This window comes from Sabethes cyaneus, chromosome 3 (genome assembly GCF_943734655.1).
Source record: "Sabethes cyaneus chromosome 3, idSabCyanKW18_F2, whole genome shotgun sequence".
Classification (NCBI taxonomy): Eukaryota; Metazoa; Arthropoda; class Insecta; order Diptera; family Culicidae; genus Sabethes; species Sabethes cyaneus.
In genome coordinates, this window is record NC_071355.1 from 20,738,514 (window position 1) to 20,810,602 (window position 72,089).

The window sequence follows — 72,089 nt, forward strand, 5'->3', positions numbered from 1 at the left end:
ACAAAGGCTTGCTACCATCTCCATAACAGGAGCTATGAGTAGCACTCCCTCTAAAGTCTTAGAAGCTCTACTCAATCTTCTTCCTCTACATCAATTCATCCAATTGGATGCTATGAAAAGTGCTTTGAGGCTCAAGCGATCCATGAGGTTCTTCGATGGTGATCTCGTTGGACACTTGAGTATTCTCAAAGAGTTTTCCGTAAATCCCTTAATATTAATGAACGAAGATCATATGCCTAAGCGTAACTACTTCGATCACAAATTTCGTGTTCTTGATTTTACTCGCTCTGATTGGAATGCCAGAGAACTAAACTTTCGCTCAGGATTACTGGTGTTCTACACAGACGGATCAAGATAAAATAACATGGCAGGTGCTGGTATAACAGTCCCAGGGATTAACGTTTCAGTTTCAATGGGAAAACATCCCACTGTATTTCAAGCAGAAATATATGCAATATTAGAGTCTGTTTCGATATGCATAAAAAGAAACTACAAAAATGCAAATATCTGTATTTGCTCGGATAGTCAAGCAGCATTGAATGCTTTGAAATTAAAAACTCACACTTCTAAACTGGTGTGGGAATGCATAAAACTGTTGGAAAAACTTTCCTGTCGCAATATGGTCAACCTCTATTGAGTTCCTGGTCACTGCGGAATCAAAGGGAACGAAACCGCTGATCAATTGGCAAAGAAGGGATCATCTATGCAGTTCATAGGACCCGAACCCTTTTTTGGACTATCTTCATGTGCCCTTAAAATGGAACTTAGGAATTGGGAAAAACTAAAGGTACAGTCTAACTGGAATATTACCTCGAATGCCCGGCAATCGAAACTTTTTTTAGAGCCAAATGCTCTTCAATCACAAAAACTATTAAACCTTTCAAAACCCGACTTGACCACATACACCGGTTTGATAACAGGACATTGTCCTTGTAAGTACCACCTGAAACTCATCAGTAAACTTAATTAAGCTAACTGTCGCTTTTGTAATCATGAGATTGAAAGCTCCGAACATTTGTTGTGCGACTGTGTTGCACTATATCATAAACGACGTAGATATCTTGATAAGGGGCTGACTCAGCCCTGCGATATTTGGAATGCTGCTTCTAATCAGGTGATAAATTTCATACGAAATGCATCATCTGATTGGGATAAATGCCGACAGTAGTTGAGGTGGCTCATCAAACTTTGATAGCTCACTGATACGACTTGGCATAAATTAAAAGAGAACACACCACAATAGATCAAAATAATGGTCGCGGTGGTAAGTCCCCAACGCGGGAAAAAACCTAGATACATACCACTGCTCCATTGCTGAAATATGAGATCTGCATAAATTTCACTGGATGTGCTCATTTACTGTAGCATCAAGGACAGCGCCTGGTTTCTTTTTGAACTTGAAAGTCATGATCTGAACTTGAAATTCAGTAATAGTACGCGCAAAACTTCATCCGAATGTGAAAGGTTTGAAATAGTACGTGCGAAATTTCATGCGACCGTGACAGTTCAGAAAAAGTACGTGAACTTGCGTTTGACAGTTCATCAGTTTGTTTTGAATGTTTCAGCAGCAGCAAGCGGTAATTTTTTCTGCAGGTACATTTTTCGCAAAATCCAGGTTAGTAAATATATCTAATGCAAACAATATTGACTGACGCCAAATTAATTACAGCTTCATTGATTACAGATATGCCGTTTGCCGTAGTCGTGACTATGAACACAAGGGGCCACAGTGAACTTTCGGGCGGTGCCAGAAAAATGGATCCGAAGCTCCAAATCCGGAAACATTATGCTGTGGCCCAATTCACAGTAGCTCAAGATGTGAAAAAATACTTCGGGATGCCAACATCACCCCCAAAAAAGCATGGCTAAAATATAAATGTACGATCAAGCGGAATGGCATCCAGTCCTACGATGAGGCGATGGGCTTATGTGAGCCAACAGCCAACGCAAGAAAAAGGCTAACCAGAATCCTGTGAGCTTTCAAAACCTGCTGGTTCTGGATAGTGCAGGTCTGCCTCTACCTCCTCCATTAATTGCAACCACCACTCGCTTTACCGCAGGCATAGAACAAACCATTTCTTTTTATTGTTTTAGAAAAGTCCAATTTTGGTTTTAATACCGGAGTATAAATTTCACTATTCAATCAAAACACCGTTTCAGTGTCTGCGTCGAAGTATCGCTCCAATTTCAAACTTTCAAATCGCGTGTTAAACTTTCAAGTCGCATATTGAACTTTCAAGTATCATGTTGAATTTTCAAGTCGCATGTTGAACTTTCAGGTCGCGTGATGAACCTTTAAGTTGCTACAAATATTAACGGTACTTTATTAGGAATCAAGTTCGGTTTGGCAATGTAGTATCATGTTGTTCAGCAAGAAAGTCCTGCGGAACTAAATTTGAACCAAATGTTGAACTTCCAAATGTTCGTTCCTTAAGTGAAATCCGAACTTTTGGTTGCTTGGGTTGATAAAGCTGCGCAATCAGGAATGACGTTCTGTGCCAAATATGTTTTTTCCTGCCACGATTTTGTAATCTCATGCTTATGCTAATTAGCAGTCTAAAGTGTTTCGATAAATGCTTCAATTTTTTCAACGTTGAAATCATCAAACAGGTTTAATCAAAAATCTTTTTCATTAATGCCGTTTATCGACCGCATAATCCATATCTCTGCAAGTGCATGGTAGTAGGACCGGAACATGGCAGATACCTTTGTCGATTATGCTTCGACTGCATTCGCTCTTTCATTCTTCATCAGATCGAAATCCACCTTATTCTAATTCAGTAGAATGAATATGTTTTTATTTAAATTTACCCACGCACGTAATATGCAAATCAGAGTGAGTAAGTAGCCGAGAAGTGCAGAAAGGAGAGGAAGGTACCTGCACCGGCACAGAGGTTCCAAGACAACGAGTCAAGGCTTTTTGACGAACGAGTATGTAAATTTCGCGCACAACTAAGTAGCTCCCGGAACAGGGATTTTTCCGATGTAAAGATTTATCCCGTTCGTTCGTTCGTTCGTTCGTTCGTCTCGCGCTACATTAATTCCGCATAAATCAAGCAATTATTTCATTTTTCAACGTCATTTTGTTTAACGAAATTTGACATTATGAGGTCTTTATTATCGATATCTTCGCGCTCCAGTTGCCACGCCGCTGCTGAAGCAGTCTAGGGCCTGCCGGGATGCTGGCAGGCCTTCGGCCCCGGTTCGGTTCGGAGCGGCCGGCCCTCGAGCATAATTACAGTTTCCATGTTCGCATAAATTCCCAGAGCATGCTGCGATGATGATTTCGTTCGGATCGGATCGATTCCAGGGGATCGGCGCACCGTACCGGGGCTGGCGATATTTTTTCGGATCGAAGCTGCAGGGGCAATTTTCGAAATAAATCATGTTGTTCATGTTCTCGGGTCTTTTTTTTTTTTTGGTTCTCTGTCCTGGTCCTGGTTACGCACTGCAATCGGTGACTCCCAAGTGCTTGTTTCATCGGGTGCCGCTTTTCCTCGTTGGAATTTCTCCCTGTCTCCCGCAGACGGTGGTTGTTGCTGTGGTTGAAATTAAGAAATTACGATTTAATGACAGATAACAGTGCGTCATAAATTTGCACTTTCTCAATCCTGTTCGGAGTACGCCTTTTTACATATGCGTGACTATGTTTGTTTTATTTGCTCGAAAAAGTGACAGACAAACAGACGGACAGACAGACAGACAGACGGATGGACGGGGAAGGAAAACTCCAAGCCATTCATTGACTCGAAAAAGTGTAATTAGAGTACCGAGTTCGAGCTGGAATATCGTGTCCAGTGGGGAAAGGTCGAGTTATCAAGTTTGCGAAATAATTAACGGCCATTAAAATTTGGCCTTAAGAGTTTAACAAGTTCCCTTGTGTTGTGTATAAAGTTGATCGCATTGCTTGAAGTTTTGGAGTTGATGTTGATACTACCTGAATTGAGTTACAGATTTATTGTTGCTGCGCAACATAGTTCAGATTTTTCTTTTTATTAAATTTACTCGCAACTAAGTTTGCATACCCGGTGGCGGCGAGGTTCGGTTTTCCGAGGGTTAAATATTTACTTTCAATCCAGTTACTTGCTTACTTAATCACAGTACTTGCACTGAATGTCCTGATTACAGATTTTTGCGTCGTGTCCAAACCACTATCTTAAGCTAACGACCAGCGATTCAAATTCAATTCAGCCCCGCAACAGTAGGTACGGTGAAACCTTCTACCTAGGGCAGTCGAAGGGTCCACAACTCATGGGCGGAGTATGCGCGTGAGGGGTTTTAAGGTGGGCAACATACGGTTATTATCGTCATCACTATTATCAGCGCTAAGATCCGTTCGGGTTGACGACCACGACGGCCGCAGCGGTGGCGACGGCGGCGGCGACGACGTCGACGTAAGGCTATTTGTGTGAGGTTCACTGTTTGCACAAGTAGAACAGCCTCTTAATTTGCAGGTCCTACGCCAAATTAGGGTCATGAAGGGGGCAGTTTAATGACTTAATAACCGATTTCGAACGGCCTGCGAAAATCATCAAAATTTTTAGTAGGCTTTTCATCGTCAGCCTGCACCGTAAAGGGAGAAAGAGAGTGCGAAAGTATCGATTATCAAAAATGCCTGAGTCCGCGAATGGAAGAATCCGACCGGGTCGTCTGGCCGCCACCATCGGACATGGCTGGGTGATCGGACCCGGCTCAACTCGTTCGAAGAATTTGTTTCTCCTCGAATCCCAGCGGCAAGTGATAACACTCGCGCTAATTAAACATTGATAATACTGTCGCGATAAGGCGCGGTGCAGCCTAAAACCGTGCGCTTTAATGCACTTTTCGCGGGTCAGAGCGCATAATTCAGGACCCATGCACCGGTCGGGCCGTACTGACCCAATGATTTATTTTGCATTTCATGAATTTCTTATCAGCTTGCAACGGCGAACAAACAAAGCAGTCTGTTTCTGCACTTCGCTCGGCCACGACCAAACACTGGCAAGCATTTATCAAAGCAAGCCAGCCAGCCAGCCGGTTCGGAGCGGCAAGGTTTGAGGGCTTAAAACAACATTAAAACATTTTTAAATTAACCAAAATACCCACGGGGACGACCGGCTGAGTTCCGGTAAATTATGCTTTACGATGAGATTGCTGACAATTAAATATGGGACCCGACTTCGGCGGTGAAAATTGATAGCCCTTTGACCTCGGCTGTTCCAAGAAAGCGCCCAATTCGGGTTGCGGGGTCATTCGTCGGGTTTTTAAGGAAAAACTCTTTCGCTTGTTATTGCCCATTTTCCCACTTTTCAAAATCCTAGGCAAAACACTTTGTCACTTATGTAGTACAGACTGTCGACAGACACTGTACTACATAAGTGACAAAGGAGAAATGATTTATGGCTTCGAAATTTTGCACTTGCTCCAACTGAACGACGGACGACGAACCTGCGGAAGAATCTGGTTTCAGCAGTAGCCACCGAAGATTTGCCTGCATCATGCAAGCCTGGCATCGTACAGTGGCTCGTCCGTCATTGCCCAAACCTGTAGCCTGTAGCAAGGTGCGAATATACGAGCTGAGAAGCGTTATCGAAGATGCTTTTTATGTTTTTAATTTATGGTTTGACGGTTGCCGGACTGTGCCCTAGCAGGATGAAAACGAACAACACCAATGGGTCGGATTGGTTTTGAAGGGCAAAATTTGCTTTGGTCAGTTAGTTGACATAATTTTTTTCGGCTATTCTGAATATGGCTATAGATTCCGAAAAATAATGTGATTAGAATATTCAAGCGTTTCAAACGTTTCTCCCTCAAGTTTATTCGTGAAAACAAGATCTGCTGTTGGTGCTTTGATGCGAAAATCTTCCATGATTAAGACACAATCGCGAGAGAATTTCTTTTACCAATATGTACAGTGCCAAATCGCAAAACCGCGATCATTAGCTGTTGTGTGAATAATGCGTAATTTTTCAAAAGCGATGTCTTTAGAGAAGTTTATTACTAAAATATTGCGCATTTTCCTATACTAAAGATTGTACTCGAAAAAACGTTTTGTTTTTGTGTATAACTTTTTATTGCATGGGTAAAAATTGATGACATTTTGGGTTAAACTACTATAGAGTGTAATGTTTACATGTGCAAAATTGCCTCCCACTCCGTCAAGTGGTTATCAAGATGACTTCCAAGCAAGAATTTGCCAGCACGGAAGGAATATGTGAAGGATTACTTCAAGCATAATCCGAACCTTTCGATTTGGGACGTGGCCAAGAAGGTCAATTCTTTCGTCTGATTCGTCCAGCAGACAATCAAGCGGGCTGGACTTCATGTCTTCAAGGTAAGAAAGACGCCTAACCTAACCGACAAAGCGGACGCCAAACAGATCCCCGGCCTGGAGTTTTTCGTCGGCAAATCCAGCCTGGATGTTCCGGAAAAGTTCCGGAAATTGAAGGTCGACTTGATGTGGCAGGCAATCTGCAGATGCGGCAAAGTCAGCAAGCCGTACATAACGACCGGCACCATCAACGGTCAAATACATTAAGAAGAATGCCTCCAGCAGCGCGGTCTTACAAAGGTGACACTCTGTTTTGACTGGATGGAATCGTGCCATTACGCGAAACCGGTGATGAAGCTGTACGAAGCCAACGATGCTGTTTCTGTGCCAAAGGAGGCAAATCCACCAAACTCGCCAGAACTTTGCCCAATAGAAACATTTTGGGCGATTATAAAGGACAAGCGCTTTTTCACCCTTTTGTCATTCCACGATTTTTTCATCCGACATTTCTTTCGACATTTTCCATTCAGCATTTTTTTTTTGTAGGTACGTTTACTAAACATTTTTCACTTGGAATATTTCATTTTAAACGAAATTTCTCACTCCACTCATTTTCTTGGTATTTTTAATTCGACATTTTTCACTCCGCATATTTTGCCAAAATTTTGTCAATTAACATTTTTCAGTCAGCAATTTTAATTTAGCATTTTTCACATATGATATTTCATTCGGCATTGTTCAGTCCGCATTTGCATACGTCAGTTTCAATTTACATTCTTCATTCAACAGTTTCCATTCACCATTCTCCAATCAGAATTTTTATTTGAATAGTAGCTGACCCGACAAACTTCGTATTACCGTATTGTGTTGTACAAAAAACGTGAATCTCGGATGACCTTTGTCACAATCTTGAGTTCTGCAAGTTTCTGGGGTGTTCATGGGTGTTTTAAAATACAAAATTTTCCTCGCAGTAAAGTAGAAAACAACTCCCATCATTACTTAGCCTGATAAAATAAAGCGGATAGCATTTTAGCGGCTCCCGATCTCGAAGAGATCCGGCAAGAAATCGGTCTGCTGAAGAATAATAGAGCCGCCGGAAAGGACCGACTCCCGGCTGAACTCTATAAAAATGACCAAGAACCGCTAGCAACTGCACTTCACTGGCTGATTTCAAGGATTTGGGAAGAAGAGAAACTACCGGAGGAGTGGATGGAAGCCGTAGTCTGTCCCATCTACAAAAAGGGCGACCGGCTAGACTGCTGTGACTACCGCGGCATTACGCTGGTCAACGCCGCCTACAAGGTGCTCTCCCAGATTTTGTTGCGTCGTCTATCCCCAATAGCAAGAGAATTCGTAGGGCAGCATCGGGCGGGCTTTATGGGGGCCCGTGCTACTACAGATCAAATTTTTAATCTCCGACTAATCCTCCAGAAATGTCGAGGGTACAACGTGCTCACGCATCATATTTTCGTGGATTTCAGAGCAGCATACGATACCGTTGAACGCGTACAGCTATGGCAGATAATGCACGAGTACGGTTTTCCGGACAAACTGACGCGGCTGATCAAAGCTACTCTGGAACGAGTGATGTGCTACGTGCGCGTTTCGGGGACACTCTCAAGCCCTTTCGAATCGCGCAGAGGGTTACGGCAAGGGAATGGACTGTCCTGTATGTTATTCAATCGACATCGACACGAGAGGAACGATCTTCTGCAAGAGTAGCCAACTCCTAGTCTTTGCAGACGACCTCGACATCATTACTAGAAACCGTGGGACGGCGGAGGCAATCTACGCCAGACTAGAAACGGAGGCTAGGAGGATACGGCTACAAATTAATGCGTCGAAAACCAAATATATGGTAGGAAGAGACTCCCGAGAAAATAACGTTTGCCTCCTACAGACAGTGACTATTGACGGCGATGAACTGGAAGTGGTTGATGAGTGTGTATATTTGGAATCTCTTTGGAATCGCACAAAGCTAACGATGTACAAAACGCTAATAAGACCGGTAGTCCTCTACGGACTTGAGACAGTAACTTTGACATACGTGCACTTACCGTTTTTGAACGTAAGGTGTTGCGGACTATTTCTGGCGGAGTACAAATGGACAGCGGAGAGTGGCGGAGACGTAAGAATCACGAGCTACAGGTACTGCTTGGCGAGATTCCCATCGTACACCTACCCTGGCGAAGGTTGGGAGACTACGGTGGTCCGACCACGTCGCAAGGATGCCGGACAACGGTGTAGTGAAATCCGTTCTCTTCAAAAACCCCACCGATACCAGGAAGAGAGGGGCTCAACGTGCTAGATGGCTCGACCAGGTTCAAGTCGACTTGCGTGTGTCGAGACGCGCAACGAATTGGTGACGAGTAGCTCAGGAGAAGAATTCTTGATACGGCAAGAGCCACCCCGGCTGTCGGCTGAATAAGTAAGTAAAGTACGTATTAGTCTGCCAGTAACCTGAAATTATTTCACTGCAAATTAAGAGTAGTTTTAAAATACCTGTTATTAGTTATTGATTCCAGAATACCTAGCTGAAAATAAAGACAAACTTTGGTTTACCACTATTAATGGTACACCCACTATTGGCGTGGTTTATTTACTTAACGCAAATCATAACCAAGGACGGACACTCATGGATACGAACCTACTAATTGAGCATAAAATTAAAAACACATGCTCACTGTTAAATCAACTGTTGCAAAGAGTAGAAAATTGGCAGTCTTTATACTCAAAAACTACAATTAACATCAGCAAGTCAATAATTTTGTCACAATATCGAAACTGAAATAGAATCAATAAAAATTGATAAATAAAATTAAACGATATATTGTGACCCAATAAAACAACTTTGGAGAAAATGGACTTTTAAAAAATAAATTGAAATCTGGAGTAAGCAGACTTAAAATCCCGAACCAAGACAGAAACAAATTACAAAACGAATTTAATAGAGACAAACTACAGTCTGGCAAACCATTTAAAAATAGAACATCATCATCAATTTAGCTATTCCGAATTCTAGAATTTCGGCTTTTAATTTCCCATTTTTTTCTCCACTTCCCAGTTATAAGTTTTCCGTTTTTTAATTTTTCATTTTTTAACACCGCATTTTCTAATTCCGCACTATTTTAATCCGCATTTTATTTCGCATGTGATTGCCTCATTTTTTATTCTCCTATCTTATTGTACTTCTTGTAAGGGAGTAAATTACTTAATTTTTTGTTCCGCATTTTTCTGTTTCGCATTTTTTTGTTCTGCATTTTTCAACTCCGTATATCTATTCAGCATTCATTTTCCCGTCTTTGTCTAGTCTGCCATTTTTTAATTTTGCCATTTTTTCATTCCATCAATTTTTCAATTCCGTCATTTCATTATTCGGCCGTCTTTTCATTCCACCATTTAGGGAAATGTCCCCGGTTATGAAACAGGTTTTGTTTTTTGAACATAGCTTTTGATCGGATCAACCAATTTTAAATCTTTTTGAAGCATTGGAAAGTTTAAACGTATACCTATCTTTTTACTAAACGAAGTATATGGTTTTTGTTTAAAACACAAAAGTTATAGCAAAAATTCAAAACATGGTTTTTTGTGGCTCAAAAAAAGTGGCCCCTGTTGTGAAGCACCTCGCGAAATCGTGGGAAAAGAAAAGAAAATAAAGAAATACCGAAGGAAAATCAAAAATTAAAATCATTTATTCATGGAAAATATTAAAATTACAAAATCATCGATCAATTTCATCGTTTAACCCTCTAACGGGCAACATCGTAAAAACGATGCGATCAAGCTTATGACTATTTTATCATGAAAGTACACTCAAAATAACCTTAAGTTCTGATTTTCATGCAAAAATAATTATCTGGATCAGCGCCAGGTTAGAAAAAGTCCAATTTCTCTTTTCGTTTCTCATGTCTAACGCTCTACCCAGATATTTTTTCAATTCAGATATATTATAAAATTGAAATAAAACATGAAATTTACTTATAGAAAAACTTTAAGGTAAATCATTTTGTTCTAGATGTCCTTTTTCGTCAAAAGTAAAAAAGGGAATATTGGCGCAATAATTATTTTCGAAATTTTTCGGAATTTTTGTTTTTGAAAGAGGATAACTTTTGAATGCATAGTCAGAATGTTGTGATATTGATATCAAAATGTTAAGAAATTTGTTCTGAACACATTTTGCATATTTTCAATTCAAAACAAATTTCGTATGTGGCTCTGGAGCTCCAAAAGCGAAGGCCGTCTACAGACGGTCTTACCCGTTAGAGGGTTAATCATCTAAATCTGAATCGCAATGAATGCATGTAAAAAAGCAAGCAGTCATATTGGTGCATTTGAAATGCACTGGCCTGTTACATGTATTACAAGGAATTTGGTTTTGCTGAACCTAAATGAATCATACTGTCATAAAGACTCATAATGCCCCAATCAAAGTAATGTATGATCAATGAAGTATAAAATAATTGATTTTCTAGATGTTTCACAACAGGGGAACTCAACTGTTTCATAACCGGGGCTGTGGCCATATTGCAAAAAAATTATATTATAATTTTTGAGTCAATTATTTTCCCTAAAATTTGTTTGTGTGATGAAATAGAGGCTCAAAACTAAGCTTATATGCCTTTACCTGACCTTTCTTATTCCATTTGGTACACAAAATAATCAATTGCAAAACATGCGAAAAAACTTTTTTGGGTGTTTTTTCGAACAAGTTGGGAGAAAGCATTGTAAATATTGAAGTTTGACCATTGTTTGCTCAAAAGTTATATTACTATGAGACTAAACGTTGGTAGTAACTTGACAGCACTAGGATAATAAAAACGTTGAATTAAAAACTACGGGTGTTTCACAACCGGGGCCGTTTCACAACAGGGGACAATCCCCTATATAAACCACTAATATTTTTTTATCCCGCTATTTGTCATTCCGCAATTTTTTTCATCCGCCATATGTTCATTCCGCTATGTCTTCACTCGGCATTTTTTATTCGGTATTTTTCCTTTGAAGTTTTTCAATGACCATCAGCAAAATGCAGAATAAAAAAGTTAACTAAAAATGCAGACTGAAATATGAAATTATTCCAGAGGCTTGCATAACATTTTTCATTCGGCATTTTTCAGCCACCGTTTTTAATTCGGTATTTTCCATTCGGCGTTTTTTTAACCCGACATTTTCCACTCGATATTTTTTAATCAGCATTTTTAAGTCGATTGTTTTCAGCATCTTTCATTCGATATTTTACATTCCGCATTTTTAATTCAGCATTTTTTACTTCACATTTTGTTAGTTTGGATTTTTCATTTAACATTTTTCAAACAGAATATGTCATTCGGCATTTTTAACTCGCCATATCTCACTCGGCATGTCTCAGGTAATAAGTTTTATTCGGTATTCTTCACTCGGTCTTTTTTTCTCAGCATTTTTCATTCGACATTTTGCATTCAGGTCTTGACTCTGATACTTCTCACTCGATTTATATCATTCGGTATTTTTTATTCGGAGCTTTTCAGTCAACATTTTTGCGTTCGACATTTTCACTTGGAATTTTTCTGTCAGCATTTTCTCTTGAAATATTTCATTCGGAATTTTCCAGTTAGCATTATTCATGCGGCCAGTTTATTTGACATTTTTCATTCAACATACTTCATTCATCACTTTCCAATACGCATTTTTATTGCAAAATTTCTCACTCCAATTTTTTCCGGTATTTTTAATTGGTCATTTTTCAGACAGCTGGTTTCATTTGACATTTTCCATTCGGCATTTTTAATTCAACTCGAGTTTTAACTCGGTCCTTTCCTCTCGGTATTTTTCATTCAGCATTATTATATTAATATTTCTCACTCGATATTTATCATTCAGTATTTTGGATCCGGCATTTTTATTTCTGTATTTTTGTATTCGACATTTTTAATTCGGCATTTTTCAATACCGAATAAATGCTTAAAATATTCCTAGTGAAAATTTCCAATGCGAAATGCTCACTAAAAATGCCGAATGAAAAACAGTATGAAAAACACCGAACAAAAATATTTTCATTCTCGATTTTCATTCAACATTTTTTCCGCCGGCTGTTTTCGAGGAGCATATTTCAGTCGACATGTTCCATTCGTTATATCCCTTATACTTATATATCTCAACATTATTTCATTTCTCCGTTTTTTGTTCCTAGTATTTCATTCCGCAACTTTTTCATTCCGCCATTTTTCTCATCCGCCATATTTTTATACCGCCATATTTGGACTCGGAATTTTTCATTCGACATTTTTTCCATGTGTGGACTCATCACTGCAACCACTATCATTGAACTATTGTGATATCGCCCGGGTGTTTGCTGTACGACCTGCACTGCATTTCTTTTTGCTCTAATCGCTATTGAGTGAGCGATATGCTTATTAAGCTTTTTATGCGTGCTTGTGTGTACTTGGGTTTACCCTTCCTTTGTTCTACTTTATCCATTCGTTCCTCGGTGCCAGTACTCAGTACTTTCCCATATTATAGCCGTCTCTGGCGAGGACTCATTCGTTCCTCTGACCAGTACACTTAACTATAGGAGGGACTTTTGCACTGTCAAGAGGCTTTAGCCTCTAGGCTTTTAGGTATTATTGAATTCAGCATGAAGCAAGGGTAAATGAGGGGCCTGAGAATAAACCCATACTGAGCAGACTCGGTAGCCTTGCGGAAGGGGCCCCGTTCCGTAAATGCATCAGTAAAATCAGTAAAATAAAAAGGCTAACTAAAAGCACTGACTGGAAAATATAAAACTGAACAGTGTTTTCAGTCCTCGACATGTTTCATTCAGCACTTTCCATTCATTCTCTTTGATTTCGATATTTTTTACTCGATATTTTCAATTCGACGTTTTTGCAGACAGCATTTCTCGACCAACATGTCAAAAGGTCCAAGGTACAAATGAGAGATTCTCTTTGCGTCTCCTCTCTTATGCTTATTACGGCGGCATAAATGCATTTCAACCCAATTTTTTCTTAAGGATTAGCTAGCCAACAGTGCCACAGTGTCATTTGTCATTCTGTATTTTTCACTCGCCGTTTTCCATTCGGCATTTTCTTTTGACATTTCTTACTCAGCATTCCTCAGGGGGCAATTTTTATTTGGCTCTTTTTCTCTCGGCATTTTTAAGTCAGCATTTTTTATTCGTCATTTTTCATTCAGTCTCTTTATTTCGCAATTTCTCACTCGATATTTGTCATTCGGCATTTCTCAGTTCGCATTTTTTGTAGTCGAAATTTTTTACTTGGCAGTTTAAATACATTTTTTTAATACTGAATTAAAAATTACCTTATGAAAAAACCCAAATAAAAATCCTCAGTGAAAAATGTCGAATGAAAAATACCGAATAAAAATATTATCATTCTACGTTTTTTATTCCGCCTTTTTTGCTATTTTTAGCTCTTTTAATTACCATTTTTCCGTTTTTTATGCACTGATTTCCATTCGACTTTTTTTTTCAATTCAGCATTTTTCATTTGGTGTTTTGCAATCAACATTTTTCAGTTCAGCGTTTTTAATTTAACACCAACATTTTACATTCGGCATTTTTTTCAATTCGATAATTTTTCTAAGCATTTTCTCTCTCGGAATTTTTCACTCAATATTTTGCAGACAGCATTCTTCATTCGGCATTTTAAATTCAGCCTCTTTATTTCGATATTTCTCATTCAATAGTTTCCATTGGGCATTTTATTTTAATTGGACAATTTTTCTTGGTATTTTTCTCTCGGCATTTTTCATTCGGTATTTTTAAGTCAGTATTTTTCATTCAGCCTGTTTATTTCGATATTTTTCACTCGATATTTTTTATTCGGTATTTTGACTTGGCGCCATCAGCCCGCATTTTTCTTTTTAAATTTTTGCATTGGACACTTTTCACAATTTGACATTTTTCAATGCCGAATAAAAAATGCCTAGGTTAAAACGCCCAATGAAAAATGTTTAATGGGAAATATCGAATGAAAAACGCAGAATAAAAATATTGTCCTTCTGGTTTCTTTTCAATTTGGCATTTTACCATTCTGTATCTTCACTTCGCATTTTTCATACAAAATTTTCCCTTTAACAGTGTTCAGGAAACAATTTTCATTCGACATATCTTCTTCAGCATTTTTTGTTCGCTATTTCTTATTCAGCCTTATTATTCAATTGCAGCTCACTTTCCTTTAGCACTACAATGACTATGAAAATATTGTATTCTGTCGGCATGTAAATTCCGGCACGCACTGCAAAGTTCTACCACAATGTTTTTGAGTCAGTCAACAGTCGATGAATGTAACAAAAAAAAATAGAAACGCTGACCGCCGCAAATTAAATCGTCACTTACTTACTGCCAGTCTGACGAAGATGTTTACTTTAACACGTGCTCCGTGTATATAAAATTATGCAATTATCCTCCATTAACAGTATAGCTTCGCAGTGATTAAGCACTCTTCGCAATTTTTTTCGGACTTCATCTACGGTACTGAAACAGCCAGCGGGAAGGGGGTCATCTTTCCACTAGGCTAGGTCGGTACCAGCTAGCATCGGATTTTCTAGTCTAAGAGTAGCTCAGTTCGGAAGATGATTGTGACGGCTGTGGTGGCTTTACTGTGCGTGGCAGGAGCGTACGCTTCCTTCCTGTGGTTGTTCCACTATATTTTGGCGCCTCTGTGCGGGATTGTGTGCGGTTCGATTCGCTGTCTGCTGCTGCGGGAGAAACTCTACGATCGCTACGGACCGTGGGCGGTTGTCACCGGAGCCACCGATGGAATTGGTAAATGTTATGCGGAAATTTTGGCCCGAAAAGGGTTGAATATCTTGTTGATCTCCCGGACGGAGTCCAAACTGATTAAGGTGGCCTATGAGATCGAACAAAAGTACGGAGTTAAAACCAGGTGGATTGCGATTGATTTCTCCAACGGGCCGGAGATTTACGATAAAATACGGGAGCAGCTTGTTGGGTTCGAAATTGGAATGCTGGGTGAGTGAATGAGTGAGAGTGATTGTTGTGTTCCGCTTAGATGATGTTCTTCCTTGTGCCTTAGTGAACAACGTGGGATTCCTGCCCCAGCTTGGGTTATTCGATCGGATGCTTGAGTCGGACCTGCTGGACTTGATTCACATTAACATGATGTCAATGGCAATGATGACAAGAATCGTCCTACCCGGGATGAAGGCTCGCCGGAAGGGAATTGTGATCAACATCGCATCGACTTCCGCTACCGTGCCGTCACCATACATGGCAGCCTACGGAGCCACCAAGTCGTTCATGAACAGTTTGAGTTTGGCTCTGCAGGAAGAACTGCGAGGATCCGGCGTTGAATGTCAGCTGGTGACGCCGGCCATGGTCAAGACGAATCTCAGTGCAACATTCTACGACAAAATGCCCTGGTACGTGTTTGTGCTGAGTGCAGAGCAGGTTGCCAAGAACGGAGTGTTTCTGATTGGAAAGAGCTGGCACACTTGTGGGCATTGGTTCCACTGTTTACAGGTAAGTGTAAATGGAATTTAACTCTTATCGACTAGTGCAAAAATTGTGTGGAATTGTTCAAAAATTATTGAGTTACAAACGTCATACCCCGACAATCGCTATGTCAACTTCGGAAATAGAAAAATCCAGACGCAATGAAAATACTGCCATTTATTTATGTTATGAGAAAAAAAGTTCAAAAATCCTACTGAATTACGTTAAGCGTAGGCATAGCTAGAACCAAAGTAGGCATTAATTTGTTGTCAGGATAAATAATTTAAATTATTTATTTGTTTACGTCATGGCGTCACCGTGGGTAGGCAGAACCGTTATAATTTTCTTATCAGATTTAAATTGATTCTTAGCGGTGAATAATTGAATCAAACTGTGTATCGTTTACGTTTCCGCTTGCTTAATTTAGTCATTCTCAGTCAGAACTAATATATTAGAGAATTAATTGGTACCTCTAAGCATATAGAACGTTTGGTGTAATCGAAAGTGACATTGCATTTAGCAAAATTGTAGTGAAAGTGGTTGTTCGCAACTATTGTTTTGTGCGTATGATGCGACAAGTGGATTCAGATTAGCCATCACCGGAATGGCACCGGAAAAAGTGTAAAACCCGCTTATATAGGGTGTCTTGTCTACGATCACTGCGCTAAACCGAATAACGCGGCTGAGGAGACCATCACCTGTATGGACATTTGCTAGCAAGTCATCCATCCAAAATACATACGATTAAATACGTCTGCTATGAAAGTACTCCACGAGCGCAAGAGTCTCCTCTGAATGTGCGATAAGTGCATAGAGTTAGTGAACGTGATTGTTTTTAAAAAGCCTTTATAGTGTATCCCAGGCTGTTTTATCATTTTACGCAAATGATGGTCAGGCAATTGGGAACATAGGCTCATACGCTGACTGTGGTATTATCCGCCTCCGCGCGGCAATCAAACTATTATGCCAGTAACAAGAATCATTCCGGTCCTGTCCGTGCGGGTGTACAGAACGGGGCTGTCAAAATTCCAGTCCAAGCAAATGCGATAATTCTTATAATAATTTTACCGATAACGCAATCCCCATTTCTAGCTTTGTGCCTGATTCGCAACCGAATTCCTCCAATCCGCTGCTCATTTACTAGCAGAACGTACGTGGACTACGAACCAGAATCGGTGACCTTTTACCTTTCTCATACTACATTACAACACCTGGTCTGTAGAATGATGGCACCTTATGAGATTCACAATTTGTTTGTACCTTGTACCTCTTCCTAGAAAACTTCCTATTTTTACCCTCTGGAACTGCCGACAAGTATTATTCCGTGAAACCGAAGTGCATTTGGTCTTCGATGAACACCTCAACCAACGGCAGTATAACAGAAGGAGACACAACGGAAGTAAACCTAGAAGTGCCTACAAACGATAACAGCGTGCCTGCTCCCGATCTCGAAGAGATCCGACAGGAAATCAGTCAGCTGAAGAATAATCTCCCACCAGAACTCCACGAAAATGATCAAGAACCGCTAGCAATGGCAATGGACTGAATGGTGTGGTTTGTCCCATCTACAAAAAGGGCGATTGGCTAAATTGTTGTAGTTACCGCGGTATTACGCTGTTTACCACCACCTACAAGGTGCTCTCCCAGATTTTGTTACGTCGCGTATACCCAATAGCAAGAGAATTGGTAAAGTAGTGCCAGGAGGGTTTCTTGGGGGCCCATGCTACCGCGGATCAAATTTTTGCTCCCCGACAAATCCTCCATAAATATATCCGGAATACAACCGGATTGCCCACACTTCATATTGTCGTGGATTTCACGGCAGCATACGATACAGTCGAGCGCGAACTGCTATGGCAACGGTTTTCCGGAGAAACTAATGCGGCTGACCAAAGCCCCTGAAGCAAGTGATGTGTTGCTTTTGTTTCGGCAGCACTCTCGAGTCCTTTCGAATCGCGCAGAGCATGGGCGTAGTGACGGGGGGGGGGGGGGGTTTGGGGTTCAAACCCTTCTTCCCCTTCAGACGAAAATTTGTTTTACACTTTGAAGCTTTAAATTTCTGCTACCAATTGCTTAGAGCACAGGAAAATTTACGGGACCAGTTTTACGATCCTCGTTGTCGTCATCAGTAGCATAGACCTCGTGCTGTTTCAACTAGTCGACTGCATGCAACTCAATCTTGTGTTACTCGTCGCCGATCTTCCAGGCGTTTCAGCAGGCTCACTTTGCAAGACCAAGTTGAGTCATCTGTTCTGGGTGCCCGTGGGGTTGTTAAATAGAAACGTTTTCCTTATGACTCCGGTTCCGGTTCACCGTAGTTTACCGTTTGCTTCACCAGATGTCCGATGGTAATCTCCCCAAGTTGTGTCTGCTGCTCGTGATTCATATACACGCAAATTTAATTTTACGTCCACTATTATGGGACGTAAGAACAATCGGTCAAAAAAAGGGTGGACGTTAATTCAAATTTTAGACGTAAAACGAGACGCCATTAATTCAAATTCCGTATGGGGCCGTGCACTAATTACGTAAGGCATAATGGGGGGAGGGGGTGTTCCGCGAAATCTTACAAATTCTTATTTGGGGGGGAGGGGGGTTTAATCATTTCTTACGTAAGATTTTCACACACGAAAAAATTATGAAAAATTTACATTTTTAATAGCAACTCATGTTACTTGTTACAAAAAATTTTAAATTGATGAGTTAAGTTGTGAAGTGTCGAAATCCTCCATACTGCCAGGAAATGCGAAGCAAAATGCTGAGTATTTTAGCCTTGCCCACTCAGGGAAACAACAGTTGGACTACTTGTTCTAGAGCCATCTGATGTCATCGGTTTATGCTATCCAGCTTTCCACGAGCGATAATGGTGACTGATGGGTACAACTTTCTGAAGGGCACAGCTCGGTTTTGACATTCAATGCAGGAGCGGTAACTGCGGTTACTATGGAGGCCACTACGGTTGTTTGCTGGTTGAGTGGAAAAATTTAAACATTGTTTAGTTTTAGTAGACCAGCCGATAAGCCTTTGTGACTATTCTTTGCTGAAATATTGTCACATTGACCCAATGCAAAGACTATTTCACAAAATGATAGCTAAGAAAGCACAAAAATTCGCTTCTCTTCAACTAAATTCCTCTTCGGCTGGTCCACGAAAACTAAACAATGTTTACCAACCAGCAAACAACTGTAGTGGCTTCCATAGTAACCGCAGTAACCGCTCCTGCATTGACTGTCATAACCGAACTGCGCCCTTCAGAAAGTTGTACCCATCAGCTGCCATTATCCTTCGTGAAAAGTTGGATTATTCCAACATATTTCGTTGCAATTGCTTATCCCAATCCCGCAAGGCAGACGCAAAATCCCTTATGATATCACGAGAAACATTTTTGCTTAAAAGTAGCTTATTCATTTAATGTATAGCAGTATCAATGGAACAAGTGTTTGATAAGCTACTATACAACAAAAATGTTTCTTGGGGTGTATTGTTCTTTTGTTCCTAAAGATCTTGAATGCCGCATGTGACCAGAGTGGGGTCAGTATATTGCTTCAAAGGAAACTACGGGTGGTCATTACAGATCTGTACATTAGACGCAACGGAGTGCCAATTCCAACATAAGACCATGTCGCAAGTCATTTAGAAGAGGCAAAGAAGTTCTTTGTACGCTACTTGACGAGGACACGTGTTCGTGTTTAGACAAGGGTAAGTCGCTGAGAACATTCCGTTCACCTCATTCATAGAAATTTTGTTCAGTCTGTGCCTCACTGTGCCGCTGAGGTGCTGATCGTGTGAAACCTGTCAAACTCGCCTGCGCCCAGTCAGACTGTTTTGATAATAAAAAACATTGGCAGGGCTGCCTATTTCTAACAATTCTATTTTTAAATTTCAAAAAGCTGGGCCACAGTGTACTATGAACTGTGAAATGAATGTACCGCAATTATAATCAATGAGCTAAGTTGGTCCCTAAATTAAGCCTGCAACAATGTTCTAAGCGACTTGTGTTTAGACGATTTAGAGTGGATCAATGCGAATTAAGTAAACGCTAGTGAGTTTCTGAGCATACGTTCTGTTCCTGAGTGGACCATAAAGGGATTTACAACAGGTAATTGATATTGTTTGTTTTTTTTTATTAATTTTTTTGAACTTTAGTTTAGTTGTAAACCTGTTTAAACTTTGTTGACTGTTTCAATGTTCTTTCAATTTCTAATTTTTTAAATAAAACTTGAATTTTGATGTTTTAAAAAATCTTACTAAGATTTTTTATGGGGGGAGGGGGCATTTGCCAAAATCTTACAAAATCTTATATAGGGGGGAGGAGGGGTTCAAAAATGAGGAAAAAGCCCTTACGTAATTATTGCACGGCCCCTATGTAAAAATATTGACGCAAAAGGAAATCACGTAAAATAAATGGACGCAAAAAGAGGTTCTAGTGTACCTCCGCCGCTCTTCGCTTCCAGCTTTTGCTCCGTGAAATATCGTCTACAAGTGCGGGCATGTCCTCCCTGAGTATCGTCAAATCCATAAAAACTACCGGTCTAATAAGGGCTATGTATTTTGTCAGCATCGTACGGTGGCTATCGTTTGCTAGCGGATGGAAGCGTTTTGCGAAGGACAAAGGCTGCTTAAATGCGCCGCAAGATCTCCTTATTTGTGTTAACCGCGGCCACCAGCGATCCCAACGATTATCGTCCACGAAAAGTGCACGTTCGTCTTTTTGAGCCTCTACCAATCAAGTATTTGGTCTGCGACGCATTTATTTTTAGCCCAATCCTACTAGCATCCGCTTTCAGTCTAGCGCAGATGGCCTCCGCCGTTGCGAAGTTCCGGCCTACAATATCAAAGTCATCTGCGTAGCCAAGAAGTTTGCTACTTTCACTGAAAACTGAGTCGCTCGTTTCGATTTTGCTCGTCGGATCATCTTCTCAAGGACGATGTTGAAAAGCATGCAGGTTAAGCTGCCAACTTGTCTCGACTTTTGCCGCGCTTGGAAGGGACTCGATCATATTGACTCTAATAGTCTCTTCCTGCCAAGATTTACAACGTACCACGATGTCAACCGGGAGGTGAAATTTCAACATTTACCTTCTTTTATATCAATTTGTTTTTTTTTTTTTTTTGAAGTCAAATGAAGAACCCGGAGTATAAACCAAAAAAGTTTATGATGATTGAAAATAATTCCCCATTTCCTGAATAAACTCCTTAAGGGTAGGCTATGTAATTTTTTTTTGTAAAACCCCCCCTAAGAAAAATTTTTGGCTACGCCCAAGGCACAGAGGGTTGTGGCTGTCCTGTATGTTATTCAATATCGCTATTAAAGGTGTGATCCAGCGAGCGGACATCGAAACGAGAAGATCGATCTTCATTAAGAGTACCCAATTCCCAGCCTTCGCAGATGACCTCGACATCATTACTAGAAACCTTGGGATGACGAAGGCCGATTTACGCCAGACTAAAAACGGAGGCTAGTAGGATTAGGTTTCAAATCGAAACGTCGAAAACCAAATATATGATAAAAAGAGGCCCCTGAGAAAACAACGTTGGCCTCCCACAAACAGTGACTATTGAGACGATGAAGTGGAAGTGGTTGATGGGTTCGTAGTTCCTATCTTTGGGCACCGCCGACAATAATACGAGTAAGGAGATCCAACGACGCATTAAAGCTGGAAATCGACCCTACTTTTCCCTCCGTAAGACGCTTCGATCTAGGAGCATATGCCGCCGCACAAAGCTGACGATGTACCGAACGCTAATCAGACTGATAGTCCTCTTTGGACTTGAGACAGTAACTTAGCTTACGGAAGACATACATGCTCTTGCCGTATTTGAACGAAAGGTGTTGTGGACTATTTTTGACGTACAAACTGAAAGCGAGGAGTGGCGAAGACGTATGAACCATGAGTTGCAGGTACTATTAAGACACACAACCACAAGTGACGATATTCTTCTATACGCACCCGCGACTCTCACAGTCATGAGCCGGAACATACTGTTTAGCGTCGCGCGATTCTGATTGGAGCGTAGCGCAGCGATCCAGAGTAGATCTCCATACCGCAGTATCGACAATAGTACACTAGCCAGTAGCCGCCGTTTACTACTACTTATTCGGGTTACCGCATTGACGGGCTTCGACACTTTCTCTTAAGCGCAATCGAGGTGGCTATTTGACGCCAGATCCTCGGCTGGCTTTCCTGGCTTCTGCAAAGCACCAGCGTCTGGATTTTCCACCTGTTTACGAAGCTACCGTTTTTCTGCAGCACTGTCCTGAACATGTCCGGGCTACGTTAGGAACTCTACCCAAAACGAGCGCATTCTTGAAAGCCTTCAGCCGTCTAGCCACAGTTAGTAGTTCAGCATTAGAGACTTGCAGACCGTCAGCGTTGTCCCTCTCTTCTGCACCGTACGGTGTTGGCGGTCACATCGTAAGGTCGTGCGTCGGGAATTGTCCCTCCACGGTGGCCTTCGGCATAACCGACCGCAACTCCCTGGCTGTCGCAGGTCATTTGACTTTTGCCATCACGATGCGGTACGCATTGCCTCAAGGGCATAGCTTCTTGGAGCAGTCACATTTCCTCAGATGTATCTTATGTTTCAAGGCAGCCCTGGCCACCCTGTTTGCCGCGTTACGCTCTTCCCGATCTGCTGCAGTTCTGGCTCTTTGTACGTGTGGCTCTGAGATAATAACGTCTGAGTAGAATACGAAACCTGAAATTAAATAAAAGAACACTTTTTCTAAATTAAATTCAACTATTTATATTTATTCGCGACAGGTACGTATACTGAGTTCGAATACAGACACTGATGAAGCATGCAAGTCCCTGGCGAAATACGTAGCCCTCTCCAATCTGTATCTGTCACGAATAAATGTAAACAGTAGAATTTAATTTCGAAAAAAATTTCTTTTATTTAATTTCAGGTTTTGTATTCTACTAAGACGCTCCAAAAAACTTCAGTTTTTCTAGTCTTCACTACACCATCTTTTTGCACATACGACAGAATCTCATCCGTTGCAATCGCACTGGTCCAGATTGTATAACGCAGTGGATGGTGTTGTACGTCCAGCACGATATCTCAGCTGTCCATTGACCAATAAAGTTGATTTTTATTGGTCAATGGACAGCTGAGATATTGCGATGGACGTACAGCACCAACCATTGCGTTTTACAAATCTTTACTGTATATGCCGAGCATCGGTAAACGGTTTTATCATGAGAAAACAGCGACGCGAGTGTTTCAACTCGCCTATAACAATATGCGACTTACATTCACGCTTCATAGCTTCGCTAAATATACGAATATCATGTGCAACGCAAAAGTTCGAAATAATACCTTCTGCTGCCTGTAAAGTCACTAACACTAGTTTAAACTATTCCCTTTTCGTGGTAATATTATTTTGAATACTTTCCGGTGTCCCCAGGCATCCTTTACCCGCTAAATCGAATACAGTCAATGTTCAATAAGCAATTTTTGAACGAATTCTGATGTTCACAATGAGGTTCTGTTCGTGATAAATTCCAAAGCTGATGCGTGCATTATCGGCGAGCCAGGCGAATAGTGTTGTTCATGAGGGATGGTCATCGATTCAAATAATCACTTTTTCGCGAATTCTTCAACCACTTCCTTCTTTTGATCCTCATCTTCATCAGGCGTTTCTCTTTTCCTTTAATCCGAACGTGGATTGAGGACTGGAGAACATCTCGGCGTCTCCGGTACTTCGGCAACTCTCTTCTTCGTAGCTTCGCTTACAAGGAAACATCACTATCGGTCACAGGCAGGCTTGTTATTTCCTCACTCATTGTGCAAAAAGTGCAACTTTTTTTGTTCCACACAATGAGCAGAACTGCTTTCAGAAATGAGAAGTAAATCCACACAATGAGAAACAGACTAAACACAATGAGAAAAACTGACGTGCAGAAAAATTTCTTAATGCGCTCTTTAAATGAGCAACTTTCGGTTTTGCTCCCGGTCTTCTTGGTAGCTACAGCAGTAAACCTGGAAACAAAACAACCGGTGCGCGTACAGCAACTATAGACTCAGAGGCGTCAAGACAATCAAAAGTCGTTATATTTTGAATCTTAGCGGAGAATTGCCTTTGTTTATAATGGGACTTTCCTGTTGGTACGCGTCAAGAAGCAAATGTATGGGAATTCAAATGTTGCCATATCTAAATAACATTTTTCGCACTGTTGCCGTTGTGACATGCCTAACCATATTATGCAGTTGCGTTCACGGGCAGCCAAACTCAACTGAATATACTAAATGTAAGAATCATGATTCAACTGCATTAATGGATTAATATTTTTCTGATGGAAATGACCGCTACTGACAATCGTCGTTTTTTCTCAACGCACTACCCATGTTAAAACTACCCGTAGTTGTCATACGTCAGCGCATCGCATCAACTTATTCAAAGTGTATTAACATTCTCCTCAATGAGTAGCACAGTGTGCGGTTGCTCATACAACTGCGTTCAGCGAGAAAGAACACAGTTAAAATGAAACGGAGCAGAATAAATCGCGTTGAAGACTGAGCACAGTTTGAATTTTTCTCTTCTCTTTTTTGCTTCTGAGGAGGTGCCATCCCTGGTCACAGGCTTTGAACTTAACGATATACACCATAGTGTAGCCCTGTCGATCCAGAACTTCACTGCACTGCTCGTATAGGTGTAGCCTATGGAACTTTTTTGAGAAAACTTGACTTGAAATTTGTATGGCAATAAGATTCAATGGAGGCGCATGGTACATTGTGAATCCTGAATCCTTGATGAACAAAACGAAAAGAAAATGATATTGTTTGAAAAAGAATTATTTTATTATGCAACAACCGTTTCTAAAATCCCTTTTTTGTCCACCTGGAAGTGTTATTAAACTTGTCCCCTACTAATAATTTGTTAATTGCGGTACAAGTTATTCGTTTACGGTACCGGAAACCGGATAGAATTTTCTCTCTATTTAACTATTACTAGATATTGTGGCATAATTGGGACAAACTTTCAACAATGTTTACAATACGTTTGCTGCTAGATAACCAAATAAAGCTTTCTTCTTTGTTTTTCTTTGTCAACTATCATGTATAAAACAGCAAGAAACAAAGATTATGATAATTTTTATGTGCCAAACTTCGTTTTGTGTTTTATTAACCATTTTCCCCCTTGCCAAGATAGACCCATTGCTATGAATAGTTGTCAATGTCTCTTAAATACCTACATAATTGAGGTTGTTGCCTGCAATGTTCCTACGAATAGTCCTACCCGGCTGACACTTGGCTGAAAACTCGTTGTAGCCCGATGATGGCTCCTTTGCTGTATAATTTGTCCTTCGTAACGGTACTTGGAGGAAGAGATCGTGGTTGAGCTCGTAGACTAATATGGTTGAGAAGCCATGAGCAATCGGCCCACATCATCAGGATATCAGCTACAAGGATTGCTCGGCACAGATTTCTCCTGGTTGCTAGGATGTTCAGTCCAATTAGCACCAAGCGCGCTTTGAGTCTTGGTAGCTGGAGCGGGTTGTTCCATGGCAGGCGACGGAGGGCGAATCTGCGTTGTATTTTATCTAACGCCATTGAGATAATAGGAATTCCAGACCGCCCAGCAATATACCAACGTCGAATGGACAAGCGCGCAGTACAAATTCTTCGAGCAATGTACCGGTGAAGCTTTTCGCAGTTCTCATGATTAGACCAAGACTGCGGGATGCTTTAGCAACGATGTAGCTGATGTGCTTGCTGCTTGTAGGTGAGCTGTGAGTCAAGCAGAACTCCCAAGTCCTTGATGCAGGACTCTCTTTTAATTAGTTTACCGCCTAAATCCTAGATTATAGTCGTTACACCATTTAGAAAAGCTCTCCAGTTGCTGTTGCAGGAACATAGCTACTTCTACTTTTTTGACCGCGAGATAGATCTTAGCAAAGGAAAGCCTGAGTCCCCGTAGAGAAAAATTTACATCGTTGACGTATAGCACGAATATAGCCTTGTGGAATACTCTGGTCGATGTAGATTGCATTCGTTTGGACCACCTAGACCAACACCTAGACATGGTATCCGTATCATAAGTAGTAAATGAAAGGAGATTCGTCGTGGTTGATCGACGTGGCATGAATCCATGTTGAGAACCGTCGATGAGTTGCTTACAATGGTAGAACACTGGTCCCAAAATTACTATTTCGAATAGCTTGGATGGCGCACACAAAGCGGCGTTATTAAACTTTTCTCCTCGTAATAGCGGTACACATGTCTGGTGTTTCGAATTGAAACTGGTAATGAAATTGTTCTGCTAAACAGGGGTAAACCAATTGGTATATTTATTATATCATACAATACGCTACACTTTTCACATTATTTCATTGATTTATATATATTCTCAAACGTAAAACATGAGTTGTATTTGTACTAAATCGGAGTTTGTTACACTGCTGTCACCACAATTTATACTAGGAAGCTCCCATTTTACAACACCTTTCTGTCCCGATGTTTGAGCGCATCATTGAATATATATTTTTCCGCTTAAAGCCATCGAATTTTATGCCATCAATGCCATCGAATTTTATCACATTCGTTCCGTATGACATCCTTAAATGACCGATCAAAATATACATCTGCCGTTTACAAAACCGAGGTTGAGCCAGGCGGCAGTAAAATGATTTTCAATTTTTTCTAAGCGATTTGCGGCAAGTCCATCATTTGTTTATAACCGGACCACGGGTCAATTATTAAAACTTTGTCCCAAAAAACCTCCTTCATCCATAACTTGTCAATTTCGCTGACCATTAAACCAGATTTGCTGGAGTAAATTTGCAAAATAAGGATAGTTTTCAATCGCTGTTTTAAATAACATGATACGTAACAAAAAACAGGTAACGAAGAATGTTTTTTTTTCCGGTTAACTTGCAGCAAAACTATTGTAAATATCGCTGAAAGTTTGCCCTAGGTATGCCACCGTATTTAAAAAAAATTAAAAAATCCGTCCTGTATCATAAACCAATACCTTGTGCCGTAATTAACGAATTATCAGTAGGAGAAAAGGACACACTGTAGCACATTCAATAATTTCTAGTATTTCTGCTTGAAATACAGTCGACCATTGGCCCATGGATATGGATATGTCGACTCCGGGGCCCGTTACCCCAGCTCCAGCTCTGTTGTTTAATTTAAAACCGTCAGTGTAGAAGATTATCGATCCTGGTTGAATATTACGCTCACCTGATTCCCACTCCGAGCGACTTGTTTCTGTCACAAGTGTTCTGTAAATTCACAATGTACCGTGCACCTCTATGAGCAGTGCAGTGAAGTTCCGGATCGACAGAACTATACTATGGTGTATATGGTTAAGCTCTAAGCCTGTGACCGATAGTGATGTTTCCTTGTTAGTTTATCCATTCAATTGGGTGTCTCCTACGTGCTTCCGCTTCGTGCTGCTTACCGATTCATAACTTTTCATTATACACTATGTACTATGGTCGTATCGAAAAATACACTTCATTTCAATAATGATCGCACCGAATTATTTTACTTATAAATGGTCATACCTAAGCATTCAATTCATCTATGGTCGTACCGAACCACATACATCATTTAACAATTGTTATGGTCATTCAACAATGACCGTACCAAATTATTTTGTTCATCGATTGTCTTACCGAACCGTTTAAATAACCTATAGTTGTACTGGACCATATACTTCATTGAGCAATGATCGTACCGTGCCATTTATTCACCTGTGATGCCCAATCATATCATTGGTGAATCCAATCACCAATGAACGTACCGAATCTCGTTACTTATCAATGGTCGTACAGAACCATTTAGTTCATCTATCGAATCATTTCATTAATCTATGGTCGTACCGAACCATATATTTAACTCGAAAATGACTGTACCGAACCATTTTACTTATATTACGAGGAAAAAATCCAATAGTATCCTGTATACTTAGAATATTTAAAAATATAATAACCTTTCACAACTTCTCACTTTTCAGTGTCGGCGGTCTACTTGCAGTGGCTAAAATTATGGAATTTATTTCTCAAGCTGCTAAAAAAATTAAAAATATAAGATACATTGTCCATTAAAAAAAATAGTGGAGCTTTTGGAAACGGTCCATAATCGGCTGGTCGGCGAAGCTTTCGTTTGACGTCGATACAGGAGCGTTGTACGACCGTCATGTCTACTTTGCGAATGCATCTCTTGATTTTACCAATCAACTGTTTGCAATTCAGTTATATTTGTACACCAAAGAGCTTATAATACTGAAGAAATTTTCGATTGGGCGGCAGTTTTGTCGGACTGTGGTTTTTGGGTAAATTTTATTCAATAAAGTTCGAAAATGTAGTTCATTACACATGAATTTTTTTATTAAAACTCACTACACAGTTGAAAGTCGGCCACAGTTAAGGAGGAACTGATCAAAAATCAAGTTGAATAACATTCAAATGAAATCTAAATTAGCTCAATTCAATATGATTCAATTTTCCCATTATTCCACAGATTTGCTGGTATCCACTGCTTCCTGCCAAGCTTGTCGTCCGAATCATGGCCAATCTTTTCAAGCATAGACTCAATAAGATATATTAATTGAAAAATAATTTAGATACAAGAAAAATACAACCGTGGTCTGCGTAGGCTAAGGATAGATAATCCGGTAAGTTGAACCCTGCAGATGTTTAATCGACTGTAGTAGTGGATATCACATCCAACTGGCAACTCTCCGCTCCGTGACGGGACCAAGTCGGCTTCAATCATTTCAAAATATTTCAGCAACAAGTTTCAGGAAAAAAAGACTCCCATAACAAAATTTTCGCTTCCAACCATCATCGAATCAGGTTTCCGAACGTTCTCTCCTCGCCCTTACCCCGACCGACACCGAACAAACTCTTTTTATTCGCAAAATATTTTAAACGAGCTGAATAAAGAGAATTTCACTTATTGGCCAACGGCCGGCTGATTTTTGTTTCTCTTTTATATGCCACCGTCCCACTTGACCCACCCTACCACCCCGATTCGACTAGCAATGTGTATAGTAAAGGGCATTGTGCCAGCCTCCGAGCGAAGCGAGACAAAAACGAACAACCGCAGAAAATCCCGCAACCGAAGGACACACCGCACAGTACCAGTCCAGTTTCCAGTTCCAGTTCCAGTCAGTCAGTAGAGTACACGATGGCAGCTAATAAGAGGACGAAAATCGGACATCGTTCGCATCGCATGGCAAGATTGCCCGTTTCGTGACAAAGTGCTTTTTAAAAGGGCTTGCACAGACACACGCAGACGCCCAATCGTGGACTCGCGGAAAAGTAGGCGTTATAGGTCGAACCAGCAACGTCCGGCGGGGCGTCCGGGCTTTCGGCGGAGCATGCGTGCAACGTAAAGTTTCTCGGGTGACCGTCGCCGCCGCCGCCGCCGTCGGACGTGAAAAGTGCGACGCGACGTGATTGGTTATCGGTTTCGGCTTGGCATTTTTTTGTTCTTTTGTTGTCTCGAGACGTCGCGAAGCGACAGCACCTTAATGGAATGGAGTCAGTGTTGCCAGCTTTCGAGCCCCAACCAGAAGCCGCAGAAGAAAGCGGCATTTTTTCGGCTGATTTTCATTTCGGAACAATTTATGGATCATTGTCCTGTCCCAATTCCGCCAGTAGCGATTGATTCCGTTCGAAAATTCCCGACTAGTGGCTTCTGGTTTTTAGCGGAGAAATGCGTCCTCACAATGCGCCTGTGCGATGGTGAACAACCAGTCTTCTCTGCTGACGACACGACACTTTGGTCGGATTTTTTTTTTTCGGGCGAATCACGGAACCAAAAGAAAACTCGGTCAATTAAAATGGAGCAGCAACAGCAGGGACAAATCGAACCGATTCAGCACTTACATATTGCTTTGTTTGATCGAATCCTTTTAGGAAGCGAAAATATTTACGCTATTTATAAATTGTTGCCCGATTCATGAATAAAACATCGTCTCGGAGTTTCACAAAGGAATTTTGGCAATCTGGAGAGGGCCCATTTTGGGAATTGATACAAGCCGTTTGCACATACGTGTGATTGCACATTTCGGGTGTCTCGGCACAGCTTCATGTTTCGGGAGGGTTCAACAACAAGGCAGAAAACGGACGCACACGGGGGATTTTCGTTCAATGTATAACACTGGACCATAACTGGGCAAGAAAGTCTCCGATCGGATTCGAATAAGCAGTGGATCGTACATTTTAAGCAATTCCATTTACAGTCAGTCCGCAATCATGGGTCACACACAGGCACAATTGTGGGTTATTCTAGCTTTAACTGCTAATTTCCGTTTGAATATCACCTAGTAATTGATCAAACTATTGGTGCCACTTCTGAGTAACAATTTTGTCAATCAATAATAATTATTAGTATAAAATTAATGCATTAATCGGGAGTTAAAGTTCAAATGACCCATAACTGTGTGTGACCCATGATTGTGGACTGACCGTAGTTCTTTTAAAGAAATTGGAAACTTTCTTTATAATAATTGGATTTTAATGCATTAAAACCACAGTCTAACATGTGGACACTCGACTGTTAGTAGATTAGGCAGTACAAGGCGCTGCAATCCAAATCCATTTCGAATACAAAGCTAATTGTACAGCGCAGTCAGAATTCTGTGTCGGACGGAGATTAAAGATGCTACATCAAAGCGTTCTAATACAGTAGACTCTCAGAAAAGTTAAGCGAATATCAGCTCTCATGCAACGCTCTAAAAAGTTAATTTTTGCCTTAACTTTTCTGAGAGTTTGAATTTATTGGTTGTCCAAGCGTTTCTTGCGTAAACACACGTGTGTTTACCTTCTATCTTTATTTCTCATTTTTCGGCTTATTGTCACCTTTCCACAGTTTCATACAGAGTCGCATCATAACTGGGATTAAATTAAACTTTTGCTTCGGACAGTTGCAACAATAGTTCAATACGGGCATATAGTTACTTCAGGATTTTTGGAAATATACTGGAAAAGTGCAAACTCAGATTGAATTTTAAATGCAAAAGAAGGAACAGCAAGGTACTGAATCAAAACGTAGACTACGAAAAAACAAAAGTAAACTAGTGTAGCCGACTGTTTTAAACTTAGTGAAAGGTGTTATTTTATAAAAAACTTTATGAAACTAAGTATTATTTCATAAAGATATTGCTACATATTTCTTTCCATTACAACTTCCAGGTACATAAAAATATGTATCCTGTATCCCGGAATGCATTTTTAACTTTTGTATTAATCATTTTTAATGACTTTTAGGACTACTCAGAAAAGTTAATCGACCCATTCCCCAATCGATTAACTTTTCCGAGAGTCTACTGTATAGGTCGATATTTCTGCAACGACGACTTGCACAAGCCAAAAATTGATGACAAATGCAATTCCGAAATCGACAGAAAGTTGTCGAACAAAACGCCACATGGTAAGCCACATAGTATAAGTTGTCCCAGAATGTCTTAATATGATTTCAAAATTACAATACGGCGTCGATTTTCGATTAAATTCAATTTTTATTTCATTTGTATGTTCTCAATAGCATTCTTCTACAGTTTTCAGTTTTCTTTTGGGAGTTTCTTAGATTTGTAGTTTTTGATACAAATTTAACTCCATTGGCTTTGTACCAGGAAATGTTCAATGGCTTAATAACGCGTACCGGCCGCGTGCCTAGCTTAACAGTAGGCCCTGTAGTGGTCTTCAGCTTTTTATTGAACTACTTCTACCAACCAGGATAGAAACTTCCCTTTTGTATGCTAACAGGTAAGAATGCATTTATCTTTCCGCGAAGTCTTACCAAAGCGAATAACCTTGCAAGCCGCAAGCGCCTCCTAGGTCAGGGGCGACTCACGACGATGATCTCACTGCAAGGTGGATTGTCGTTTGTCAAGTGCGCTGCCTGTACTCTAGCGTATGGGCCGCGTGCAGCTGCGACTCTGCCATTAGGATCGGGTGGCTAATTTATGACTTAATGCGTCTCGCTGGCTATATTCAAGACGGCAAACCTGTCGTGATACTAGGCATCAGAGCCCTGGTAAGGTTGCATACTTTGAAAACTTATATTACGAATTAATTTGGGAAATCAACCGCAACAGAATACTCGGTATTCACCCAGGCGAACGAAAAAGGGTATCGATTTTTTGAAAATTGGTACTCGGAAACAGGACTCTACTTGAACTGGCACACGCGGAGCACCCTGGCAAGAGAGTTACTGAAGATAAAGGTCAACGTTTATAGCTATTCCGGAAGTGTGATGACCGAAAACGAGAGATTTCTCAAACTGCAGCGTAATTAATGGGTACGCACCGATAAACGACAAACTTGATGGCATGTAGGAGTTCTAAGAGCTTCTGTAAAAGAGTTTCCAAGACATGACATAAAGAAAGCCTCCACTCTATCACAAACGACAACGACCTGAGGTTAATCAACTTCGCGGCAGCTAGAGGAATGGCTACACTAGTTAACAGCATTTATGAACTCAGTAAGCTGAAGGTGATTTTTCATGTAAAATTGGTCGCTGAATCCGAAAATGTGGTCAGAAAAATTTAAAGTAGGATAGTTTTTGAGATATGCATTAAAGTTGAAATTTTGCTTAAAAAAAAGTACATGCACATAAATACAAATTTCTCCGGCTGCGGTGCACCAATTTCAAATCTCTTTTCTCTATATTAAAGAGGAGAAAATTTGCTATCGATTAGAAGAACTTTATTTTTCTGTAAGAATAATAGTTCTGTAGATATTTGAGAATTTGTTCACAACAAAACAAAAAAGAACGCATTTTTTGGAATAATTTCAACTTTATCAAAGGTTTTAAACAAGATTAACGCATTTCAAAAATTTCGTTTGATGTGAGGTTTAAAGGCCGATAAAAAACAAAGAAATCATGGGGTAATGATAACAATCGGTTGAAAATTGTAGAAGTTATGACCATTCTATTAAAACGGTAATATTTGCGCATTTGACTATCATTCTCTTGCAAACACCCCCTTACTAAGCTTTTACCCTCTTACTTGTCCACATGCCACAAATATAATAATCTCTCTCTCTCAATCTCTCTCTCTCTCTCTCTCTCTCTCTCTCTATCTAGCTATCTTTCCTCTCTTTATTTTTCAAACACACACGCATCAACATTAAGGTCGGAGCAAATTTTCCAATTATGTTTAACTGTATTTTATTATATGTAGAGCCATTTGACTCATGCTTAGTATTTTTATGTATTTATTTATTCACATACTTGTAGCATGGGCTACAGGAAGCGAGGATTATTTGTATCCCTGATGTAGTGATAGGATACCAGATGAATCGTTACTTTTCAAGAGATGACGCTTTTCTCAAAATTTGTCGGTTATCTATGTTTACCTGGCTAAACAATACCTAATCTAATATTATCTAATTATCATAATTTCTGCCAAGCTTTAATAAAAACAAACTTTTCCTATACCTCTCCATTGCATCTTACTATCATTCTTTCGTGAACCCGGGAAGGTGATTTTGATACCGTGCGCGAGCCGGGAGCTGAAGATTTTTGCGACATTTCAATTCAAAGAAATTAAATTTCGTGACATGGACGAGATAAACAAAAACAATATTTACCAACAATTTGTTAGTTAAAATGTCAAAGGTTATACCGCCTTTAACGGTAAACACAAAAGAAACAGAGATGAAAGAGAGAGTGCTGTTGCCAAGCTGAGTAATTTTTTTGTTGCGCAAAATTGGGTTGGTTTCAATATGTACAATATGCGTTACTAAGCAACGACATCTGTTGTATTCAACAGGAAAACATTAACAGTTTCAAGCATATTTTCACACATGACGCATGACTAGCGCCAACTTCTGTTTTCAGATACTAGAGGCGGTATCCTATACAGTCTTCAAACTCTGCTTAATGCTGTCTATGAACAAACGCCATAGGGCTCACCAATAGCCCCTTTACATCCAAACAGTAACTTCGAATAGCCCCTTTATATCCAAACACTAACAAGCATTGTCTTAATTGGCATAACATTTATCGAATTGCTTGTCGTGATCTATATAAATGGATACGCAAATGGAAAGTTGCAATGAAGCAGTGAAATTTACCGAGGTTGTAAAAATATGGTTTCCACAGGCGTAACAGAGTTTCTGTGGATTATTTTCACGTTTAAGCTCATGCTTTGTTACGCTCATTTTTCTTACTGTTCTTACTATTTTCACAATTCTTACTATTAAGAATTCAATCACTCTTCAAGCATGATCATGAGCATGATATTCAAATGCGCAAATATTACCGTTTTAGTAAAATGGTCATAACTTCTACAATTTTCAACCGATTGTTATCATTAACCCCATGATTTCTTTGTTTTTTATCGGCTTTTAAGACCTACATTAAACGAAATTTATGATATGCGTTAATCTTGTATAAAACCTTTGATAAAGTTGAAATTATTCCAAAAAATGCGTTCTTTTTTGTTTTGTTGTGAACAAATTCTCAAATATCTACAGTACTATTATTCTTACAGAAAAATGAAGTTCAACTAATCGATAGCAAATTTTCTCCTCTTTAATATGGAAAAAAGATATTTGAAATTGGTGCACCGCAGCCGGAGAAATTTGTGTTTATGTGCATGTACTTTTTTTCTTTAACCAAAATTTCAACTTTAATGCATATCTCAAAAACTATCCTATTTTAAATTTTTCTGACCACATTTTCGGATTCAGCGACCAATTTTACATGAAAAATCACCTTCAGCTTACTGAGTTCACGATTTTTGTTTTATTTTGTTAACCAGTGCTATCTGTAATACCTATTTTGCACAACGGGACATTCGGATGCATACCGGAAAACACCATGGAGAGACCTGCTCTCAGATCGAACACGTTCTGGTTTATGGTCGACAATCTTCGGATATCGCAAACGTGTGGCAACCGTCAATACGGACCACTGTCTCGTAGTAAGCAGGATGCAAGCAAGTATTCATCGGCGGTTATTAGCGGAAGGAGTTGCTGCAGAGTTCTCGCAGAAAGCTGATGAGAAGAACGATTTAAAGGTTCCATTAGTGCAACACAGGACTTTAAGGTAGTGCGGGACTTTAAAAACTTGTCCAATTTTAGCGAGAAATCCTAACTGGCGAGTCGCTTATGAGGCACATCGTTGTACGATGACGATCGAAAGTCAGTTTCGGATCGAGAATCACACCAAGGCACAGTGGTTCAAACAGCGAAATACGTGATCGTGTGATATTGCGCCGAAACGTGAAGATTTTCGCATGTAGTGTCTTTAGGAACATTTTTTGGTATAATAAGCCCCTTCTTGTGAGAGAAATCTTTGGGTGATTAATTCCCTTCGAAGTGAGATACGAAATTTATTTTCTCGTATATTCGAGATATAGGTGTAGTACTTTCAGCAAAGTTGTTGTAAATATTAATACAAACAACTTTGTCAAAGACACCTTACTTGTATCTCTGCATGGAAATTATCTATTAAGCGTTATTCGTGGACAAACCCTTTAAAACAGTTTTTAAACCCTGACGTGTTCTGGTCAATTTTTACGTGTTCATAGTGTTCTAGAAAGTTGTTTATCTTGCTAAAATCAACGTTTCTGTAGAACATTATTATATGTTATTTTTCAAAGCTTCGGAGATTTTGAGCTTTTTTGGTGAAAAATAGTACTTCTTTGAGCTTAAATATTTGCCAAGGTGGCAAATGGTGGCAGATCAAACAACTCCTACCTAAAAGTACAACAAAAAGCCTGTAAAAGCAAGTGTCAATTGACTGTATCTGTTTGTATCCTCAAAAGTTATAGTTGTTTTAAAAATCCTTCTTCGTCATGTTTACAGAACAATTAAACTGTACTTCGGATGCAATAAACGCCATTTTGTTTACGTTGACAATCTCTTTCTAACAAGTTAAGTTACCAGCCATTTTTCGCCTATTTTCGAATCGAAAATGAATGTAGACTTAAAATTATTTGACGCAATAATAAGAGAAAAGCTTCCAAATAATCAAATCACGAATCACGAATGGCTGAAATCCGAGTCATGAAAGACCGAATTTTCTCGGAATGACTAAGTAAGCAGTACGTCATTTATAGTTAATTATGTTAAATAAAGGTGTAGGTGAGATGACTCATCATCAAATGTTGTTTTGGAAAAAAGCGGAAGGAGAGATCAATGCAAAATTGAACAAAATAGACTTAAGTTAGTTATTTGGAAACTTTTCTCTTATTAATTGCGTCCATTTTAAGTTTACATTAATTTTCGAATCGGAAATAGGCGAAAAAATTGTTGTTAACTTAACTTGGTAGAAAGCGATTGTCAACGTAAACAAAATGGCGTTTATTGCATCCGAAGTACAGTTTAATTGTTCTGTAAACATGACTGAGATGGGTTTTTAAAACAACTATAACTTTTGAGGATACAAACAGATACAATCAATTGACACTTGCTTTTACAGGCTTTTTGTTGTACTTTTAGGTAGGAGTTGTTTGATCTGCCACCATTTGCCACCTTGGCAAATATTTAAGCTCAAAGAAGTACTATTTTTCACCAAAAAAGCTCAAAATCTCCGAAACTTTAGAAAATAACATATAATAACGTTCTACAGAAACGTTGATTTTAGCAAGATAAACAACTTTCTAGAACACTATGAACACGTAAAAATTGACCAGAATAAGTCAGGGTTTAAAAACTGTTTTAAAGGGTTTGTCCACGAATAACGCTTAATAGATAATTTCCATGAAGAGATACAAGTATGGTGTCTTTGACAAAGTTGTTTGTATTAATATTTACAACAACTTTGCCGAAAGTACCACACCTGTATCTCGAATGTATGAGAAAATAAATTTCGTATCTCACTTCTAGGGGAATTAATCACCCAAAACTTTCTCTCACAAGAAGGGGCTTATTATACCAAGAAATGTTCCTAAAGACACTACATGCGAAAATCTTCACGTTTCGGCGCAATATCACACGATCACGTATTTCGCTGTTTGAACCACTGTGCAAGGTCATTCACATGCTCAACCCTTTTCAGTACCTGATCATCAATTTTGTAGTCGAAAATTGTAGGCAATTTGATTCGGTGGAACGTCAAAACCACGCATTTAGAAACGCTGATGGTCAAGTTATTCACTTTGCACCAATTTACAAATATATCCAAGAGAAGTTGAATCAAAACGATCAAAACACCGGCAGCCGACGGTAAAATAGTCGTATCATGGCGAACACCATTATTCCGTGCTATGCGAGACTGGTTATAGTCTCCGCATACCAGCAACAGATTGGATTTATCGTTACACAACTCGTTGACCGTTGCTATATGCTCACTTAACACGGCAGAATCATAACTTTTCTCAGGTGGAATATAAAGCATTCAAAGTAGAATGTTCATACCCCGTATTATGGTAGCAACACATATCTGCTCCAGATTCCTATCGTTCACTGTTTCAATCTGGTTGCAAACATGTTTTTGTGATAACGCGATTAACACTCCACCAAACCGTTGTCTACTGCTGTTGAGTGGACGGCGATCACACCGAAAAACATTGCAACATGTACCAAAGAGTTAGTGTGACAGAATGCAGTCGTCAAGACCAGCTTCTGTAACGTCCTAATTGCAATCAAGAGTAGCAAGAAAAACATCGTCGACTTTCGTCCTAAGTCCTCGTACATTTTGGTAATACATCCAGATACGGTCGGTATCGTTGCAGGGTGTCTCGGTTGTAGGTACTGCATCAAGCTGCGTCGGTTGACTATCCTGCAACGCCGATGTTGGTAATTTCGCACTTCCCTGGCTGGCAGCATAGGCTCGACTGCGGCGGGGAGGTTAGGGGCTTCCATGTAACCAACACAGGTGCGCCCCGGTGTCTCGTTGTGTATCGTCAGTGGTGGAACAAGCGGTCGTCTGCTTTCTTGCAGTGTTTCAAACAGCCGAGGATCAGGGAGCAGGCTATCTTCGATGCAGACCCCGTACCGGCTGAATGGGTGCTGCTGACGTGGATGCTAGTGTTAGGGGCGGTTGAATAGTGGCAACCCAAGACTGACGAAGGAGGGACGCGCCATGAATTCGGCACCGATTCGTTACATTGTTGACGAAAAAGTAAAAGTAACTAAGCTATGTGTGATCAAAGCGCACGAATCAGTTTGATCAGTTTCGCCAGATAGCTATGTCCTGACATTATCTGCCACAGCTCATTTCGTTTGACTGAATCGTAAGCTATCTTAGAATCAATAAACAGATGCTGAACGTGCAAGTTGTATCTCCGGAACTTGCCCAGTAACTGGCGCAGGGTAAACATCTGAAGTGTGACCTTCATGACGAACCAGCTTAGTAGTCGCTGACGAAGAACACCGCTAATGTCCTCAAATCAGTGGTAATCAGTATTTAAGTTATTTCTCTAGTATTTTTCAAACAATCCAATTTGCGGCCTCGATCCAATATGTTTCAACAAACGACAATGAAAGTTTGACGTTTTTTTCTGGCCGTTTCACATCACATCAGCAGGGCCGGAGAAATGATGTACCCAAGGATCCTGATCATCAAAGTCGTGTTCCCAGCAGTGTGGTGACGCCATCTTTGAAATCTTCGAAATAGCAGTAACTGAGATTCGACCCCATTCTGTTTCGAAGTACCGTTTCAGCAATCAAATTTTACTGCCTTAAAAATTCTTCTGACAGACCAATAAAACTATAATTAGCTCGGATCTCGTTACCCGCTGGAATCAGTTATTGCTTCATTTATGATTTAAACCCTATGCGCATTTCATCGAACACATTTTTATTTTTTTTTTCTTTTATTTTGCGAAAACCTTGATCCCAGTAGCCAGCCAGTGGTTTTATCACTATAATTTTAGACGAAAAATTTGTACCGTTTTCGATTTTCCTGACCGCGTTTACGACCCGGCTGACCGGAGCTGAGCTGCGCAGTAGCTGCGCTGGCAGCGGAGTGACTCCGAATGGGGCTGGTCAGGAATCGACCGGCCCCAGAACTTCGATATAAAAAAAAACAGTCGAAACAAAAACCAATCCGAACGCTGCTGGCGGCCTGCTTGTTTCGATTTTCGGAATGACAGAAAAACGATAAAATTTTATTACCACTCAATCATACGCGTCAATTCCTTCTCATGGTCTGCTGGTTCGGCCCTCCGCCGATGTCCTCGTCGTTTGCACCCCAACGATGCAACAATAATTTTCATTTTGCCCATTTTATGATGTAAGAATGCCTGGAACAACAGCGAAAATTATGAATTTTTCAACTTATTTGCAACTTCGCTCCCGTCGAGAGTTTTAAGGGTTTTCCCTTTCGGAAACCCGGCCGGCGGGACCTGCCAACCCATTAAGAGGGTATGATTTATGGGCACATTTTATTAGGCAATAAGCGGCAAGGAGCAAACCCCTACCCGAAACGAGGTGTCGTAAAATTTTACTGATCATAATTGGGTTCCAAAGGAGGGTACTTTGAAACGCATAATTGGCCCGGGCTGTGCGCTGCAAGTATACCCATTGGTACTTGCAGGCAGAACAAACATAGGCCTACCGGCCGGACCGATATGGGCGACACTGACGCGCCGGACTTTCTTGGATGGCCCTCGTATCACACGGGGGTAATTAGGGGGGCCGAAAATGGGAACCGAAAAGGTATGGATTTTGCTAAAAGGTGTGCAATTTTCGCATGTGGTGGTTTTCGCTAACCAGGTGAATGTAAGAATTTGTTAATTTTCAGCACCACACGACTTCGTGCGTGGTCCCGACCGACCGACCGACCGACTGACCAGTGCAGTGTTTTTGCTGTGGCACCGTAGGGATTTAATGTTTCCGTCGTTCGGGTAAACACCACTGGACAGACGTTGACAAATTAAAGCTAGCAAACCATTACCAGCCACTTAACCAATGGCAATAAAAACCAGAACAAAAAAAAATACTGGTCCAAAATGTTGATGACAAGTTGAAAATTTATGAACAAATTAGATTTTCGCCTTTCGTGGCGAATGACGAGAGAATATTACATTGTTGAAGTGACCATCCATAGCGGATGAAAATTTGCCCACTGATTCACTATAATTAGCCAAGTTAGTTCAGTTCACACTGTCTAATCAACATTTTGAACTGCGCTTCATTTTTTCAAACAGGAAAAACCCCTCTTCGAAAGAGGCCTTACAGATCAAAGAAATTGCGCTTTGCTTCGACGTCGTCCATCACCGGGTTAGTGACCCAAAGTTGATAACTAATCATCACGACGAACTGCACTGCAACTGCAGGTTAGGGCTATCACCTACTTGCACCCTGGAGAGTATGATTACCATTGCCGCCAGCTAATGGCGGGCCCAGTTTCCATCCAATACCGCCCGACAGCGGACAACCGGAGCTATCGCTGTAACACGGACCGTCCTCCTGCTGTTGATGACTTAATAACAAACCACAAACGGGCAGAATAGCCTCCCGAAAGTCGGCGCGTTCAGTTTGGCACTATTAATGTGATAAAAATTGCATACAACTTTGCGCGGATTCAAAGTGCTTTTCGGCCGCGGCGGCCCCAAGAATGGGAGCTCGTTTGTCTTTTCGGCCGGCGCGCAGCACCGCGGCCGATCACGCGAGAATCGCATTAGTCCGGCGGTAAACGGCCGCTCTGCTGGCCGGAGTTTAATTAAGTCATTACTTTAATCACGTACGAACTGGGTTCGATCGTTTGTCCGCTTGACAGTGTGATGAGGTCGTTTGTTTCCGGAGGTTAAAATTATAGTTTTTGGAGAGTTGCACGATAAACTACTACTGTACTGGTTGACTAATATTTGCGGGAAAAAAGATATTCGTTAATCTGTTAAAACCCATTTGTAAACAATAATGGAAATAAGGTTTCCGGGGTTACCTGATAACACGGGAAGAAACTGTACGGAAAGATGTTAAAGCAAAGCAAATGCTAGGTGATACATTCCATTTTCCAAACTTGACAATCGGTTTTTATTCGACAGACTTCTAGTGCTACGATCTTATTCACTCGGATAGCCTCTACCAACGGCTGAAACTGTAAGGTGAACTTTTTTATTAGTGCAACCCTGTGTTTCCACAGGGAAGCCACCTTGGATCGCTACTTTTTTCTATGTTCATCATCGATGTTTTCTTCACTATATCCGCTGAATGCAGCCCGTTCTACGCTGATGACTTGAAAGTTTTCTTATCATATGAAAATCAATATGAAAATCAACGCGAAAAAGTGTGCCGTAATTTCTTACATTCGTAGAAAAGCATCCATTACACTGGCAGTACGATTGAGAATGAATTAATCGATAGAATCTCAACTCTCAGTTCCCTACGCTTCGAGCTTTATTGCCTTAATTTAGCTTGCTTTATTTATTTTCTTTGCTTCATCTGCTATAATCTGATATAATCATTATATAAAATAAATAAAAGAATTGACAAATAACAATGATCTACGATTATGCAAACGGCACTTGAACGTTTCACATCTACTCTGCCCGTACAGCGGTAACAGATTCGTTTTGACCATATAATACTGTCCAATGAAACAGAATTCTGAGAAAGTCAGTTGAGCGAAGAACTCTCGACCGCGTTCGTATTGATTTTTGCTAGAAACCAAGGGGCATCAATTGCTACACATTTTTACCTTTGTTATACTATAACACTATAAACGCATTTCTCACGTCGAGCGTGACAACTGCGCAATAGCGGATACCTGTCCTCTTGCTGGATTATCTGGATTGCTATCCCGGATGTCTTAGTGACAGACAAGATGGCATCCACCGTACATTTGCCTTTTCGAAAGCCGGATTAGTTCCTTGGCAGACCGTTTGTACCCTCAGTGTACTGTACGAATCTGTAACCCTCTCCAGCACCTTGCCGGTAGTATCGAGCAGACAGATCGGCCTATATGACGAGGGGACACTCCAGCTTTCCGGGATGTGGCCATCTTCCAGGCATCTACTCATTACTATCCCGAATAATTCGGGAGCCTCTAAAATAGCCGCTTCGATGGCCATATTCGGGATTCGGTTTAACCCCTCGGAAATCTCAGAGATGGCTGGGCTGATTCATATGCTATTACTTTTGTTTGAAAAGCATTATTATTTAGTAGATCAGTATTAAATTGTTTCGTGGTCCGACATTTCGTTTAAAAGTTATAAGCAAAAATGTGAAAACTATGTGACACAATTTTCTCCGGAACCTCACAACCGATTTCAACCATCTTAGTACCAAATGATAGCTCTTTGGGGCCATCCATAAAGTAGAGGGGGGGTATGAAGTTACGTGACGTCACATGAAAGAAAAATGATGGCCTAACAAGCCAGTCGTCGTATGTGTTGAACCGGTTGAACACCTGGGTTCGATAACAACTACTTTGTAATCAATTAAATCGGCAACACTGCCACTCATATTTTGTTCTATAAAGATAATTAAATACAACCTTTATTCATTCCGTTCTATCGACTATTATAGACCGCTCGCCTTTATCGTTTCACGAGAACGCCCACGTTTCCCATATTCTAATATCTCAACAGGTTATGTGCACAGCTTTTGGGCCAAAGTGAAAAGTGCGGTCTGAAAACGGATTCGAATTCGCGAAGTTATTCCTTTTTATGCGGCATAGTTTCGTTCACGCGTAAAAATGGACTTTGCTAAAGTTGGTGTGATTCGACTGAACAGCAGGAATTATCGTGCCTGGTCGTTCAAGGTTCAGATGTTGTTGCGGAGAGAGGGTACGTGGAGCTACGTTGACCCGGGAGTGCCGCCAACACCGATTACCAACGAGTGGAAAGAAACGGACTCCAAAGCGATGGCGACTATTGCATTGTTGGTGGAAGATAACCAACATAACCTCATCATGGCGAAGACTTCTGCAAAAGCCATGTGGGATGCATTGAAGTTGCATCATCATCAAGCGACGCTAACGGGAAAAGTGTCCCTACTGAAGGAAATCTGCAATGCCGAATACAAGGAAGGCGATAATATGGAGGATTTTCTCTTTGGAATTGAGGAGCTGTATGCGCGATTGGAAAATGCTGGTGAAAAGCTTTCGGAGTATATGCAGGTGGCGATGATATTGCGTGCGCTTCCGACTCGTTTCGACAGCCTCACGACTGCTTTGGAAAGTCGTTCCGATAAAGAACTAACGATGCATCTTGTTCGGACAAAACTCATCGAAGAAAGCGAAAAGTTGTATGGCGGAAATCATCTGGAAGAGCGCGTATTAAAAGCTGGTAACGAGGTAAAACCAGCAGTATCGTGCTTTTTCTGCGGTAAAATGGGGCATAAAAAGAGACACTGCAGAGAGTTTCTGGCACTAAATGCCAACAATAGTGGTGAGCTGAGTAAAGGGAAAATGAAGAAAAACCAGAAAGTGAGAAAAGTGCGCGAAGACGACAAAAAGTCGTTCACGTTCATGATACGTTGCGAGACGAAGAATAAAATAGGTTCGTGTTCCTGGTTGATCGACTCCGGTGCAACTTCGCATATATGCAGAGACAGGAGTGCGTTCACAGAATTGCAGACCGGTCGGCGATCGAATGTCATTGTCGCTGACGGTAGCGAGAACCGTGTAGAAGGCGTAGGCGACTGCTTAATCGTTTGCGAAGATAGTAGTGGCGAATTAGTGAATGTAACACTAACTGGGGTTTTGTACGTCCCCACGTTGGAAGGCAATATGATATCAGTCAGCAGACTTGCATCGAAAGGTGTACATGCGTTTTTCGACGAGGCTGGTTGCAAGCTAATGTACGGCAACACAACAGTGGCAATCGGAGATCGGAAAGGCGACATGTATTGGTTGCGAACGATAGTCGATCGTGTGGCAAAAACGAACCAGCGACAACATACTAAAAACTGCCAGCATACTTGGCACCGACGGCTTGGACACCGCGATCCAAACGTGATGAACGTTATAAAACGCAACGGCTTGGCTACAGGAATAAATGTAGAAAATTGCGGCATTGAATGTACGTGCGAATGTTGTATCGAGTGCAAAATGGTTCGTTCTCCTTTCCCGCAAGTAGCCGAGAAAACATCCCGAGAGGTGCTCGACATTGTGCATAGCGACGTGTGTGGACCTATGGAAATCACACCGGGTGGATGCCATTATTATATGACGATGATAGACGACCATAGCAGATATGCATATGTGTTTTTCTTGAAGGAGAAATCCGAGGTGGAAATGAAAATCCGAGAATATGTTCGCTTAGTCCAGAATCAGTTTGGACGCAAACCGCGTGCTATACGTTCGGACCAAGGAGGGGAATACTCCGGCAAGACGTTGCGACAATTCTACCAAGAAGAAGGTATACGTGCAGAGTATACTGCAGCATATTCACCCCAGCAAAACGGGATATCTGAAAGGAAAAACCGAACGCTTAGTGAAATGGCCCGGTGCATGTTGTCGGATTCGGGAATGCACAAACGGTTTTGGGCCGAGGCTGTTAACACAGCCTGTTATATTCAAAATCGATTGCCGACATCGTTGATATCAAAAACTCCTTTCGAACTGTGGTTCGGTCGTAAGCCTGACCTCAAACACTTTCGTTCATTTGGTTGTAAAGCTTATGTGCTAATCCCATCGGTAAAACGTAAGAAACTAGATGCAAGGGCCGTGAAAATGATATTTGTCGGCTACTCGCCCGAGCACAAAGCCTACCGGTTGTTAAATACAAAAAGCGGCGAAATCACGATCAGCAGAGATGTTCGATTTTTGGAGCTTGAGGAGGAGATTCCGGAGAAGAAAGAGGATATGCAATGCACTGTCGCACCTGTCGAGAATGAGGTGATGTTGGATGAACTACCGAATTCTGATACGAAACATTCTGATGATTTGGATTCGGATGAAGAGTTTTACGGCTGGAATGAAAACGACGCTGAAATTCGGATTAATGACGATGCAGAAGAATTGAAGCATACGCCGATGGAAGAGCCCGTTCGTCGATGTGAGAGAACAACGGCTGGTGTTCCACCTACACGTTATCACGCGGAAGTGAATTCCGTGAAACATGATGCAGTAGAACCTCGTTCGTTTCGTCAAGCAATGTTGAGTTCGCGATGCGCGGAATGGAAATCTGCGATGGACGAGGAGATGAAATCTCATGAAGAAAATAAAACATGGCAGCTAGTGGCACCACCATCAAATCGAAAAATAATAGGGTGCAAGTGGATTTTTAAATGCAAAGAGGATGAGAATGGAAATATAGTCCGGTACAAAGCGCGGCTGGTAGCGCAAGGATTTTGCCAAAAATACGGGACAGACTATGATCAAGTTTTTGCTCCCGTTGTACGGCAGACGACGTTTAGAATAATGTTGACAATCGCTAGTCGTAGGAAGATGCTAGCCAAACACATCGATATTAAAACCGCCTATTTATATGGCCTATTACAGGAGGAGATATTCATGCACCAACCTCCTGGCTACGAACAGGGTGACCGAAAGCTTGTTTGTCGTTTGCGGCGTAGTTTATACGGACTCAAGCAGGCTGCACGAGTCTGGAATAAACGAATCGACGAAGTTCTCAAATCGTTAGGATTCCGTCAGTCAGAAGCTGACGCCTGCTTATATATAAAAGCAACTGGAAATCATTGCATATTTCTGTTGTTGTACGTAGATGATGTTATCGTTATTTGCAACACCGAGGAGGAGTTTGCGAAAATTGCTCAGGGTTTGAGTGCAAAGTTTAAAATAACCATCTTAGGCGACTTAAAACTGTTTCTTGGAATTCAAGTCCGTTTGGTAGATGGGCGATACTGTGTAAATCAGAAAGCATATTTAAATCGAATTTTGGAAAGATTCGGAATGCTATCAGCGAAAACTTCAAAAATTCCTATGGATCCCGGCTTTCTTCAACGTAAGGAGGAGGAGAGCACGAGATTGGAAACTGTGAAGCACTATCAAAGTCTTATCGGTGCTCTATTATACGTTGCTGTGAACAGCCGGCCGGACATCTCGATTGCTACATCTATACTAGGTCGACGAGTGAAAGATCCGACACAAGCCGATTGGAATGAGGCGAAACGCGTGCTTCGCTATTTGAAAGGCACAATAGATATGGAGCTGCAACTTGGATACGACGATCGGGAACTGGTATGTTGGGTGGACGCCGACTGGGCCGGTGACGTATGTGATCGAAAGTCTAGTTCTGGATAATTATTCAAATTTGGTGGAGCTGTAATCGGATGGGGTTGCCGAAAGCAGAAATGTGTTGCTTTATCGAGTACTGAAGCTGAATACATCGTTCTCGCGGAAAGTCTTCAAGAACTTCAATGGATTCGCAAATTGTTGGCCGATATCGGCGAGCAATTAAAGCTGCCAACCCTGGTGATGGAAGACAACCAGAGTTGCATCGTTCTGACGCAGCAGGATCGGGCACAGAAAAGGTCAAAGCACATTGACACGAAATACAGTTTTGTGAAGCAGATGGTACGTGATGGCATCATACAATTGCAATACTGGCCAACCGAGTTTATGGAAGCAGACCTGTTGACAAAACCGCTTTCTGCTGTGAAGCTGCAGATGTTGCGAAAGGCGATTGGCATTAATTCCATCAACGTTGAGGAGGAGTGTTGAACCGGTTGAACACCTAGGTTCGATAACAACTACTTTGTAATCAATTAAATCGGCAACACTGCCACTCATATTTTGTTCTATAAAGATAATTAAATACAACCTTTATTCATTCCGTTCTATCGACTATTATAGACCGCTCGCCTTTATCGTTTCACGAGAACGCCCACGTTTCCCATATTCCAATATCTCAACAGTATGTTCAAGTCTTGACTAGGCGGTGCTGCTTATAGAGACAACGGGATCTTTGCACTAGTCCGTAATTTTCCTGTAATCTAATTGTTCGTGTAGAACGAAATGAACACACAGTTCTTATGATAGCGATGATATATTTGAATCAGCTTCAAGCTAGAAATTTTCCCAGTTAGATTTATATAGTTTAATGTAACAATGGTACCTACATTACAGTGTGCCTGTTGAATTTATTCAATGGACACTAGGTTTATATTTTTCTGACGGCAGCAGTGTTTCGCTGGGTGGTTATAGAAATATAATTTACTTCAAGCACAAAGCATTATGAATACATTTTCTAACCTATTTGCACTTCTATTAAAATACAGCCCGGACTCGATTATCCGGGTGCTCATTTTTATTTTCAGCCCGGATAATCGAATCACCCGGATAATCGAATCATCGTTTTTGGTGCAAATTTTTTTTTGGTATGTCAAGTTTTTTGACTTTTAGGTATCAGAAATGTTTTACTTATTATTGATCTATCTTCCCAAAAGTCAGAAAAAACCTTTCTTACGACTTTTTCCACTGATGATTTTTTTTGGTACAATATTATTTTTTGTATGTTATGTTTTTCAATATTTAGGTATTATAAATGTTTTTTCATTATTGATCAATCTCCCCTGAAGTCATAAAATACTTTTTTTGCAATTTTTTTACTGATGATTACAATGATGATGGTGATGATGATAATGATGATGGTGATGATGATTTTAAGTAAGAAAATTGATTTCATCATCGCACGATTTATTTTTGTTTTGTTCGCCGATAAAAGGGATATAAGAAAGGAATTTTGTAGCTTTAGGGAGGTGAATCAATGCTTGTCTAGTTGGAATCATCATGTAGCATGAAAATTATAACATTTGGGTTTAAAATAAATCAGCGAAAAAAAAATTATTTTTTTTCACCCGGATAATTGAGTCTAAAAACCCGGATAATCGAATCCCCGGATAATCGAGTCCGGCCTGTATATAGAATCCAAAAAATGTGTAATTCGGCCCTTCAAGGAATAATCCTGTAATCTAAATGCATGGAATGTTAGCGCGAATTCACTTATGCCATCTTAATACTATTTTTACCACCAGAGATCAAAAGAAAATTTATCAAATAATTTTTAACTAGAGATTGTGTAAAGCACGATTTCTTCACTTGGCACTGACGAAATTCTGCCTATTGTCTTATTGCCTATTGAGGTTGACCGTGACGAGACTGCCAGTGGATCCCCACAGTGATGTTAGTTGGCGTTACTTAAGTTGCAGATAGGGTTGCCAGTGATTGTGCCCCTGTCGCAACACTAATAATCGGCTGCGAAAACTGTCGATAAAGAAGGGTTAAGTTCTTAAGGACGATTATACCCATGGCTTTGCTTGCTTATTCTTCTGGTATGAACTCTCCATTAAGGGTTTACAGAATATGCTGTACATCACTGAAGAGCTCTTTAAGTACTGTCCTACCTAAAAGATTTTTGCAACCGCAAATAGCAGTCGCACAAACTCCTGAGGGGCAACGGCGTGCTACCAGAGGCCAATGACAATGTTCCCCCTTGATATTCGTGCTGAACTCAATCGATGAACATAAACTTATACCGAAGTTCCGCGGTTGGTTTTAAGGTTCTTTCGTATAACCTATACTGCTTCTCACTCATAAGCTCCCTGAAGGATAGAGTTTGTGCCACTCGCGGATTATATTTCGCATATCACAGGTAATGTTGAATGACGGCAAAAAATACGCAAAATGATAAAATCCATCAGAAAAGTCGACGGCCAGGAAGTCCTCATTCCTTCAACTAAGTCAGACGAATTTGAGTGAATAGATGTAAAGGATGTGGATATGCACGAAACATTAATCGACGACACATCAACGACTTCTGAAGCATACCCGATCACAGCGATTAAAGATCTTCTTCAAAACCCGTGAATGAATGACTTATTAGCTCGAAAATTTTCCTTTTTTTAGTTGCTGAAGTTCATTTTTGTTATTTAATGAATTGATTGAAGTGAATTATATTGGTAGCTTGAAATAATAAAAAGGTTGAAATGTATAGTTGTGAAGGAGGGGGGGAGGGGTTGCCGTGACGTGACGTACTTTCTCAGAAGGGTCATGAATGTGTGACAAAATGTGACAAGGGGGAGAGGGGGGTTTCATTTTGACCAAAATTTGCGTGACGTACTAAATGGATGTCGCCTTTCTATCTAACTCTCCCAAGAAGTTTATTGAAAACAAACCAGTAGTTTAAAAGTGATGCTTAAAAAATGTGCTTTGACTTGGTAATAAAATTATCGCCTGTTTTTCAGAGATAGCCAAACCGATTCAAACGCTATTAGTCTCATTTGGAAGGTAATATAGCCTCAAAGATCACTATTGAATTGTTTTTTGATGATGATGATGATATAATTTGAAAGTTATGAGCAAACGTGCACAACACATTAAAATTTACGATTTTAACCAAGATTATTGATCTAGTTTCAATTATTTGACTATCAAATGGGAGGTCTTTACACTGCAAATATATCTACGAAATTTCATAGGAATTGGTTTTAGCAGTCGAAAAATATTTAAAAATAATTGGTGAAATTTATTACTGAAAATTATGCATTGTTCTAAACTGTCAAAAACCTATAAACCAGACCTTTGTATATATGTCAAGGATAAATAGTAATCTCTAACAAACTCTAACAACTTACTTTTACAAGTACTTACTTAAATTTGCTGCTCGGAGGCCGGAAGAGTCTCTCGCTACTACCCCAAGTCCCTGGTCGAACCACTGGGTACTTCCGGGGTGGACACTCAAGATCTCTTTTTCTTACGCTAGCTTGATCTAGAGGGAGAGAATCTCCTTCTCGAGGTCGGCTTTATGACACCGATCAGGAACACACGGCGGCTACTGAAAACTCTCACTTTAGTTAATTAATTTTATTTAACCTAACTTACAATGATTGTGTGAGTGTGTATTACTGTGGTGGCCGGCCGGCTGCTGCTGGATCTGCGGAGGGGCAACTTTCGACGTACGAACGGCTGCTATTGAGGCTGGCAGCTGCTATCGGGGAAGGCAATTGCCTTCGGCTTCGGTCTTTGCTGTCTGTTCCGGCCACTGCTTGTGGCTTTAGCTGCTGCTTGCGGGAAAATGGCCGCCCTCCTGATGGGTGGCTGTCAGATGTGTCACTGCCAGCGTGCGTGTCGCACTCAAGGAGCGAGGAGTTGCTCGTCGTTGTCGTAATCTCCAATGCAGATGGATTTTCCACGGTAAACCTCCTAAACGGCACGTAACTGCCTCTGATAATTCTTCAGGGTTAAACTTAATGAGTCTATCGGAAGGAATGAAAGGACTGGTCTTAGCTGCTATTCGCTTTTGGCTCGATCAATAGTTTTACAAACTGGATTTAAATTTACCTGATTTCTGCACAGTATTATTTCAATCGACGTAGATCTTAAGCTTATAGCTCTCAAGCTTAAGCTATCTTTTAATTTTATCAGACACTAGTAATAGTTTGGTTAAACTTGCACGTGTAACTTTAGAATATTTTTCGTCAATATTTTTCCTTTGCTGATTGAACTTGAAATGACCGAGCCCTCCTTGGCTAATTATCTATAACCCTTTTTCAGCTCTAATTTCCCTTTTTCCTTCTTTTTAATACTTCCATCCTACTCCAAATATCCCCATTTTCCGGCAGATCTTATCAGTGTTATTTGTTGAGTCAATTTTGTGTGTGAGTAAATTTACAATTTTATTTGAAATGACCGTTAGCCGCTCATTATTCTATCTAGCTATTTCCTTATTTTCCCTACTTTCATTTGAGCTTCTGTTTTATTAATCATAATATACGTATCAATTTAAATCAATATTATCATAGCATACTTATCATAGTCTAGTACCATAGCATATTTATCATCGATTCAATAGTTTAACAAATTATAGCTTACTTTACTTACTTATGTGTCCATGTCCGCCGGTCCGGCAGAACAAAGGGATGAAATCAGAGATCTCCACTGCTGACGGTTACCCGCCATGGCTTTTACCTGTCGCCAGGACAGGTTCTCGTCTACAGCCCGGATGTCGTTGGCTAAGCTCCGTCGCCATGAGCCTCTGGGTCTGCCTCTTCTACGCTGTCCTTGTGGATTCCAGTCGAGTGCTGCTCTGCAAACCTCGTTCGCTCCTTTCCTCAAGGTGTGTCCGATCCACTTCCACCTACGCTCACGAATTTCTGTGGCTATCGGCCGTTGATGACACCGACGATGGAGTTCCTCATTGGATATCCAATTATCAGGCCACCAGGCACGAATAATATATCGCAGGCACCGGTTAATGAATACCTGCAGTTTTTGCGTTGTCTCCGCTGAGACGCACCACGTTTCGCAGGCATACAGCAGTACGGATTTAACGTTTGAATTAAAGATTCGGGTTTTCGTACGTAGAGTGATCTGGTTTGAGCGCCAAATGTTTCGCAGACCTGCAAAGGCACCCCTGGCCTTCCTGATCCGTGTGGCTATATCAGTCTTGGTACCACCATCGGGCGTTGTTTGGCTACCAAGATATTGAAAGACGGCTACCTGCTCAACTTGTTGTCCCGCTACTGTAAAGTTGGTTGAATTGTCAGTGTTCACTACCATAGACTTAGTTTTCGCTACATTGACTGTGAGACCTACTGCCTGGGAGCTCTCGGAGAGGTCGTCTAACTTGCTCTGCATATCGTTTCGGCGTTGTGCGAGCAAGACAATGTCGTCGGCTAGGTCGAGGTCATTTAGCTGCTCCATCGTTAGAGGATTCCAAGGCAATCCTCGATTTGGTCTACTGTCAATTGCTCCAACTAATATCTCATCCATAACGATGAGAAACAGAAGCGGTGATAAAATGCAGCCCTGTCTCACGCCAGCAGTAACCCTTATGGAGTCGGACAAGACGCCGTCGTGCAAAACCTTGCACGAGAACGCCTCGTACTGAGCCTCGATGAGATGGACTAGCTTATCTGGAACTCCTCTATGCCTAAGTGCGCCCCAGATGTTTTCGTGATTGAGTCGGTCGAACGCCTTTTCGAAGTCAACGAACACCAGCAGAAGAGAGTCCTGGAATTCGTTGATCTGCTCCAATATAATGCGGAGCGTTGTGATATGGTCTACACATGATCGGCCAGCACGGAATCCAGCTTGCTGCCGCCGGAGAGTAGCGTCGATCTTCTCCTGAATCCGGTTGAGGATTACCTTACAGAGTACTTTGAGAGTAATACAGAGCAACGTGATGCCACGCCAGTTACCGCATTCCGTTAGGTCTCCTTTCTTAGGGACTTTGACCAATATGCCCTGCATCCAGTCCACCGGAAAAGTTGCGGTTTCCCAAATATTGCTGAAAAGCTGATGCATCATCTGTGCTGACAAAGATGGGTCAGCTTTGAGCATTTCGGCTGAAATACGATCTATCCCTGGCGCTCTATTGGATTTCATACTCTTGATGGCAGCTACAATTTCATCCAGCGATGGCGTCTCCGAGTTCACGCGATTTATTCGACGAACTGTAGGCGTCGTACGCTGCTGGTTTTGTTGGTCTCTGACATTTGAAACTCGGAAGAGTTGTTCAAAATGTTCAGTCCATCGCTTAAGCTGTTCTGTACGGTCAGTCAATAGCTGACCAGCTCTGTCCTTTAGCGGCATCTTTGTATTCATCCTGGCACCACTAAGGCGGCGAGAAATATCGTACAACAAACGGATATCACCATTGGCGGCGGCGGTTTCTCCTTGTTCGGCTAGGGAGTTAGTCCAGGCTCTCTTGTCCCGCCTACAAGCACGTTTAACAGCCCTCTCCAGTTCGGCGTATCGTTGACGGGCAGCTGTCTTAGCCGATCTGGTCCGCGCTCGCTCAATGCCGGCTTTCGCCTCTCTCCGCTCGTCGATCTTCCTCCAAGTTTCATCCGAAATCCACTCCCTCCGCCCACTGCGCGCTTTGCCGAGGGTTTCATCACTGGTCGTGATGAAGGCGTTCTTGATGCCGGTCCATTGCTCTTCGACGGTTCCACCAGATGGCAACTCCGAGGCTCGAGATTCAAGTTGTTCAACAAAGGCCCTTTTCACCTCAGGATTCTCCAATCGGCGGACGTCGTAGCGGCACCCAACTTTCTCCTCCCGTCGTTGGACACGTGCGACGCGCAGACGTATCTCAGCGATAACAAGATGATGGTCGGATGCAATGTCAGCGCTGCGTTTGTTGCGTACATCAAGAAGGCTCCTTCTCCATTTCCGGCTGATGCAGATGTGGTCGATTTGGTTTTCTGTTCGGCCGTCGCGGGAAACCCACGTGACTTTATGTACTGGTCTATGGGGGAAGAGCGATCCACCAATGACCATGTCGTTATTACCACAGAATTCTGTAAACAGCTCCCTGTTTTCGCTCATCTCTCCTAGGCCATGGCGTCCCATGACGCGTTCAAGGTCCGCGTTGTTTGAGCCAATCTTCGCGTTGAAGTCGCCCATGTGAATTTGGATGTCCCCCTTCGGGATTTTCTCAACCACGCTGTTCAGCTGGCTGTAAAAGCTCTCTTTCTCCTGCAGGTCGGCAGCATCTGTTGGCGCATAGCACTGGATTGCCGTAAGGTTCCTAACCCGTGTTCTAAATCTGGCAACGATTATTCGCTCATTTATTGGTTCCCACTTCATCAGGGCCGCATGTGCCCCTGGGCTCAGTAGGAATCCAACTCCTCTTTCTCGAGTAGCATTTTCACCTCGTATGCCAGAGTAGAGCAAGACTTGCCCGGATGATGTCCTGTGTTCGCCAGTACCCGGCCAGCGGACCTCGCTCAGCCCCAGGATTTCAAGCTTCAGGCGGCTAGCTTCCCTTGCAAGTTGAGCCAGCTTGCCCTGCTGGGCAAGGGTCAGTATATTCCATGTTCCGATTCGTGTCCGTGTTTTCATGCTAAAGGTCGTTGCCAATAATCCGGAGAGATTTCTTCTTTCATTTTCATTAACTTTTTGTGTGTTCTGGTACAGTAGGCTGTTAACCTAAGGTCCTTATCCCGCTGATGGGGCTGCCATCTTAATGTGGGCGGGAGCCACTGTGCCCCCTTTCCTGTTAGCATACGACAACCGAAGTTGCGTACCCCAGCCGGCACCTCGTGGAGGTAGGAATAGGAGTTAATGAACAGAGGTTATGGAATGCACATGTTCACCCTTTGCCAGCCAACAAATTATAGCGTGGATCTCAATTCGAGCACCACGAACTCTAGTATGCTTGTTACTCTCTTACTCCGGCTTTGAGTGCTCTTAGAGGGTTCTATGGGGCAAAGTTTTCGAACGGTAACAAATTAAGAACAACTTTTACTAGCTGTCACTAACAACTAGAGCAAATAACTCAGAAATTTTATGATACAAGTATTTATCAAAATTTAAAAGTGCTGCGATTTTGTTCAAATTTTCTAAACCTATTCATTTATTCAGGAAATTTCAGCTCCACATTCTTTCATTTGGTGTTTGGGGTGCCTGTTTCTGATACAGAGAGGGCCCAAAAATCGTCATTTTGCCAAACTTTTTTTTTCATAACTTTTAAACAACTGTACTGATTTTCATAATTCTGGTATCAAATGAAATGTATTATTATTCTTTATATTTATTGTCCGCCAGTAAAAGTGATAAGAACCAACTAGTATTAAGTTAACTAACCGTTAAATTATGTTCCAAAAACGTGATGATTTCTATTTCAAATAATATTTATTAAGATGGTATAACAAAGGCTCCTTTCACCACTAGATGGATTAAATCGAATTTGTGTGTGTGTATGGATACTATCACTACGACCAGCCCTTTGATCTATGGTGATCTTATCCAGATGTTCTTCCGCACTTCGTTGTTATTGCTGTACCGCTATAGAGTGAGCGAACTACTTATTATCCGTGCTTAAAGTGTCGGTGTTTTCACCCCTTTTTCACTTCGTATTAATTTTCATTTAATCTAGCTCTAGCCACCAGGAAGTGCGGAGATTAGTTATAATTTGTCCTTGGACAAGAGCATGGCAGAGAGCTTCCTTCGCACCTCGAACAAGTATTATTCTTATAACCAGCCCCGGCCAGAGGCTTCATGGTCGGTAAAGCAGAGTTCAACACAAAGTGAGGCTAAAGTCACTTAACATTGAATGGCCTGATACTAAGATTCGAACCTACGACCACTCGCCTGTCAAAGTTTGCTGGTTTACTGGTAACATGATATGCTAGGACACCAGATAATTCAAAGATAGAATATGGCACATCAAAGCTAGTGGTCGTGCTATTCTGTTACCTGAGTATGGATGGGGGACACTTTCTAGAAATGCTAGTGAAAATGGTAGTGGGCCAATAGTCCGACTGCTCCCGTCCCGTTAAAATCTTAGGAGGCCTTCGTACGGGTACAATCGAAACTCGTTACCAAAGTTGGACTCAGATGGATAATTTCTGACTTACGCCGATCTGGCTCTAAACAAGGTTCTCATAAGGGAATGCGTCAACCCCAGCATGGCCCTCCTGCTTGCTAAGACAACCACGACAACCTTTTAATTGTACTTTCTTAAAAAAATAGACATTAGCTTGATAGCACCGTTTTTACGATGTCGCTCATTAGAAGGTTTATTCTTAAATATTGCCGATTTTCGGCTTTCCAGTCAGTTTTATATTGAAAACGGCTTTTTTATACTGCCTGACGTTTCGGCCTTTGGTTTTGGCCTTTTTCAAAGGTAATATGGTTACGGAAATGACGCCAAAAAACTAACATTTTTTCAAAACGTTCGCAATTTTAAATTTTTGAATGTGTCAAAACTGGTCTACCAATCTTGCATCCGTGAGCAAAATACTTCAAATAATAATCAAGTTACGGCTACGATTAGAATAACAGCACAATCAGCACCATGCAGGACATCGAAGGTATGCGGGACATTCTGCAATTTCGGTCGTGGGTCTGCAGGCCGCACACTTCAATTTTTATGAACAGTCTTTGAGTACAATGGAAAAAGGAGCAAGTTCGCAGTTGCAATCTTCAACGCTCTCATTTGACGCCATTCGGACTGGCATTGCGTCTCGGTTCGCAGCCCCAGCATTTCGCTTCTGCAACCTCACAGAAAATAATAAAATGAAACTTACAGTCTTATTCAAATAATAAATATATCCTTCGTGGCATAATTGTTATTTTTCTTTATACGGTCCAGCTTTCCCGAAACCGACAAAGTTTTCATTTTCGCTTGGAGACATTTTCTATTTTTTAGTTGTTGGAAAGAATCTAATCTGAAACTCTTGTATAAAATAACAACATGGTTTCTATGAAAAATTTGAAATTACTAACCATTTTCCATAACTGCTTACTACGGATTGGATGTATCCTGGCACAAACTAACCGAGGCTGGCTACTCGCTCTTCCGCTCTTCCGATTACTGACAGTTATCATCACGATGAGGTAGCGGTTAAGTATCGAAAAGGGTGTAAGTGGGGGAACTGTATTGCATTTTGAATCGAGTCGCACGCCAACCAATTGTTAGCACAGTCTAACTGAAATTTAAATCATCGTCGGCTTTATTTTTTCTCCCCGTGCGAAAAACGTGGCCCAAAGCTTTCGGTTTCACAAATTCCCACTGAGCTGAGTGTGAGACTGTGAACAATTAACAATATCCTGAAACGAATTTTTATTACTAACTTTTCGCACGTCCTCAAAATACGCCTGGTTTTAATTCGACGGTCGTTAAATTTCAACGCTAATATGAGCCCAAGCTAAGTAAGGACGTAGCTCCATTTTCAGTTCATAAAATAAATTCAGCGCACGGTCCATCAATCTCTACGCTGTCATTCGGCTCGCATGCTATCGAGCATTCCAGGAATCCGAAATTTCGCTCATTCCCATGTTCAATGTAATCGCAGTAGCCACAGACCGGGCTGCAGGTAGTCATTAAGTTCAGTTCAGTGCATTTCGCGGCCAATTGTGATGCAGCCTGCCCGCAGTTTCGCGGCTAAATTGAGCAATCGACTCGAAATTAACACCCGGACTTTGCCCATTCGCAGTGCAGTTGAATAAACGGAGCACAACTATCGAAAAGGTTGGCTCCGCTGGCCGATGAAACCGTCAATTTGGGCAGTTCTCACGCGGAATTCGTTGCCATACTTATTACAAGTCAAGTTGCCGAGAACCGCCCGTCCGAGACAGAAAACAATTCCAAAAGCCATTTCAACTGCCTTCCGATTTCTCTCGATAAATGAGTGCGAACAGTGCAGTGTGCAGTTCGAAAACAGGCAAAAGCATCGATTCTGGATCATAATTAGCAACGAAAGCGAAATTGGGAACATCGGCAGCCGGATCGAAACGGGCGAACGAGCGAGCGAGCTTGTAATCAGGGCTTACTACGATTGGCCGAGAGCAGGTTGCTACCGCCGCCGGCCGAGAGTTGCTTAAGGTAGGTTCTTATTTATGGGACACACCATGATGCCGGGGAAAAGACCCCTTGAAGCTCAAGTGTTGCATGGTTTGTTTTTTTATTTTTTGTCTTTTTTTTCGCAACCCACCACCGCCGGCCGGTTCTGTTTGGCTTTCCCGAGGTGGTATTTACATCGTTTGCAAGTGTCAATAAAATAAATCTCGCGCAACTCGAAGAAATTGACGATCGGTGGCGAATGTGGTTCGATTTCGATTTACCAGTTCTCACATCAGTCCCGGCCGGCATCGGCAGTGCAGAGTGGCTCAGTGGCTCGGGGGAAACAAGATTCCGCACTGTAGTTATAATTTGTTTAGACTTCTGTGGCCGTGTTCTGCTGGTGGCCGCTGGTAATGAGATAGTTTAGTGCCTTAGGACCGATTAGATTGGGATTAATTTATGGGTTTTGGTTTTGGTGAAGAATTTATGGACAAAACTTTTAGTGGAAATCGGAGAGATGTTAGAAGTGCCCTACTTTAGGTGACACTGACTGAAAAATTAAGGGTATTACCAACGCGCGGGTCGGTCTGAGTTTCTTTGAAGTACAAATCGCTTCTCGTGACCTTCATGGTGTACCTATTAGCAGCATCAGACAGTTTGAAAGTCATCGGATGTAGACTTTCTGCCAAGACGTGCTGCAGTAATGTGAGAGCAAATGACGTCTACGACCGTATGCGATCAGATGGACGTCGTTAATCCTCCACGTACTGCATCAACCAGATCAGGTCGCAGCCAAAGCACCAGTTCACCTATGTTTGCATGTTTCTAAACAATAATCATCTTTATTCAAAACGACGAAGCTTGATCCTTTGCATAACGGAAAATATTTACCAACCCTCGTGTAAGTACGAAACCCAGACGGAATCACAGCAAGCATAGATGAATCGCAATATCTTGAACGCACCACAAACGTTTGATCGAAGCGCGCATGGCGTACTTTTGCGATCGTTTAGTGTTTTGATTCTGTTTTTTTTTGCTACAGCCAATGACGCAACACCGCTTAGCACAGCGCGATGTAAATCTGGTTCAAAGTTTAACCCATTCCCGACAGTCCATCAATCTAGCTGACTGTGTGCAAGGTTAATGACTCTCAAGATGAACGACTTAAGCTGCACCACGAGCCTAGTAGATTAGTCGACTAGGAAAAGGCCTTATTTTGACCTTTCGTGGTCCCCCTAATACTGAACGAAAATCGAATTATTCCATCACTCCAAAACGGCAACGCTCAACGCGAACAAGCGACGAACACCGTCCGTGTTGTTGTTGTTGTTGTTGTTCGTGTTTTTCGATCCTTTTTTCATCGGGCAAAAATTAAATATAATATTTTATTTTTGGCTCGCTCTGAAGCCATCAAAAAATATCACAACTTTATTCAGTGCCGGGCGAAATTTCTCCCCGGTCGGCCATGGCTTCATATTACGGTGATGTTTTTGTTCTCTTTTCCGAATCGAAGTAGACCGGTTGATTAAGAGATAATAATAGCTATTACGGTTCGATTTCTTTATCGTGCGCTTTGAACGCATCGCTTCATCCTGATCGGCGGGCAGGCGACGACGAAAAAGAAATGGACCACAAGATCACCCGATCAGGACCGATAATTGCAGTAATGGACCAAACGTTAATGTCTCCTCGTTAGCAGCTACATGGGAACCGTGCTGTCCCTTTGAATAAAGACCGTGCTTTTTTTTTGTGGGGCTGCCAAAAAAAATTTAAAAACGTTTCACCGGCGGGCTATGCGTGCCGATTTTTTCCCCGCATTAAATCTAGAATCCCCACGGTCTTTCACAATCAAAATCAAAGAGCACGAAAACATTACTCATTCAACCCGTTAAAAATAGGTCAGCTCAATTCAGAATCTATTGAGGATGGAAAAAACTGACCACTCCAGTGAACGAGCCACTGGTTAAAGTGCCGCAGGTCCCACGCACAGAAAAAAACACATCTTTTCACGACACTGTTCAACAGTTCTCGAGTGGTCGATTATCACACATTAGGTATGCACTGAACCACACCCACTCGGGGTGGCAAGGAATACCGGCCGCCGCCACCGGCTGACCCGAGGAAGAAAATTCAAAACAACAGACACAGCTCAAGTGACATTTATCCACGCAGTCACAATACACTCGTCATCACATCATCTAGCAAAGATTTGCCCTGAGATGTGGCTGGCTGGTAGCGGCGATGATGGCTTCCCGGCCATTGCCGCACGCCGGTCAAGTGGTCCTTGACATGCGGTACACACGCGCTGTTACCGTAGTAACAAGCCTGCCTGGGCCTGCTGATGATGTGTGCGCTCGGTTCGGGATGAATAGACCAAATAGGTGAGATGCGGACAGCTTTCGTTTTCAACTTGCTTAGCTCCGTTCGGATATTTGTCTAGGTCTGTCTTTTAAGGTTATGCTCTCTCTCTCTCGACATGATGGTAACACGATGTTCCAACGTTTCATTGTCTGAAGCAGCCGGCCTCTTGGGTGGTCCTCCAGCTGGTGTGCCGATGAGAAACTTTGGCTTCTTCGGTTGGGATTTGTCAAAATATCATAGAGTTACGCGACATGTATTAACCTGTGCTTGGAAATTGAGTTTTGCAAATCTTCTAAATTTCCGTAGTTTAGAAAAACTATCAAGTTGAATTACATTGAAACTACTTTCGTACTATAATTTAATTTGTTTACTACGTCATAAGAAAGTATTTGAACTTGAGCATTGAAGTGGCAATCAAGGCCTTGCCAGTGTATGTGGATAGACTTACAGTAGGTTCAAAAGTGATTATCAGATAAATTTCACACTAGTTGCTGAAGGGATAAAAAGGACCATAAGCAGACCCATAAGCAGAGAGACTTGTGCGCATTACGGGGTTAAAGAAAATTCCCTTCTAGCATTTTTTCCCGTGTTGGTGACTTACCACCGCGACCATTAATCTGATCTGTCCTCTTTTAATTTATGCCATGTCGTATCAGTGAGCTATCAAAGTTTGATGAGCAACCTCAACTACTGTCGGCATTTATCCCAATCAGGTGATACATATCGTATGAAATTTATCACCTGATTAGGAGCAGCATTCCAAATATCGCAGGGCTGGGTCAGCACCTTCAGATAGCCATCGAAGAACCTCATGGATCGCTTGAGCCTTCGAGCACTTTTCACAGCATCCAATTGGATGAATTGATGTAGAAGAAGAAGATTGAGTAGAGCTTCTAAGGCTCTTTTTTTCTAAGGTTCTTTTACAGACCCAAAAAGCATTTATTGCTTTACTTGTTTATTGTTTGATATGCGTATTCCAATAAAGTTGTCTGATGGTCTAAGGTAATGCCCAAATACTTGACATCTGTAGATAGAGACAACTTAACGTCTCCTAGTTTTAAATCAGTGAAAAACACTTTGCGTCTTTTGGTAAATGGCACAATTGTTGTTTTCGCAGGATTTATGCTCAATCCCTCGCTTTTGCACCATGATAATGTGAAGTTTAATGCACTTTGCATTCTATCAGAAATGATAGTATCGTATTTTCCGCGGAGTATAATAACAATATCATCCGCAAATCCAATTGTTTCAAATCCTTTAGGCTTTAGTTTAACGAGTAGATCATCAACTACTAGAGTCCATAAAAAAGGGTAGGACACTCCCTTGACGACAGCCTTTGACAGCTATTACTTTTACTTCTGTGTCTCCAAGATTAGTTGATATTTCTCTGTTTGATAGCATTTCCACAACCCAATCGATTATACTTACATTGAAGCCACGATTTCTCATGGCATTCTTCATCGATAGGAAAGATGCATTATCAAAAGCGCCTTCAATATCAAGAAATGACGCTAAGAGAATTCCTTTGGTAGCAAAAGACTTTCCAATTTTTGTTACAAGAGTGTGAAGAGCTGTTATTGTTGATTTGCCTGCTTGATAAGCAAATTGCTCTTTGGTTAATGGATTTCAGATTTCAGGGAAGTATTTCAGATTTAACGTACTCATCGGTCAGTTTTTCCATTAATTTCAAGAAAATTTACGAGAGACTAATTGGTCTGAATGATTGGGGCGATGACTTATCTTGTTTATTAGCTTTTAGTATAAATATTGCCCTGACTTTCCTCCACATTTTTGAAATATATCCCAATACAAAACTTGACCCAAATAATTTTTCTAAAGCGGGAATTATTACCGGTTTGCACTTTTGAATAAGTGCCGGAAAAATTCCATCTGGCCCGGGTGACTTGAATGCAATGAAAGAATCGATAGCCCATTCAATTCTAGAGTATGAGAAGATTAAGTTTGCTAAATTTGGAGGTTCTTCGCTGAACATATCTAGTGTTCTAGTAGATTCATTTTGTGCCACTTGTTCTTCTGTAGCATTTTGCATGCAATTGAAATTTTGCACTTGATCAGTGAGTAAGAGCGATCCTGGAAAATGAATATCCATCATTAGTTCCAGAGTTTCATTTGCGGTTTTCGTAAATTGGCCGTTGGTCTTTTTAAAGGACCCGAGGCCATTGGCGTAGCTAGGAAATTTCCCTGGAGGGGGCCTAGGGGGTGCCTTCCAAAAAAAATTTGATTACGATGTTGTTACTCTGGCTGTCACCAATAATAGCACAAGGTTTTGTAGGGAAATACCAGGCGGGCTTGGTCCGCGCAATTACCAGAAATGTCGGGATCGGGAGTACAACCTGTCCGCGCATCACATCTTTATTGATTTCAAAGCTACACATGATACAGTCGATCGAGACCAGCTATGGCAGATAATGCACGAACACGGTTTTTGACGGGACTGAGCAGAGCTACATTGGAGAGAGTGATGTGTTTCGTGTGCATCTCGGGGATACTTTCGAGTTACTTTGAGACGCAGCGAAAGTTGAGACAAGGTGACGGCTTATTTTGCACGCTATTTAACATCGCACTTGAAGGGGTAATCTGACGAAATCGAAATCTAGGAGGAGTATTCTGAACTTAAATGCGGCCAAGGAAACAAACGCGTGCCTCTCGCGGACGGTAACTGTTGATGGCGACGATCTAGAAGTGCCAGATGGGTTCGTGTATTTGTGATTGCGGGTGTACACGGACAACAACACTAGTAAGCGAATCTAATTGCGCATTTAAGCGGGAATTAGGCTTCCTTTGCCCTTCACAAAGCGCTAGGCATACGCTACCATACAAAGAACAGTAGTTCTTTATGGATTGCTTACGGAGGACATACACGCGCTTGCCATGTTCGAGCGGAAGGTACTGAGGACGACATTTGACAGAGCACAAACTGAAAGCGGAGAGTTTGGAGAGATTGCCATCGTCATCTGGCGAAAGTCAATAAGCTACAGTGGGACGAAAACAGTTCTCTTTAACAACTGCACCAGCGTCAGGAAAAGGGAGGCACAACGTGCAAGATGGCTCGCCTAGGTCAAAAGTGATTTGCAGCTTCTGAGATTGGGAAATTTGGGACCAGTGGCCCATGGTGTAGTTGAATGGAGACGAACGCTTGAAACAGCATGAGCCGGGGGGCAATTAAGCTACTAACGACGACGACAGCTACGCTTTTGCGATGCCTAGTGAAAAAGAAAATATCTACACAGCGGGAACATAAACTTTTTCCCGGTTTCCAATTCCAATGAGGAAAATTTCTGGAGGGGGCCTGTAGAATTCTGGAGGGGGCCTGGTACCCCAGGCACCCCCTCTAGCTACGCCAATGCCCGAGGCCTTTTGAATGACCTTTCGAGAGAACTTTTTGAAGCCTTGCAGTCTCAGGAGCCGATATTCTATGTTTTCACACATATGCCTAAAAGCTTTCCGCTTGGATCTTCTTATTTCTCTGTTGTAATTACTGGAGGCCTCTTTGTACTCAGACCAGTTTAACCTTGTTTTAGCACGATTAAACAGTTTCCGTGTTTTCCTACGTAGTTTCCCTAACTTATCATTCCACCATGAGACATCTCTATTAGTCGTACACTGTTTTAGAGGACAGCTGACAGTATAAGCTTGATTAATTTTTATTTTTTTTTAATTAGAACCATTTTCCAACTCTATTTCACTTAAGATGGGTGTATTGATTCACATTAGAGATATATATCTTCCAATTTGTTTTTTGGGCATCTCTATAGGTTTCCTTAATTATATCACTAGCTGCAATTTCAAACAAAATTTGTCTATCATCAGATAGAGAGATTTCATCTGATAAGTACATGCCAGTTTACCACACGATCAAAAAGTATAGAACTAAAGTATACAGAGCGTAACATCCAAAACCTCTTCCCTTATCGCATTAACAAAAGTGAGAGAATTTCCCTTATTACATATATCTCTGTCATGTTTAGAAATGAAATCAAATAAGGACTCACCCCTCTTGTTGATTCCTGAGCTGTTTCATATTGTGTTGTTCCATGTGATGCATTTGCATCACATCCGATAATAAAAGCTCTATTTTGGCTTCTGCAATAGTTGACGAACGCTGCAACTTCTGGAGGAGGTACATCTTCAACGTCACTAGGAAAATAAGCAGATGCCACGTAAAGCATCGTTTTTCCTCTCGTTGTTGGCACTTCTAGTGAAACTGCAGCCATATCCCTATTAATATATTCAGTAATTGGTGTTATTTTCACATTAGTATTGACCAAGATGGCGGCTCTTGGTGCAATCTGAGTGTTGTCGTATATTAACTTACAAGATTGTGTAGGCATTCCTAGGATCCTGCTGTTATAAGTCCAGGGCACTTGTAGAAGAACTACGTCCAATTGACCTTTGATGAATGTTTTACTAAGTATAGCTGAAGCTGCCTTTCCTCCGCTAATTCCTAAAGGACACTCATTTGCATTGTAAGAGTAACCCTCAACATTTGCAGTGCCCTTTGGCTACCCTTGCTGGAAATCGTACCTCTCCTTTCGATTCGCGCTCTTCGGATCATCCCCACAAGAGCGATATTGAACAGTATGGAGGATAACCCGTAACCTTGTCTCGACCCCCGTCGCGTCTCGAAGGGACTCGAGATTGCCCCCGAGATGCGCACGAAGCACATCACTCAATCCAATGTAGCTCTGATCAGTCACGTCAGTTTATGCGGAAAACCGTGTTTGTACATTAACTGCCATAAATGGTCTTGATCGACTGTATCGTATGCTGCTTTGAAATCAATAAAGATGTGGTACGTAGACACGTTCTGCTCCCGCCATTTTTGCAAGATCTGTCGGATGGTAAAAATTTGGTCAAAAATTGTGACAAATTGTTGAGCTGATTGTGGATGATCAAGAATCGGAAACTACCATGCCTACAATACAACCGGATTGATTTACCATCCCAAATATTGTATTATAAAGCTAAGCTAAAGCGCTAAAGCTAAGTCTATTGCAGCATCCTAGACCTTGTTATTCTTCTACTTAAAGCGCGTGAGGTAACATTTCCGAAGTCAAATAAGTCTTCGACCAGCGTAAAGGTATGACGAGTGCATGACGTCAGTTGTTCATAAAATCCGTACATGGTCCGATAGAATCTAATTGTTAGTAGACTTGATGAACGAAGCTGTCTACGTGAAGCTCTAAAATCAATTCGAGACAACAAAACCGGGTCATCAAATTCATTATTGAGAAGTTTGGCTACAAAAATCGCTTATTGAATCTTCCGACGACTCTCTAGAGTATCCAAATCTAAAAGCTGGCATCGGTCTTCGTAGCGGGGAAGATTATGAAGTAGACGCCACGGTAAATGTCTTAGAGCGATACGGACAAATCTTCATTGAACACGTTCTATTCTAGCTGTCCCGCACAAGTTATGGGATTTCCAGATGATACAGACGTTTTCAAGTATTGGTCGGACTAATGCGCAGTGCAATGCTTTCAAATAATGCGGATCTTTAAAGTCACGAGCGATTTTTGAGATAAATTCCAGTTGCTGCGAAGCTCTTGAAATGACAGCAGTATATTGCTGGTTAAACGTGAGCTGATCAACGCGTTCGAGACCCGCTCCATTTATCTCATAGTCGAATGAGATAGGCACATTACAACGATGAAATGATATAACCACACATTTAGCGATGCTTATTGCTAGCTTGTTTCTGTTGCACCAAATAGTGAAGGTGTTCAGCGGTGATTGCAATCGGCGGCAATCGTCGGCACACTTCACAACTAGATCGATCTTTAGATCGTCGTCAGACACCAGTACGCATCCGAAACCCAGCAGAATAGCAACGTCGTTAAAGTACAAGGCGAAAAGCAAAGGCCTCTAGTTACTACTTTGTGGGACACCAGAAGTATGCACGTGAAACTGTGGAATTCAGCTTGACACGTAAAGTACGACCTGTAAGATATGAGTTCAACCATGAAGCCAGTTTATCAGATACAACCAGCTTAGAGAGCTTATGCAAGAGTATTTGAGGATCTACTGTGTCGAACGCTGCCTTAATATCTATGTACACAGCATTGAATTGCGTTCCGGCCTCCACTTGTGAGATGCAGGTACTGGTGAATTCGATCAAGTTGGTCGACACAGAACGACCCGGCATAAAGCCATGCTGGACTACTGAAATATAGTTTATGGTGTTGTTCAGGATTACACTACTGACGATGATTTCAAAAAGTTTTGATACAGCAGAAAAACTTGTAATGCCTCTGTAGTTTCTTACGTCTCGATTTCTTCCCTTCTTGAACACGGGAAACATATTGGGCTGTTTCCACAGCGCCAGCGTGGGAAACTTCCGCTGCTCAAATGATTTGTTTAAAATCCGACTCAAGAATCCGGGCAAGAGCAGTAGCACAGCGACTGAGTGAAAATAATAGCTGGGATACCATCGGGACCAGGCAAGTAGGAGCTCTTCAATTTCTTGGCACCAGCAATAACCATATCGGGAGTGATATCAAAAACATCCAGATCCATCAGGGACATACGACGTAGCTATTTCAGCAACAGATTGTGTAGTACAGCCACTCGAAAACACAGAAGAAAAATGATTGGCATACAATTCGCAAGATTCGGTAATTGCTGAGGATTCCGTTCCGCCCAGGATCACACTAGAAGAAATGAAAGAGTTTTAGGATTGTTGCGCCAACGAAATTGCACCCGCAGTATATGGTATTTGTAGAGAGAGCTATTCAGCCTACGGTAAGTGTCATTGGCATCTTTGAAAGTGCGTTTATTTAGCGGTGTGCGTTGCTCACGAAGTAGTGCGTTTCGATGGCGTTTTAATCTGCGTGGCTGACTGTCACTCCATGAACCTGACTACCTTGCTTCTATCGGGAGGGATATAAACAGAAGCAAGCAAATAACGTCGTGCCTCTGACAACAGCAGAAACGCAGACTTGTTCGAGATAACTTCCATGGTTTGGATCAACCATTGAACTAGGAAACTGTTGAGCAACGGCAATCAATACGCCACCAAAAGAGCCTTTGTGACCATTTTTCGAGCTACGATCACATCGATAAACGTTGAAGGTGGATCCAAACAACTGAAGGGAATTGTGCAGCCATCCAATCCAGTTTCAGTTAATATGATTAGATCATAGCTACAGTCGTTAGATGCAAGGTCGTCTACTTTAGTCCTTCGACCTCTCACATTCCGATAGTATGCTTCTGATAGTTTCAAAATAACACTCCCTTTACGTGGAAATCCCAAGCTACATACAGGAAGAACAACACAACTGCTAGACGCGAGACGGAACTCGAGAGCTTCTACAATGTAAGCTTCACTGCACCCCGTGTGACCTTCGGGTGATTATCGTCCAGGAGATAGTTGAAACGAACTGGAAGCGTTCGAAAGATCAGAAGGTGTCACGCTCAAAGTGGCACCGTACTTGCCTGAGAATGGTTGTCGGAAGATCCCGTCACCAACCAAGACCGAAGGACCAGTACGACTCTGTTGGCAGGAACCATCAGAAACTTGGTGAAAACTCAACTTGGTCGGGTGGCTTGGGGACTTTCTTAGTACTGTAGGGTGCGAACATGAACAATCAAGCTAACACGGATCGGAATACTCGGGATCGATTTAGGGTGATGAATAGAAACTCGGTACTTGGAACTGCTGAATTTCGTAGGTGGCGACCGAGTGCTGATCAAACACCTTGAACACGGCAACCTCGGTATTGCAGCTCTGAATGCCCAGGTCGGTAGGGAAGAAATATGTAGACCAGTGATAGAGCCCCGCAGCCTGCACACCGATACGAATGATAACGGCCAACGTAGTATATACTTCGCAGTATCCCGAGACCCGGTGATCCGAAGCTCCTTTTTTCCACGTGAAGACATCCACAAAGCCATCTGGAGATCACCTGGCCAACGTACAATGAACCAGATTGTACATAGATTCTCATAGAAGGTTTCACTAACATTATGAACATACGATCCAGGGGTCAATCCCGGCATAGTAGTTAGCATTCACGCCTCCCACGCCGAGGACCCGGGTTCAAATCCCAACCCCGCAGAAGTCACGAATGACCTAAGCTTTTAACCATCCGTACCTCGCGCTGTTGTATTTTGTACAACACTTGTAGATTTTTGGATGCCATTTTGTTTTAAAGTAACAGATCGATGTCAAATCAAAATGTATTCTTCAATAAACTTATTATGAACAAAAGGACATAATTATTCAATACATTAATGCTTTAAACTGGTCATCAAGATAGATGTGTATGTATGTATGTATGCGGGTAGCCACCATCACCTCAAGGGTTTCCCATTGTATGCAAGTAGAATTACTGCAGAATCGAATTTATCTACCTAGCAACTTTCATGTCAATGCTGTTCGTGAAGGACCAAAAGGGGTTGGATGGATCTATAAGCATTGTCGCTTATATGATTCCACGGGAATATAAGATACTCCTTCCAGCATAGACTTCCGGTTTCTAGATACATAACTTCACCGTGCAAACTTATCTTGTGTGATGATTTGTGTGCTAGAAGGGCGCGTCAAAATCCTCTCCGACTTTATATGACTAGGGCTGGTTACCACATCCCTCATCTAGTCTTCGATGCTCCCTCCCCTTTACGATAATGATGGTATATGGCAATTGAATAAAATATGTGTAATATGAATATACATTATATGAAGATATATAATGAAGATATATAAGACAAAAGCAGAACAATCTCACCAGCAATCGTTCGAAAGGAATAGAGTTGCATTATTTGAGTTTACATGAGTGCTTCCATCATTAATTTAATTTTTTCCTCTGGTATCCATGAGCATTATTTAAACTTTCTTCGGCCCGAGTTTTCACTGTACAGTAGGTGGTGCTTGCTTCATGAGCTAAAAAACGAAACAAATCATTAAAATAACTTATGTTAAGCTTACCTACTAATAAGGTCGTGTGGCTCAGCCGTCATCTAAATCCGCAGTTTTGAGATCAGCCAGCCGGGAACCACCCATCCTAGCTTGGCTACTCAATAGAGCATTACCAGGTATGGCCACGTGGAGGCGCTAGGTAGGGCCTTGGGATGGCTAGAGCTATATTGGACGCTCCTCATTGCCTTCCCCATTTCATACCCTGAAGTTCCAAAATCGAAAATTGAATATCAAAAATTAAAAACCGAAAATTGCAAATTGAATTATTGACATAACATACTGTCGACTCTCGAAAAAGTTAATCCAAATGACATTAGGTGTTAATCGATATCCGAAATATTAGCTTTTCTAAGTAATCTTATTAGATTTTTATAAAAGAATATAGTGAGATTTCGATTTTGGCATCCATCGATTTTGGCACGGACCGATTTTGAAAACACAAAATATTTCATTTCTAAAAATATACCTAAACATCAATGAGTTTCTTCATACATGTTTTAAATGGCGAAAAAATAATGTCTTCAGTAAAAAAAGCAAAGCCTAGGTGCGAAAAGAAAATTAAGTGACAACAATTAGAAAATAGAGCGAAAATGAAGTTGCAATAAAATGTTAATAAATTGGAAACAAATAGCAAATCAAAATTTACGTACAAAAATTATTTATTTTTTTAATTTTTTTTTTTACAGATTAATACTCGTTCAACAAAGAAAAATACCACTGGCAAGGATTTTTTCCTACATATTTTTCAAATTTAAAACCGGATTACCTCACTCAGCTACGCTCACTTACGCTCATTCGGTTGCTTAAGAAAAGCAAAATCTGTAAAAACCATGTATGGAACATTTGCAGAGCTGAAAGTAATCTACAATCTGCTTGAAATGAGTACTGCATTATTTTTTCCATTTATGCTAGAAAAGAAAATGTCTCCAAACCTTCTTGTATAATTTGAACGATTGTTTGATAATGATAAAATTGCAGGTGACGTAATGGACATTTTTTTATTGTTTTTCCTGAATTCAGAAGTGAAGAAAAATCTATAAGAATCACTTGAAAATTTTTTTTGATGCAGACGTGATAATCAGTTTTAAGAAACTTAGTTATGATTTTCCATCCAATAAAAGCATCACAAACTGTTAAAAATTATTTTGCTCGACGCGGCATTACATAAACATAAACTTGAAAGCTGCTCACTGATTGACGGATACCGCAGCAGACATCATCCCAGCCTCTCAGCAATGCACGTAGTACATTTTCTGCACCAAGCTGACTGACTGACACATAGTTGTTTGTTGTCTTAATTTCACCGAACTTTAATTATCAAAATCACCCGCATTTTTCAGTCCCTTCTGTCGGCGTTTCGATCTCAATCCATCATCCTCATTGTCATAAATTTTCCGGCTTGGTTTTCGCTTCGGGCGTGTAGGTACGCTACGTACCTAAGGTCCAGCGTCCAGCATCCTGTGGCCGGGAGAACAAATTACCGAAATTGGCCCCAAGAAGCGGAGCTCGTTAATCATTGCTGCAGCCGAATGCAGTCTGTGGGCAAATTTCTAGAGTAGGTGCTCGCGTTTGACCTCCGCGCGGTCGGTCCGTCCATCGCCAGCCAGGAATCAAACAAAATTTATGAATTTCCAAGCGATAACATTTCTCACATCGTAAGTTCACACTAGCTTTTCGCAGCTGCTCGGGGCTACTCAGGTGCAGTGAGGTCTTCATCCGTTCGGCGACCGGCAATATCGTTCGGGGTTTGCCAATGAAAGTGGACCCTCGAAATTGCACGGTAATAAATCATTGCATTTGGTGCGCTCCGATACGGGACGCAGCTTTTCACGGTATTCCGTCCGACATTCCGCGGCAGGTTCAACGCCGCCTGAAACTTGATCCTTTTCGCTCCGGGGACGAACATAACGTGCAGGTAAGATCAATCATTCCGTGCCGAAATCCGAACGTACCGATCGGGTTGTTTTACACGGTTGTCCTTCAAACGGACAATATCCGAAGCTGCCGCACGTTAATACGATCACTGACAGACACACATACGCGCACGCAGACTCAAGCAGCCGAATATCCAATCAGCCGATTGTCCACGCACTTGAAACGGATCGATTTGAGTGCGGCTCGGATCGGCGGTAGCCTGAGCAAATATTTATTCTCGGTTCTTGAAATGATTATGACGCCGGAAAGGATGATATATACGTCTGAGGTACCCCGAAACTACTGTGACTGATTGCGGCTGCGGGAATGGGGCAGTGACGAATGACTTTTTGAACAGAGTTCAAAGTTGCAGAACATAGCGTTGAGCATGACTTTTTTCCTGCCCCTTCTATCCAACTGTGCGTGTTTGGCTGTCGATTTAATCTTGGACCGACAGCAGCGTTCCTTCGCTCTGTCGAAAGAAAATGGGTGAGTGGTCGTCGGTCGGTCGGTCGGTCGGCCGTTCGCTGGCTAGCGATAAGGTGACAGACGCAAAGAACCGTTTTTTCGGTGGTAATAAATTTATTAACTCATCAATAACCTGTAAACATGGCTGATGAGCGTGTTTTATACGGTGCTGATCGAAAATCAATTATCGAATTTCGTTTCTGGTGGCGTTCGTTGCGGCTTTGAACAGATTGGGGAACAACCAGTTTGCTGCTCGTAGTAGGCGGCCACTCACCTGGTTGAGATGACAAGCGTCAACATTTTGAATCTAATCGATGGCAGTAATTGTCACTGTTGAAGTAAAACAATTTCCTGTAGAGGCAAACGTTGCTTTCTCTGGAGCCTCTTTCTACCATATATTTGGTTTTCGACGGGACAGTCCATCCCTTTTCCGCAACTCTCTGCACGATTCGAAAGGACTCGACGGTGTCCCCGAAACGCGCATGTAACAGTACATCATTCAAAGTAGCTTTGATCAACCGCGTCAGTTTGTCCGCAAAACCGTACTCGTGCATTATCTGCCATAGCTGTTCGCGTTCAACTGTATCGTATGCTGCTTTGAAATCCACGAAAATATGATGCGTTGGCGCGATGTTCTCCCGACATTTGTGGGTTTGATTGGATCCGTAGTAGCACGGGCCCCCATAAAGCACGCCTAATACTGCCATACGAATTCTCTTGCTATTGGGGATAGAGGACGCAACAAAATCTGGGAGAGCACCTTGATAATTACAGCAATCTAGCCGGTCGCCCTTTTTGTAGATGAGACATACTACACCTTCCATCCACTCCTCCGGTAGTTTCTCCTCCTCCCGAATCCTTGAAATTATCTAATGAAGTGCCGTTGCTAGCGGTTATTGGCAATTTTTGTAAATTTCTGCCAGAAGTCGGTCCTTTCCGGCGGCTCTATTATCCTTATTATCTATTATATTATGGTTATTTTATTACTACTATTGGGATTCCTGCCTTCTTTGTAATTTACACAATGTTCTGCTCGACAACGAAACAGTTGTTTTTAAACGCCAATGGTTTTTAGCCAATTTTCTTCGTACAGTTTCCAACCATTTCTTTCACCATTATTCTTTGTTTTCTGTGCATTTTTTCTTACAGATTGCCATCGTGCTTCACCTCCGCTTCGTATAATTTTGTTCGCGTTTTTATTGTTTTAGGCCTTTACAAATTATTTTTAAAATTTTTGTCCCCTTTTGACTTTAAAAATCGATAAAAATGAGTTTACGCTGTGTTACCGCTTCTGTTTAGCACGAAACAAAGGCGGAAGTTCAAGGAATACAATGTCCAAGAATCGACAAAAAAAATTATTTCGATTTTGACTCTATTTTTGTAGGTTTTTGAATAGAAAATAATATCGTATGTATAAAAAACAGGAATAGATTCGATTTTCACAATTAAACTTTAAGTCAGAATGCATGAAAATCTTAGTTTGTGATTAAAAAAAATGTTAGCGATTTTCGATTTTTGAGTTTTGATTTTCTTATTTCGATGTTCCATTTTTGATACATACTTTATTTTCGATTGTTGACTTTCGTTTTTCAGGTTTCGATTTTCGTTATTCAATTTTTGATTTACAATTCGATTT

The 72,089-nt window shown here is 41.4% G+C and overlaps 1 protein-coding gene across 1 annotated transcript; it reads left to right on the top strand.

The window, feature by feature from the left end:
* The first annotated feature begins 14,821 nt into the window (after window positions 1–14,821).
* Window positions 14,822–38,648, top strand: LOC128739350 (inactive hydroxysteroid dehydrogenase-like protein 1). Its single transcript, XM_053834832.1, has 3 exons — window positions 14,822–15,221; window positions 15,286–15,731; window positions 38,472–38,648. The coding sequence occupies exons 1-3, from the start codon at window positions 14,822–14,824 to the stop codon at window positions 38,646–38,648; spliced, it is 1,023 nt and encodes a 340-aa protein (XP_053690807.1).
* Window positions 38,649–72,089: the final 33,441 nt, after the last annotated feature.

Coding starts and splice junctions, on each gene's coding strand:
- LOC128739350 (XM_053834832.1), top strand. CDS start 14,822: ATGATTGTGACGGCTGTGGTGGCTTTACTGTGCGTGGCAGGAGCGTAC. Junction 15,222..15,285: donor GTTCGAAATTGGAATGCTGG/GTGAGTGAATGA, acceptor CTTGTGCCTTAG/TGAACAACGTGGGATTCCTG. Junction 15,732..38,471: donor ATTGGTTCCACTGTTTACAG/GTAAGTGTAAAT, acceptor TGATCCCAGTAG/CCAGCCAGTGGTTTTATCAC.